At 50.3% G+C, this 55,807-nt stretch overlaps 4 protein-coding genes across 19 annotated transcripts; 1 reads left to right on the forward strand and 3 right to left on the reverse strand.

Annotated features, from left to right (window-relative positions):
* Positions 1–751: 751 nt before the first annotated feature.
* TFE3 (transcription factor binding to IGHM enhancer 3) lies at positions 752–12,233 on the reverse strand. 2 transcript variants are annotated; one of them, XM_045470873.1, is made up of 10 exons: positions 11,860–12,233; positions 9,451–9,564; positions 8,074–8,368; positions 7,186–7,431; positions 6,999–7,103; positions 5,409–5,526; positions 4,992–5,048; positions 4,743–4,818; positions 3,078–3,225; positions 752–2,594 (listed from the first exon to the last, which is right to left on the reverse strand). In XM_045470873.1, exons 1-10 carry the CDS (start codon positions 11,973–11,975, stop codon positions 2,154–2,156), a joined length of 1,716 nt encoding a protein of 571 aa, XP_045326829.1. In that variant the 5' UTR covers positions 11,976–12,233; the 3' UTR covers positions 752–2,153. The 2 variants fall into 2 exon arrangements, with proteins under 2 accessions (XP_045326829.1, XP_045326830.1); XM_045470874.1 differs by lacking the exon at positions 11,860–12,233 and having other exon boundaries at positions 8,074–8,312; positions 9,451–9,563.
* An 8,623-nt stretch (positions 12,234–20,856) lies between these two features.
* Positions 20,857–35,477, forward strand: CCDC120 (coiled-coil domain containing 120). Of its 9 annotated transcripts, XM_045470501.1 has the most exons (13): positions 20,859–21,250; positions 25,109–25,191; positions 25,326–25,466; positions 28,727–28,826; positions 29,003–29,093; positions 29,239–29,372; positions 30,042–30,182; positions 30,567–30,861; positions 31,219–31,281; positions 31,562–31,736; positions 31,867–31,965; positions 32,922–33,836; positions 34,335–35,477. In XM_045470501.1, exons 5-13 carry the CDS (start codon positions 29,045–29,047, stop codon positions 34,447–34,449), a joined length of 1,986 nt encoding a protein of 661 aa, XP_045326457.1. In that variant the 5' UTR covers positions 20,859–21,250; positions 25,109–25,191; positions 25,326–25,466; positions 28,727–28,826; positions 29,003–29,044; the 3' UTR covers positions 34,450–35,477. The 9 variants fall into 9 exon arrangements, with proteins under 9 accessions (XP_045326461.1, XP_045326460.1, XP_045326457.1 ...); XM_045470505.1 differs by lacking the exon at positions 25,109–25,191 and having other exon boundaries at positions 20,857–21,250; positions 25,326–25,489; positions 28,727–28,769; XM_045470504.1 differs by lacking the exon at positions 25,109–25,191 and having other exon boundaries at positions 20,857–21,250; positions 28,727–28,769.
* Positions 35,478–35,904: 427 nt separating this feature from the next.
* Positions 35,905–38,821, reverse strand: PRAF2 (PRA1 domain family member 2). Its single transcript, XM_045470516.1, has 3 exons — positions 38,496–38,821; positions 37,131–37,348; positions 35,905–36,705 (listed from the first exon to the last, which is right to left on the reverse strand). Exons 1-3 carry the CDS (start codon positions 38,672–38,674, stop codon positions 36,566–36,568), a joined length of 537 nt encoding a protein of 178 aa, XP_045326472.1. The 5' UTR covers positions 38,675–38,821; the 3' UTR covers positions 35,905–36,565.
* A 341-nt stretch (positions 38,822–39,162) lies between these two features.
* WDR45 (WD repeat domain 45) lies at positions 39,163–44,644 on the reverse strand. 7 transcript variants are annotated; one of them, XM_045470510.1, is made up of 11 exons: positions 44,308–44,644; positions 42,787–42,982; positions 42,589–42,663; positions 42,395–42,499; positions 41,393–41,498; positions 41,176–41,270; positions 40,589–40,668; positions 40,266–40,474; positions 40,085–40,186; positions 39,855–40,000; positions 39,163–39,620 (listed from the first exon to the last, which is right to left on the reverse strand). In XM_045470510.1, the coding sequence occupies exons 2-11, from the start codon at positions 42,839–42,841 to the stop codon at positions 39,511–39,513; spliced, it is 1,083 nt and encodes a 360-aa protein (XP_045326466.1). In that variant the 5' UTR covers positions 42,842–42,982; positions 44,308–44,644; the 3' UTR covers positions 39,163–39,510. The 7 variants fall into 7 exon arrangements, with proteins under 7 accessions (XP_045326466.1, XP_045326465.1, XP_045326471.1 ...); XM_045470509.1 differs by having other exon boundaries at positions 41,393–41,501; positions 44,308–44,439; XM_045470515.1 differs by lacking the exon at positions 39,855–40,000 and having other exon boundaries at positions 44,308–44,616.
* Positions 44,645–55,807: the final 11,163 nt, after the last annotated feature.

Genomic DNA, 55,807 nt, shown 5'->3' on the forward strand with positions numbered 1-55,807 from the left:
CATTTAAATCCCCCCCCCTACAAATGTCAACATTTGTTCCAAAATTGAATTGCTTGCCTGTTCCCCTACCTTCATGGTTTTTGTTTTTTGCCCTTTCAACCATCTGGCATACCTCTACTGTCTGCCAGGAGATAGCCTCCTACACTTCCTTGTTGGTTTCAAAAGTGAACGTGCAAGAAAATCTTTGCCTCCTCGGCCCTCAGCGAAATTCTTCAAGCCGGATCTAACCTAACCATTTAGCTCTTAATCCATTTACAGGTATATCTTCAGATAGTTAAATTCTGGCCCTCAGTTTCTTCGAACGTGAAATGGGAATAAGAATCAGCACTATCTTGATAAATATTCCTCAGATTAAAAAATTAGGCGGGGGCACCTGGGTGGCTCAGTCGGTTAAGCCTCTGACTTTGGCTCAGGTCATGATCTTACAGCTCATGATTTCAAGCCATGCATCGGGCTCTGTCAGCACAGAGCCCACTTCAGTTCTTCTCTCTCTGCCCCTCCTCCAATCGCGTTCTGTCTCTGTCTCTCAAATATAAACATTTATAAAAAAAATTAGGTGTAACACTTGTAATAGGAGTGTACCTGGCAGATAGTTAAGGACTGACTGCTTTTTCTTACAGGGTTTTCCTCAAGCCCCTCTATCTAAATTCTTGTGCCCATCTCACTTAAATTGTTTTTTTTCAAAGAACCCTTCTTCCTGGCCAACATGGACCATGCTCACTGTATAGTCAAAAGCAAGGACAGGAGACACTTTGCCAAAGTTAAAAGCGCATCAAACACGCCTAGCATTTATTATTTTAATCACAAACCTACAGACCCCTTAGCACACCCTCCTTGGGGCTCGACCCCAAGGACCCAAAGCTGACAACCTTGGGTGTATGTGGTAGGAAGGATGGGGATGGGCAGGGAGTGTCTCTTAATAACTCTGAAATGGGGAGGACTCCTCCAAATGGAGAACTGAGTGGAGGCTGGAGGTTGGAGGTGGCCTAGCTTCTGAGTGGAGGGTCAATAAAAAAATCAGATAAACAAAAGAGGGGTACGTATGCTTTTGCAATCCTCCCTCCAAGCCTCTGCTTTGTTAGGGCAGGCTTCCACTTTTTCCTGGACTCAAGAACTCCCCACAAAGGCCCCTTCCTTCCTCCTGTTCCTATACAAAATGTCAGAATGCTGGGGTGCTGGTTCTGGGAACCTGTACTTGGTACCCCCTAATCCCTATCACTTCCCCAAACTGCCCTTCAAGGAAGGAGGCAGGACTCTGCCCAAAGTTGAGGGTCTAATTCTCACTCCTGACCTAGGTCTGGAATGTTGGCCCACAAGATTTGAAGATTTGCCCTCTTCTCCAAGGGCAAGGTCGGCTCAGAGCCCTCCTAGGTTAGGTCCCCTTGGTCCCAGGTTAAGGCTGGGGAGCTTAAGTGCCACTCCCCCCTGCAGCGTGGAATGCTTGGATGGGATGTTGCTAAGGGACAAGGTCTGTGATTTCCACATGGTGGCCTGATCTTATGGCCTCCTCCATGCCTGAAATACCTGCGCTGGGCTGATCCTATAGGGAAGGGAAGGGGCCTGGCTCCTACATTGCTAGAAGGCCAGGACTGAGCTCCCAGGTGAAGGGGCTCTCATTCTCACTTCCGTTCCTTGGCTGGACAGGGTAGGGAGAATGGGAAAGAGGCAGGGCTTAAACCCCCTGGGTGGGACCTCTATTATTTTAACCCCTCTTCCTTGCCATGGTGGACTAGACTAGTGGTTCCAAGAGAGGGGATAGACCAGTATATTGATACCTCCTTATCCCTGGAGACCTGGCTAGGAAAGTCCCCAAGTCTCAGGGGCCCAGCTCATCCTGTCTCCTTTTCTCACCTGGGCAAGGGTGGGTCCCATGGGGTGCAGGTGAGGCTGTGACCTCCAGGTGACAGGCCCTGATGTTACCACCTTCTCCATGGCTTAAATACCTTACCAGCTGGTATTGTGGGGAGGGGGCGGGGCCTCATCTGACTCCTCCTCCTTGCCTGGTTACAGGGGTGGGGCCTCATCTCTTCTCTTCCCCCAGAACACCTGGGCAGGGCAGTCTCTTGGGAGGGTGGGGGAAAAGGTGGGGCCTCATCCTGAGGCTTGTCCTCCTTTCCTGGGTGGGGAAGTCCCAGGGGAGGGGTGAGGCCTGATCAGGACTCCTCCTCCATGCTGAAGCTGCTGCGGCGACTGCTGGCCTTGGAGACAGCGGGGGATACCGATGAGAGCAGGGGGTCGGAGGCCGCCCGCAGAGGGGACAGGGCACCAGACAGTCCTCCCACCACCCCCTCCTCCTCCTCCATCAGAATGTCCTCCAGCCCTAGATGGAAGGGGTCCCCCAGATCCCCCAGGTGGTCACTGGGAAAATGCAGGTCCAGAAGGGCATCCGAGGGTGGCGCTGGGGGCTGCTGATGGGGAGCACTCTGGGCAGAGCCCCCAGCTGCATGAAATGTTGCTGTGCCTGGCCTGCCCTCCTCCTCAACGTCCAGCTGCTCTGGTTTGAGGCTGTCAGAGGCAGAAGTTGTGGCCAGGGAGAGCAGCCCTGGGGTGGGAGGTACTGGCAGACCATGGATCTGTGCCTGCAATTCTAGCTCCTGCAAAAAGTAGGGGGTGGGGGTGGGGTAAGATGGGGTTCACAGTTCCTCAGAGGCAGAGGAGTTTAATGGTGAAAAGGGCAGGCTGCCTGGGTTCGAAATCAGCCTCTGCCACTCACTAGCTGTGTAACTTTAGGCATGTTGCTTAACCTCTCTGAGCCTCAGAGTCCCAATCTGTAAAATGAGTACAACAATGGTCCCTGCTTCATGTCGGGACTGTCGGGAGGACCAACTTAGTAAGTGGAGATAAGGCTCTCCTCACAGTGCATGGCTGAAGATAAACACTATAGACGTTAGCCAATCCCCATCATTGTTCTTGTTAATGTTATGATTCCTATTTATCATCACCATCATGTGAATCGGGAAGCCCGGGGATCCCCCAAACATGCCAGGAAAATCCTGGCCGGTTCTTCCTCTGCCTCTGCCGGCAGGAAGCACCCCCCCCCCCGCCCCAATCTCTGCCACTGCCTTGTCCTCCCAAACCTGAATTCGGAGCTGCAGGCTGCGGTTGGTTTGCTCCAGGGATCGCTGCCGGCTCTCCAGGTCTTTAGAGCGTTGCTGTTCCTTCTGCAACTTGCGGATATAATCCACAGAGGCTTTCAGGATGGTGCCCTTGTTCCAGCGCATCTCCCTGTAGGGCCCAAGGGGGAAGAAAGAAGGGAGGGGTTGCATATGGGGTCTCAGGAGCCGAGGGGGAATTGCACTAGGCAGAGCACCCCACTGTAGGCCTAGATCTGAAAGGGAGGGTATACATCAAGGGTATACAATGCTCAGATGGAAACTCCCTGCCTGGAACATTCCAATGGTGCCCCATCACACCATGAACCCAGGAGGCCCTCTCTGACCTGATCCCTCACTGCTTCTTGCCTACATCCCTTGGATTCCTGTCACTACAGCTACACAGGCTTCTTAATGCTCCTAGAACTCAGAAAACCACTCCCACCTCAGGGGCTCCAGCCCAGCTCTGCCCTCTGCCTCAAACACTCTTTCCAAGACACTCAGATGGCTCCTACTTTACCTCCTTAGGATCTTTAGTCAAATGTTTCCTTGTCAGTCAAGGCCTGCCCTATGCCCAACCTCCTCACCCCAAGTTGTAACCCTTGCCAACATCCCCCCATGTTCTTTTTTTTTAGTTTATTTATTTTGAGAGAGAGAGAAAAACCATGAGTTGGGGAGGGTCAGAGAGATAAAGCAAGAATCCCAAGCAGGCTCCGAACTGTCAGCATGGAGTCCAATGTGGGGCTCGAACCCACAAATGGTGAGATCATGACCTGAGCCAAAGTCAGACGCTTAAGCAACTGAGCCACTGAGGTGCCCCTATTCTTTTTTTTTTTTTAAAGTAAGGTCTGTGCCCAATGTAGGGCTTGAACTCATGACCCTGAGATCAAGAGTTGCATGCTCTACTGACTGAGCCAGCCAGGTGCCCTCCCTCCATCTTCTATTCTTTAATTTTCTCCACAACACTCATAATAATCACTCAGACTTTAGTTATTTATCTTGTTTGTGGTCTGTCTGCCTCCACTAAAATATCAGTTCCATATCAGGGATTTTTGTCTGTTTTGTGCCTCTGGTACCCTCACGGCCTAGCATGGTCTCTGATACAAAGAAGCTCAATACATTTCTTGAATGAATATAGGAAGCACTAAGTGAACAAGAAACTAAGTGCCTAGGGGTACCTGGGTGGCTCAGTCGGTTAAGCACTAGACTTTGGCTCAGGTCATGATCTCACCGGTTTGTGAATTTGGGCCCTGCATGGGGTGAGTTCGAGCCCTGCTTTGGGTGAGCTCCACTTCTCTCTCTGCCCTTCGTGGGATTCTCTCTCTCCCACTCTCTCTGCCACTTGCTCACTTGTGCCCTCTCTCTCTCAAAAAATAATAATAATAAAATTAAAAATTAAAAAAAAAAAAGGAACTAAGTGCCTATGTCCTACGGGGACCAGAGGAGGCACACAGACTACAATGTCATGCATCTAAAATTTTAGGTTGATGACAATGAGGAGTATCAATCCTGTTCAGGGTGATGAAGGCTAGGTGGGAGACAGCCAGGAGCAGAAATGCTGGAAGGTTACTCCCCAGGAAGAACTTTAGGGGAATGGGGCCCTTGTCCCACTTCCCTCCAGCCTCCAGCTCCCCTAAGGCCCAGACTCACGGGTCACTGGACTTGGGGATAAGGGTGCCCAGCTCCTTGATCCTGTCGTTAATGTTGAATCGCCGGCGACGCTCAACTTTGGGGGTGGGGGGAGAAGAGTAGGAAAGTTGTCAATGGGCTGAAGAGGGAAGAGGAGGATTTGGGGGGTTGGGAGAGGCTGTTGCAGGGAGAGGTCCCCCAAGGAAGGCCAGGGTGTGGATTAAGGCAGGGCGGCACAGCACGCTGGCAGGGGCATATACATGCACTCACTTAGGTTGTGATTGTCTTTTTTCTGTCGTTCCTTCAAAAGGGCCTTGGCCTCTGTCTCTGGAAGAGAGTGGGAGTAGTCAGGGCCTCTGCACACAGGAGAGAAAGAGGGCAGCAAGAGCAGCTGCCGGGGTGGGGGCGGGTAAGATTTGGTGGGCGCAGGCAGGGAAATGACTTTTTTAAAAAGTGCCACTTTAATGATTTTTTTTTTTAAGAAGCCCGGGTGATAGGTCATTTATTAAAACCCAAGACAAGAGGAAATGGGGTAAAAGCAAGTCCAGGGTCCACGTGGAAAAAGAGGGCAAATAGCCCGTTTCTGTCTGCTTAGAGCCCTTCCCCCAGCATCAGGCCCACCTGGTTGATATGGGGCTCACCCCAGGGTATGGCATGGGCGCGAAGGGCCAAGACCCTGGCCCTTACCAGAGATCTCCCGTTTGATGTTGGGCAGCTCAGCAGGGCAGGAGTTGCTGACAGTGATGGCAGGCGTGGCCACGCCCTGACTGCTGTACACATCAAGCAGATTCCCTGACACAGGCAGCTGGGGGCAGGGAGAGCAGAGAAATGACGGTTGGGACCAGCCCCCAGGCTTGGCCCCTTCTCAGAACCAGGCTCCCAACCCTCCGCATACTCCAGAGACAATCTAATGCAAGGGCTGGCTGACTCAGCATGGGGAACCTTTCCTTCTCCTTCAAGGGAATTTCACAGAGCAACTCATAGGAAAGACAGAATCTAGGGTACCTACCCTGCTTTGCCAGGGGACCTGAGCCTGCTGGGCCTGTTCATCATGCCCCTGCAGGCCCTCAAATACCTCAGATCATCCTCTGAAGCCCCTCTCCCAAACTCTGGGATTGGCTCTGAGAAGAAATGCTGGAAAGCCACCCTTCTCAGGTCTTTGATGGCTCCAAGGCAACATTCCAATCCGCTAGCCCCTCCTAGCAGAACATTCCAACTCAGCATTCTTGGAACACTCCAACCCAATCTCCTCAGACCTTGGGAAATTGTCATGGTAATGTTCCATCCAAAATCCAGCCTTCTGGAGAGTTCTAGCCCTATCTCTAGTCTTTTGCCATGATTACGTCGCACCACCTTATGTACATCGTCAAGCACCAAGCTCCTGACTCTAGTATCTTCCTACATGTTCTGATCTCTCAGGAGTTCTCATCCAACTACTCCACGAGCACTCACTGCTTTTATCCCAGCCTCAGTGTTTTCTCTCTCCTTTGCACTCTCCTGGATATACTCTAGGGCAACACACTAATCCTTAAGTAATTAGTCCACCTCTTGATGAATTAGTCCCATCTCTTGAAACCCCTGCTGGTCTGCTGGATCCATGTAATATAAGGTCCCATTCTTTAGCTGTTCCAAATCAATAAAAAATTCTGAGAAGCTGATGCCATTTTTATACATGCTTCTGTCCTTCAAGTAAGTTAGAACAAAGTTACAGCCACTTGGTACGTCCCAAAGCAAGTTATGGGACTTCTGGAATGTTCCAGAACCAGAATGTTACAATTTATTGGTACATCCTTTGCTCTAGAGAGTTTTATCCCCTCTCTAAAAATGACCCAGCCTCTTGGCATGGTTCACTGAAAGAGATGTTGTACATTCCAATCACAAGGTTCAGCCACCCTATGTTTTATGACTTTTGATATGTTCCAATCACTACATGGTCTGGGTATGTCCCAATGACCTGAATCTTTTGGTACATTCAAATTGCTGCAAGAGTTCCATTTCTTGGTCCCTCCCACACTGAAGCTTGAGTGCTTGGATATGCACTGATATTTACATGAAGTCTCCACCCTGCATATATCAAAATCTACAAGGTCTACCTCTCCATGCAGTCCAACACAAGGTACCAGGGCATTGGTATGCTCTATCTTCATCATACGGCCTCCTTCTCGATCTTAGTACAATCCAAAGCGAGGGTCTTATGTACACAGCCAGCATGGGTGTAGTCTCAGTGATAGAGGGATGCACTGATGTTCAGACCAGCCTCCCATCCCTGGGCCTCACCGTGCTGGGGAGCTGCAGCCCTGCAGTGCCTCCAGGCAGATAGCTGAGCATCTCATCGTTGTAACTGGATTCCAGGCTGATGATCTCATCAATGACATCATCAATCTAGGGGAATAAGTAAATATGGAAGAGTGTTAGAAGAAGCTGGAGGAAGGAGAGCATAGGAAGGTCGTCTACAGCCACTTACCTCCTTCTCTGAGCTGGACCCGATGGTGAGTAGAGCCATGGGGCTGTTGGGAGCACTGCCGGTGGGGCCAGTAGCATGGGCAGCCTCAGGGGCAGGGAGGGGCTGGGCACTAGCAGCCCCCGGTGGTGGGGTGAGGGCCTGGGAAGCCAGCTTGGGGCCAAGTGTGGTGGACAGGTACTGTTTCACCTGCTGCCGGCGTGCCTGCTGCAGGTGGTAACGCGTCGGGTTCTCTAGATGGGTCTGCACCTGTGGGATAAGGGTGAGGAGGGATGGGGGGAGGCAAGGTAGGGCAGGGGTGACCCTCAGCCCCAGCCTGACCCTCAGAGGTCATCTGTTTCTAGGCTCAGACCAGCAAACCAGGCCCAGAATCTGAGACCCCCTCCCCAAATACTGGTTAAGCCTCCTCCAGGACCCAAACTCTTTTTCTTAGAAATCCCTCTGAGCCCCCAAGATCCACCCATGGTGGACAGAATCCCTCAGTTTCTGGAGCACCGTGTCACAGTCCCCAAGACCATCCCCCCTAGTCTCTAATACCACCTAAGACACCTGAGAACCATACATGGCTTCTCAAGACACCCCAATGGCAAAACTTCTAATGCATCACACATACATGAAGCCCTTCCTACAAAGTTCTTCTTGGGGTTACTTCATAGTCCCCAGGGCCCACTCGAGGCACTCACGACCTTCCGTGGTCCCCAAGACATCCTGTGGCTCCCAAGGACCCCTCACAACTCCACAACACATCCCTAAACACAATGGGATGCTAACAGCCTATTTTAACAGTAACTGGGACCTTCCTTAGAGCACCTAGGACTTTGCTCAAGAGCTACTAGGACCATTCCTCAGTCACTAAGAGACCCCTCCCAGGCCCTCTGTATGTCACCTTACCTTGAGCACCTCCCTGGGCACCTGAGCAGGGGGAGGACGGCCCAATGTGTGGCCCCCAGTGGAGACGCCGACCACAGAGATGGCAGGAGAGGCAGGTGCAGGACTGGGGAAGGAAGAGGCTGCAGCCTGTTCCCGACGCTCACGCCTCTCCTGCTCCTGGGCCTGGGCCCGCATTAGCTGCTGCCGCAGCAAGACCCGCGATGAAGAAGATGACGACATGGCAGGGGTCCTGGAGCCCCCTGCAGAAGATGATGCAGAGAGTGTAGCTGGGGTGGCTTGCAGTGATATTGGGAGGCTGTGGAATGGGAAATATGGGGCCACAGGTAAGCTAAAAGTCTCGTCCCAAGTCTAAGGAATCATAATGGGATGGAGTAGACACTGGAATTAGGCCCGTTTTCTGCCTTCGGAGGCCAAGGTGTGGAGGGGGAGACATAGGAACCAAGCCTGGTCACAGCTTTCAGGGATCACAGTCTGATAGGGCAAGAGATAGGAGAACTCAGCCCAGTCCCAGCCCTCAGGGGTCACTGTCTGATGGGGGAGACACTGTAACTAAGCCCAGATCCAGCCTTCAGGGATTACAGTCTGGTGGGGGAATTTTAGCCCTCAGTCCTTATAGTGAAGGCTGGATTTGGGCCTTTTCAAACACTGAGCAAAGATGCCATTGCTAGGCTCCAGGAGCAGGGTTCAATCTATTTAAAGGACAGCAGGATGCCAAATTGAGGCTGTGGCAGTACATTTGGATACAGAAAGCTCTTAAGCTCAACTTGGGGCTAAGATGCTCCTTGAGCTCCTGGTGATGGGCATCTGGCTACAAGGGCAACTGCAGGCCTGTTGTCCTCCCCTGCCTAGGCCTCTAGTCTCAGGAGCTAGTCGGTCTTGAAAATCTCGAAGATTTCACAATCCTCTCTTCCTGCCCCTCTTCCAGGTCCCCTCCCCTCTCTTAGAGCCCAGGCCGATGACTCAGCACATTTAGACGTCCAAGCTTGGAGAAAGAAGAGACCAGCAGGGGTTCCTCAAGGGCTGGGGTGGGTGCGTTTGTCGAAAGGAGGAAGGGGTGAGCAGGGGTTGTGGGTCTGGCTCCGCCCACCTGGGGGCTGCTGGAATGCTGGCCAGCCCAGGACTCTGGGCCTCTTAGGTTGGCTGCAATATTTGTGTATCAATGGGTATGCAAGTGGGGTGGAGGGGAGGCAGGCGAGGTCTTGCTGGAATCCTAGCTTGGCCACCTGCTTTCCTGTGTGACACACTGTTTCTTGCTCCCAATTTTACTGTCTGGAAAATACAGGCTGGTGAAAGGCTTGGGCTGGCACTGAGGGCCTCTGCATATCAAGAGGGGATGGTGGGGCAGAGGAATTGGGAGGGGAGTCAACGGAGACATACCTTGAGCGTGGTGGTAGGGGTTGACTTTTGAGCTCGTAGAAGCTGTCAGGATCGAGGACGCTTTCTAACTCGATGTCAGCAACAATCCCAGATTCCGGAAGCAAAGAGTTGAGGCTGAGGGTGGAAAGGAAGTAAGGGTGATGGTCAGTGGTTGTATAGAGACCTCACTCCCCTCTGAGAGAGAAAGAGTGGGGAGTGGGAGGAGAGTGTCACATGCCAGGGAGAGGGGAACAGAGTGTCCCTTTCACAGGAGGCCACTCTGCTGGGTACCACCACCAGGAACTCTGAGGTCTTCCTCCCTCTCCACTCCCCACTCTCTTTTGCTCTGTTACCCACAGTCCCTTAGGATTCAAAATAGTAAGAGTGCCAGGATCCCAACTCCTCACTCTAACACAATCATGTGTAACAACCTGGGTTTGAGGAAAATAGAAATGGAGAATTTAGGAATGACAATTCACTTTGCAGGAGTCCTGACTTTGCATTCACAGCTCTTCCAGCCCCCACACCCCCTACTGTTGTCCTGACAGCTGAATGTGAGCCCACGTTTGTCTACACGCTTACAGCACGGTAGGGGCATCCTTCGGCATAACAGTCCATTGTAACACAAACTGAATGCATCACAAAGAACTGGGGTCGATGATTCACTTGACGGAAGGATCTGAGACTTTGCAAATGAGTGCCCCCCCTCCTCAGCCAGAGTTCAGGGGATGCCAATGCACACCCAAATACAAAATGAAAATATCAAAGGCTCCCCTCATACCAGCAATTTGGATTTAAAAGAGGAGGAATTTGGGTGGATGATCCGCTTATACAAGCATTCTTTTCTTGGCTTGTCCAGCGCTCTCCTGTTTTTTTGGATAGAACAAAACACACACACACCTCTAATACCAACACCCACTTGACACAAAATAAGAAGCCACGTACACCCCTATTTTTCAACTATTTCCACTAATGTGAAGATCCAGATTGTTATGAAGGCATCAGAAGACAGGGAAGCCTATCAGATGCAAAGGCTCCTGCTCAGCCCTGCATGCTGGGTGCAAGACCCTAGTGTGTAGGGGGCATTGACATGCACGTGGATGGATATGCATCCTGAATTGAGTCAAAGATTTAAAATTCTGAGATTGTGGGTGACTTCACTTGACAAGAATTCTCTCCCCTCCCCAAGGATCTGTCTTCCTTCCTTTCCTCACCCTCAGATGGGGACCTAAAACCACCCAGGAAGTCGGGAAGAGGAAGCTCGGGGAGCCGCTGAGCTCAGCACAATCCTAGGAAGAAAGCAGGCAAAGCCCTATCTCATGCTCACACACCCATTGCACAGAAGTTGGAAGAGATGGGACACTGGGGTGGGCAGGGTGTGGACAGAGAGGGCTGGGGCTTACAAGCCTGCTGATGGAGGTGAGGATGGGAAGAGGCCACAGAGGACCCACCCAGGCAGGGATGGTGCAATTGGTGCTCATTCCAGCTCTAGGGACAGATTCGAGATTGTTTCCAGGGTCTGAGAGACAGACTGGGAGAGGAAGAGAAAAAGAATGTACGTGTGAGCACAGAAGCCCGGGCGCGCACACACACGTGCGCACGCAGGGGGAGATCAAGGCTGGCTGAGAGGCTAGGGTGGGTGGCAGCAGGAACGAGACCCTCTTCTGGGTTCCCAAATAAGGTCTGAGGCCTTCTTCTCTGAGCTAAGAGGTAGCACCATCTCTGTTGCCTCTGTAAGCCTCACTATCCCCCGTTCAAGCCCTTATGGGGGTGTGGGAAGAGGACTTTTCCACTATCCCTGGGATCTGACCCAGCTGGGTGGGTGGGCAGGGGTGAAGTGATTATTCTGGTCAAGTCTTGATGAATGTTCCTTCTCTTGCTCACTCACATACACTCACGAAGCCGGTCCCATGTAGCATATCTGAGATACCCCTAAATCCCTCCAGATTCATGTTACCCCTAAACATAGCTTCCAGCAACCAGCCACTGGGAATCATCCAGCAACCAGTGACCAAGAAAGCACATCTGTCTCCCAGGACCCCTTCTCTGCCACTGAGGGGAAAAGTCCCTTAAAATCAGTGCCTCACCTAGAGTACCCCCTTAAATCCATGCCTGACTGAAGGACCCCAAATTCAGCCTCAGTCCCCCAAGTTCGGTTACCCTAGACCAGGCTGTGGACACAACACAACCTTCCTCTCTAAACCCCCAAATCGGAAACAGGCCTCCCTTCATGCACTTCCATGACTTCTTTAAGCCTCAGTCCAAGCAGGCCACCGACGGATTCCTTAGGTGCCCCCCCAAGACCGGCTCCCCGACGTCCTCCAAACCCAGGCCGAGGGCCTCCAATCCCAGTCTTGGGCTCCCGCTGTCCCCCCAGATAAGGCCCCCAGGAATCCCAGTAGGCACTACCGGCCCCAGGCGGCCCCGCACCTGAGCAGCTGGGCCGAGTCGGCTGGCCTGCGCTCCTCCAACAGCACGAACACGGCTCGAGGGCCTTCCGCGCTGGCCTCTACGCCGTCCCGAGCTGGCTCGGCCGCATGAGACATGACGCCCGGCCCCGGGCGAGCCCTGCCAGGCCGGTCGGGCCTCGGCCCGGTCCCCCTAACAAAATAAGAGTCCCCCTCCCCCCGCTCGCCACCGCCTCCTCCGCTAAGCCATGGAGCCAGCTCTGCGCGGGCGGGCGGCGTCGGGGCGATGGGATGGGCAGTGAGTCATCCCCCGCCCTGAACGGACCAACACCCCCCCCCCCAACCTAACCCCGGACGACCGCCCTCCTCCCCCTCGTCCTCTTCCCCCTCCTCTTAGGGCTGGGGAAACTCCACAGGAAGTGACCACACGGAGGATGGACAGCTCACCGGGCCACCCCCTCTGAGCAAGGCGGCCAATCATAGAGGGGTGGCTCTAGGGCCCGCCCTAAGCTACGCCTCCGACGCCGAGGGAAAACTAGATTCGGCCAGCCCTCATTCGGAGAAGGACGCATTTAGGCCACGCCCTCAGAGACAGAGGCAAATCAGCAAGAGGGAATTTTATTAAGCCACGCCCCTCCTCCCAAAAGATCCCCCCCCCGCAAGTTTTTTTTTTTTTAAAACCGCTCTTTGAGTCCTCTGCGCCTGCGCATCGATGGCCTGTAGGCGTGCAGAGGGTCTCCAGGCCACGCTTCTAGCGGCAGAACTGCGCCCCCTCTTGGTCAATATTCGTAATACCTGCTCCCTAGACCGCGCTGCAACCTCCATCTGGCCGTGGCCTCCTCAGCCAAACCCAAAACTATGAGGCCTTGGCAGCTACATTCCCTGGACCAGAACCCCCCGCCTTTTCAGTACCCACTAACTAGCCGCCCAGCTGGTCCTCCCGGGAGCGCTGCGCCTGCTCTGTCACCTAGAGCGGTTGTTGTACTAGGACGTTATGCTACACAGTAAGTCTTTAATAAATCTTTGACAGGTAGATGGATGAGTAGAAAGATGGAAATTAGACCTGGTACCTTCGGTGAATGACTTCTAGAATCATAAAGACCCGGGTTTGGATTTGGGCAAGGGATTGCCCCTCGCCAAGCCTCAGCTTTCCTGGCCTGTCAATTGGGGTTCATAATACCTCTATGGCAGGGTTGTTATGAGGTTTAGAGATAATTTATGAAAAGTGCTAGCAGTTGTTTGGCAGACAATAAGCTCTCCAAAACTTAATTGATTCACTCATTTGTGCACTAATTCACCAAATCTTGATTGTGCTCTTCTGTGTTCCAGATACATGCAAATTGGTATGCACACAGCGGAGGGTCCCCTGCCCACACCTTTAGGTGCACAGTCAGCTCACAAAACACCTGGACCTACAACCTTCCCTTCCTCCTTCCCAACGTCCCAAGACCTTACACAACCTTTGTACCTCAGAGAACTTCACTGAGCTTTGTGCATTCCTGTGTTTGGCACCCTTATTTCCACACAACCCCATTATCCACATAATAAAGATGACACTTCTTCCCCAAATGAATCTTTTTAAAAATATTTTATTTTTAGGGGCACCTGAGTGGCTGAGTTGGTTAAGCGTCCGACTTCAGCTTGGATCATGATATCGTAGTTCGTGAGTTTGAGCACCGCTTCAGGCTCTGTGCTGACAGCTCAGAGCCTGGAGCCTGCTTCAGCTTCTGTGTCTCCCTCGCTCTCTGCCCCTCCCCCACTCACGCTCTGTCTCTCTCTCTCTCAAAAATAAACATTAAAGAAATTTACAAAAAAGACATTTTATTTTTAAGTAATCTCTACACACAACCTGGGTCTGGAACTTAAAACTCTGCAACTCTTAAAACTTGCAACAAACAAATTAAAACTCTTAAAACATGCAAATCAAGAGTTGCATGCTCTACCGACTGAGCCAGCCAAGTAACCCCCGAATAACTTTTTTTTTAAATCAACACATTACCAATAACATTTCCAAAATGGAATTTGTAAACCTGATGTTAAAACTCCTGTAGTACCTTGAATATGTAAGAATATGTAATCTTACAAAAGAGGAAGAAAGGATGGAGCATTGTCTTACCAGAATCAAAATATACCATAAATCATTAGTAAGTAAAACATTGTGATATGGGAATAGGAATAGCAAATGAGATCTATGGTACAGGAGAAGTCCAAAAATCGACCTAGATACTTGTGAGAATTAGTAAATGATGTTTCAAAAATGATATTTCAAGTAACTGGGAGGGAGATGGACGAATTTACTAAAATGGTTTGAGGAGAAATGACTGTCTTTTGGGGGGAGGGATTAGACTCCTAATTTACACAATTCAGAAAAAATAATTCCATGGAGCGCCAGGCTGGCTCAGTCCATGGAGCGTGTCCATGAGGCGAACTCTTGATCTCAGGGTCATGAGTTCGAGTCCCACATTGGGTGTAGAGATTACTTAAAACTAAAATATTTTTTAAAAATTCCAGATTAAAGACCTAAACATCAAAAAAGAAACTTTAAAAACATCAGAACAAAATACTTTTGGAGAATACGTTTAAAAATTTGACGAAAGGAGCCCGCTTTGTATCCTCCCTGCTGCTCTCTCTCTGCCCCTCCACCACTGACATTCACACACTCTCTCTCTCTTTCTCTCTCAAAAATAAATAAACATTCAGAAAAATATTAAAAACTTGGCTTGTGAGTTTGGGCCCCATATCAGGCTCACTGCTGTCAGCACAGAGCCCACTTTGTATCCTCTTGTTTCCCTTTCTCTCTGCTCCTCCCCTACTAGTTCTCTCTCTCTTTCTCTCTCTCTCTCCCTCCAAAATAAATAAACATTAAAAAAAATGTTAAAGGGGCACCTGGGTGGCTCAGTCAGTTAAGCATCTGACTCTTGATTTCAGCTCAGGTCATGATCTCATAGTTTGTGGGATTGAGCCCCACGTCAGGCTCTGCACTGACAGCCTGGAGCCTGCTTGGGATTCTCTCTCTCCCTCTCTCTCTGCCCCTCCCCCACTCTCAAAATCAGTAAATAAACTTTTAAAAAGTAACAATAAACAACACTAATTGGTCATTCTTGGTACTTTATCTGCATTAATTCATTTTAATTCTCACAACAGACCTCTGAGTAGGGTTCCATTTATTATCCCAAATTCTAGATCAGGAAACCAGGGTACAGCTAGGTTAAGTCACTTGCTCTAGGTAATCCCAGTTTATAAAACCTGGAATTGGAACCCAAGCATTCCTTACCACCCTGCTGCACTATGTCTCCGGTTTGATGACATCAAAATATAGAACTCTAGGGGGGCCTGGGTGGCTCAATCGGTTAAGCATTTGACTCTTGATTTTGGCTCAGGTCATGGTCCCTTGAGCCCCAAGTAGGGTGCTGCACTGACAACATGGAGCCTGCTTGGGATTCACTCTCTCCCCCCCTCTCTCTGCCCCTCCCCTGATGGCACTCTCTCTCCCTCTTGAAATAAATAAACATTTAAAAAAATATATAAAACTGTAATCTGTTGCAAGATGCTACAAATTTAAAAGACTTGCAGCAGATTGGGAGAAAAAATTCTGCAGCGTTAGACTCACAGGCTAATCATCCTGTCACACATCCCAGTTCTACAAACACAAGCTTCATACACACATCTCAAATATCTCCATGACAAGTGCTGCCCATCACATACTCTCCACAATAAGCTCGTCCTCCCTCTCAGTCTCTCTCTTAATCTCTTGCTCACAACTTCACAATTTTTCAACCCTGCTCCCTATCATTCTCTCTCTCTCTCTCTCTTGCATGTGGGGTCTCATTATAAGGCAACTGTGGGGTGGGAAAAAAACAGGAGATATGGAAGAGGGCGCCTGGGTGGCTCAGTCAGTTAAGTGTCTGACTTCTGCTCAGTTCATGATCATATGGTTCATGAGTTCCAGCCCCACATTGGGCTCACTGCTGTCAGCGCAGATCCCGCTTCAGAACCTGTTACCCCCACCTCTCTCTGCCCCTCCCCTGCTCACGCATGTGCCTGAGCACTCTCCCTCTCTCTCAAAAATAAATTAACATTTAAGTTTTTTTTTTTTTTTTGATTAAAAAAACCCAGGAGATATGGAGGGAGAAGAGAGGGCACTCGGATGGTGAAGTTGGGCATGTTTAGGGCTAGATGTGAGTGGTGATCAAGGGTGGCTTGGGGCAAGGTTAGGATCTATTACACAACAGTTTGCATGCAACTCAAGGATCATGTGAAGGTCTTCAGGAGGAATGGGGCTGCCAGAAACAGTTTAAGAGTGCAGGTGAGAGCTATTGGAGGGTAAATTGGGAATACCATTAGGGGGTTGGAAGATGGTTTGGGGTGCAGTTGGAGAGACTATGGGAAGATAGTGAGTGATTAGAGAGAGAGTTTGGTCTTCTGTAAGGTTGTAAAGTAGTAGAGCTGTTAACTGTCATAGGATGGTGTGGTCAGCTGACTAATGATCCCCCCCCCCCAAAAAAAATGTCCGTGTCCTAATCCCCGGAACCTGTGAGTGTTACCTTTTATGGCAAAATATGGTTTGCATATGTGGTTTAATTAATGATTTCGAGACAGGGAGGGGTGCCTGGGTGGCTCAGTCGGTTGAGTGGCTGAGTGTTAGACTTCGGTTTGGGTCATGATCTTGCGGTTCACGAGTTTGGGCCCCACATGGGGCTCTGTGCTGACAGCTCAGAGTCTGAAGCCTGCTTCGGATTCTGTGTGTCTCTCTCTCTGGAACCACCCTCCACCCTGCTTGGACTCTGTCTCTCTCTCTCTCTCTCTCTCTGTCAAAAAGAAATAAACATTTTTAAAAAAAAGGATTTTGAGATGGGGAGATTATCCTGGATTATCTGAATGGAACCTGATTGTAATCACAAGTGTCCTTATAAGAGGAAGGCAGAGGCAGATTTGACAGAAAAAGAGAAGGCGATGCGACGTGATGTAGCCACAAGCAAAGGAATGCAAGAAACCACCAGAAGCTGGAAGAGGTAACAAAAAGATTCTCCTCTAGAGTCTGCAGAGAGAGTCCAGCTCTTCAGACACTTTGATTTTGGCTTTGTGAAATTTATTTTCTGTGTGAAATTTTGGCCCCCAGAACTGTGAAATAATAGATTTCTTATATATTTTTTAAATTTTTTTTAATATTTATTTTTGAGAGAGGGACAAACAGACAAAGTGTGAGCAGGGGGGGAACAATGAGAGAGGGAGGCACAGAATCCAAAGCAGGCTCCAGGCTCCGAGCTGTCAGCACAGAGCCTGACGCAGGGCTTGAACCCACGAACCATGAGATCATGACCTGAGCCAAAGTCGGATGCTTAACCAACTGAGCCACCCAGGTGCCCCTAGATCTCTTATATTTTAAGCCATGGGATTTGTTGTAATTAGTTAAAGCGGCCACAGGAAACTAACACAGATTTTTGGTACTTGGATGTAGAATGCTGCTTTGTCTTAGTCTCCTTGAGCCACCATAACAGAATACCACAGACTGGTTGCATTAAACAACAGAAATTTATTTTCCTGAAGATCAGGAGGCTAGAAGTCCAAGAGCAAGATGCTGTATGGATTGGTGTCCGATGAGGACTGTCTGCCTCACTTGCAGATAGGTGCCTCTTGTGTCCTCACATGACCTCTCCTTTATGCATGTGCTCCTGATGTCTCTTCCTCTTCTTATAAGGACACCAACCCTATTGGATCAGGGCCCCCTTTATGACCTCATTTAACTTTACCTCTGTAAAGGCCCTATTTCCAAATATAGTCATGTTAGGGGTTATGGCTTCAACATATGAATGGGGGACCAATTCAGTCCATAACATATTGTAACAAATACCTAAAAATATTGAAGTGGCTTTGGAATTGGATCATGTGTAGAGGCTGGAATTGGATCAAGTTTGAGGTACATGATAGAAAAATCCTGGATTGCCTTGAAGAAATTGTTGGTAGAAACACGAACATGGAAAGCACTGCTGGTGAAGGTTCAGAAGGAAGTGAGGAGAATAGTTGAGAAAGCTTATATTGTCTTTTTTTAAAGTTTATTTATTTATTTTGAGAGAGAGATAGAGAGAAAACAAGCAGGGGAGGGGCAGAAAGAGAAGGGAGAGAGAGAGAATGCCAAGCAGGCTCCGGACTGTCAGCGTGGAGACTGACACAGGTCTTGAACCCATGAACCATGAGATCATGACCTGAGCTGAAACCAAGAGTCAGACGCTTTACCAACTGAGATACCCAGATGCCCCGAAGCTTACATTGTCTTAAGAATACATATATATTGGGGCACCTGGGTGGATCAGTCGGTTAAGCGTCTGACTCTTGATCTCAGTTCAGGTCTTGATATCAGGGTCGTGAGTTCAAGCCCTATGTTGGGCTCCATGCTGGGAATGAAGCCTACTTAAAATTATGTATGTATATATATATATATATATATATATATATATATATATATATAATCATAAACAGAATATTGGTAGAAATATGAATGTTAAAGATGCTGTTGGTGAGGGCTCAGAGGGAAATCAACATGTTATCGGAAATTGGGGAAAAGGAGATCCTTATTATATAGAAACAGAAAGTGGAGTTGAATTGTGTCCTACTGTTGTGTGAAAACCAGAGCTTGTAAGTGATGGACTTGGATATTTAGCTGAGGAGATTTCCAAGGGAAGTGTTGGAGGTACTGCCTGGATTCTTCTTGCTGATTTTAGTAACATGTGAAAGGAAAGAGATAAATTGAGAGAAGAACTGCTAAGCAAAATGGATCCAGGTTTTGATGATTTAGAAAATTCTCAGGCTGTCCAGATTGCAGAAGACACAAAATTTAGGAGATTTGCTGTCAGGAAAGTATGCTCTGGAGAGAACCAAAGGTGTGGCTGGACAACCTTTTGCTAGTACTAAAGAGATAAGGTGTGTGCCTCATGGATCCTGCCAACCATTTCAGCAGAAGTCAGGAATAGAGATGGGATTTTCCATGGAAGATCTTTTGAGGACCCTCTTGTCTAATTGTGTGAATTCCTGTGACTTCCATGGAAGACCCACAAAATTTTTGAGAATGAAGGTTATATTGCCAGAAACACTGCCTGGTCGGCTTGAAAGAAACAGAAATACGTGAAATGAAGGAAGGATGTTGGGCTCCCAAAATTCTACCAGAAAGCTACAGGGTAAAACTACTCAGCAGCAAACATGTGCTACTCTTCAAAAGAAGGGAAGAATGACTTTGAGGGCAGAGCTGTGGGCCCAGAGGTGGAACTTCAAGCCATAGCAGATTATTCCCAGGCCTTGAAACCTAATGGAACTTGCCCTGCTGCATTTCAAAATTACTCAGGACCAGTAACACCTTTTTTTCCTTCCATTTCCCCCCTTTTGGAATAGGAATGGCTTTAACTCTTATTTCATGTCTGTCCCACCATTGTGTTTTGGGAATAGATAACTTGTTTTCTAGTTTCACAGGCCCAGAGATGGAGAGGAATGTTGCCTTACGTTGGATTGTACCCAGAGTCTCACTTATACCTGATTTAGATGATGAGGTTTGGAACCTTTGAGCTGATAAAATTAAAGTGAGATTTTGAAGTTGAGTTGATGCTGTAATGGTTCAAACCTTTGGGGGTATTGGGATGAGGTACATGTGTTTTGCATGTGGGGTAGATGTATAACTTTGGGAATCAAAGGGTGAATGATGCCGCCCAAAAGATATGCAAATCCTAATTCCTGGAACATGTGAGTATACCTTAGATGGCAAAAAAGAAAAAGAAAAAGGACTTTGCGGTTTTCAGATATGATTAAGGTAAGGATTTTGAGATGGGGAAATTATCCTGCATTATTAAGGGGACCTAACTGTAATAACAAGTGTCCTTACCTAAATTTTTCTTAAAGTTTATTTATTTATTTTGAGAGAGAAAGTGAGAGAGCAAGCAGGGGAGGGGCAGAGAAAGAGGGAGAGAGAGAATCCCAAGCAGGCTCCACGCTGTCAGCACAGAGCCCGATGCGGGGCTTGAACCCATGAACCATGAGATCATGACCTGAGCTGAAGCCAAGAGTTGGACGCTTAACCGACTGAGCCACCCAGGCGCCCAATAAATGTCCTTAGAAGAGGGAACAGAAGCAGATTTCATAGACAGAATGGAAAGCAATGCGACCAAGGAAGCAAAGATTCAAGTGATGTGGTTATAGGCCAAGGAATGCTGACAGCTGCTAATGTAGGAAGGTGACAGATTCTCCCCTAGAAAGAGGAGCATAGCCCTACTGGCACCTTGATTTTGGTCTTCTGGCCCCCAGAACTGTGAGAGGATAAATTTCTTAGGTTTTAAGTCACCAGGTTTGTGGAAATTTATCACAGCAGCCACAGGAAGCTAATGCAGAGGACTTGGAGTATATTTGGTGGTTCTTGGAGAGATTATGCTTGGTGGCTTTCAAAGACATTTTGAGGGTATAATTAGGATCCATTGGAAAGACAAGGCTGGGTATAGTGGTAATTCAAGAGTGAGTGGTTTGGAGGTATAGTTTTGGGCTGCAGAGTATGCTTCAAGGGGTACATGGAGAGTGCTTTGGAGTCAATATGGGGTGTTTGGGGTGCATATTGGGGGTAGATGGGAGGGTGATTTGGAAGTGCTCTTTGGAGGTTAATGGTTTTAGGGCTGATTGCAGATGGTTTAGGGGAACAAGTTGGGGGTAGTGAATGGCAGTTTATTCATAAAGTTTGGGAGTCCATGGAGGGTGGATTGGGGGTACTGCTTGGGATCAATGAGCAATAGTTTGGGGATACATTTTGAGGGATGATGGAGGGTGGTTTGGGGACACAGAAGTTTAGAAGAGTTTAGAAGTGTGTGGTGGCTGATAGAAGGCAATTTGGGGTCCTGCTTGGGGGTCCGTTCGGGGGTGACTTGGGGTGAGGGGTTCCAGTCTGATCACCGAGGGGGCGTGGCCTCAGTACAGGAGCGCTTCACCGCCCTCGAGAAAGCGTGTGCGCACGCGCTCCCAGCTGGTTCACTCCTGGCGCTCCCAGGGCAGGAAAATCGAAGACCCAAACTGGCGCCTGCGCACTTGGTCTCCGCCGCTGCTGTGGTCTTGCGCCCCGCCCCCGTCCCCCCACCTCCCCCCAGGCTCGCGCTCAGCGGCGGCGGTGTTGGTGCCGCCGGGAGCGGACGGACCCGAGGTGAAGGTGGGGGGCTGGGGTCCACCGCCCGCGGCCGAGTCCGCGCGCCTCTCCTACCCTCCCCGCGCCCCCCGTGTGGCCCCCACTGCTAACAGCCGCGCGGCCAAACGCGGCCCACGGGCAGGGCGCGGAAGGGGAGTAGACGCGAGGCCGGGGACGAGCGGGGGGGGGGGGCGGCGAGGGAGGGGCGCACCCACCACCCCTCCTGGCCTACAGCGACCCCGCCTACATCGCGGGACGGGGACCCTCGGTGAGTAACGCCCGCTTGGAGAGGAAGGGAGGAGACAGGGCGGGGTGAGGGCCCGGAAACGCCGGCAGGGGCTGTACCTGCGTGCGCACCCGCGATCTCTGACCCTGTGGTCTCACTCCCGACCCCTACCTGACCTGACTACATCTTTTCTTAACCTCAAGCTCTGGCCAGTCTTGGCCCCAGTACCTCCGCTCTGACCCCTGACCTAACCATGTTTAGGCCTGGCGTGATCCTCAATCCCTATTTTGTTCCCCTAAACCCAGTCCTGACCCCAAACCCCACCCAGTTCTTTTCTCAGGATCCTTGGCTTGACCCTGTTCCATCCCTGAAGCTCATCTTGCCTTGTCCTGATCATCCTGATTTCTGTCCTGATGCTTGACACGTCAGTTCCCTAAACTCTTGTCCCTGAACCCCTTCCATTCATGTCCTGCCCCCCTCACCGCAGTCTAATTCAGGTCTGTCCAGATTCCTGACCTCTGATTTCTAAACTTTCTCCCCATCTGTACTATCCTGGTCCCCTCCTGACTCCCCGTCTCCATCCTGGCCCACCCCCTTTAGACCATACCCCTGTTAACTGCCCTGTCCCTGCCCCCAGCCCTATGCTGTTGTCTCCTGTTTTCTCTTGTCCCATCACTGTCCTCATGCCTATACTTCTTCTGTTCCAGTCTTTTCCTGCTCCTTACCTCCATCCTGAACCTGCCCTTTTTCCCTCTCCCCTACCTTGACTGGTGTCTTGGCCTGTCCTTCATCATGTCTTCCGATTATTCTATACTGACCCTGCCTTGCTCTTCTCTTTTGTTCCTTGCTGCCCCCTACTTTTTCTCTTACCCTTCTCCTGAACCTCACTCCATCCCATCCCCTGGCCAGTGTCTTGGCTCTTTCTCTGTCCTGCCTCCCAACCTCCATCCTCCAATGACTCTGATTCTGTCTTGTCTCCTACACCCCTTCCTGCCCTCTCCCTTTCTGTCCCAACCCCAGACCCCTGTTCTACCCTTTACCTTGCCCCTCCACCCTGTTCAGAGCTCTCTTTTCCTAACACCCACTTTCCATCTCCTCTGAGCCTAAAAGAACTGGGGTCCCATTATACCCTGCCCCTGAACTTGGAGATTCTGCTGTTCCCATGATCTCAAGTTCATCCCAAATGCTTCTCTCAGCATGAGCAAGAGCAAGCAGCCTTGTGGGCCCTGTGTGGCTAAGAGGGTTTTCATATGTGATGTCCCTCACCCCCACCCAGTGATCTCACACAGAGCTTGCATTTGTCTCCCTGCCCCGGGAGAGCATGGAACTGTTCCTATGCCCCCCACCCTCCCTGAGTGTGAAAGAACGCCCTAAATTATTCAGTGACTCTGGGAGTCTGTGTGGTCTGGATCATGTTTCCAGCCTTGCTAGGTTGGGGGCTGTCCCATGTCCAGGTGGGGCGGGTGGCGAGCAAACATAGACGGGTGGGGGACTCAGGAGTGTGTGTGAATCTTCTGTGTCATGTTACCCCATCTCCTAGTCTCAATCCTGGGTATGCATGATCTGGAAAAAGTCCATTCCAGGCCAGAGGCTTCAGGGCTTCGTGGGGAGGGTGTTGGGAGTGGGGGTGGGGGGTTTATCCCCCTTCTCTTGGCTGTACGCAATACAAATTTTGGTGCTAAATCCATCCCACCTCTGTGGGGCGTGTGTGTGTAGGGGGTGGTCACTGGGTGTTAGAATCAGGCCTATCCAATAGTGACAATAACAACCACAAGAACAATACGAGGTTCTCTCTCTGAATCTCCTTGATTCTGAGGACAGGCAGGGAGAATGTGGAGAGTGAGAAGATAACGTGTTAATTCAGTTATGTTTTGTTTCCTCCATTTGTCATAGAGTAGTGAGATTTTGAATAATGAGTTACTAGACCCATCTCATTCATCTAAAACACTTATCCAAACCTATTAATAACAACACAAGCATCCTTCATTGTCCCAGTGTCTGTTTGGCACCTGACTTCTGAGAGGGAGAGCTTGGGTAGTTCAGACAGTAAAAGATACCAGGTTATCTGGAGGTTTTTTGGTTTTGCACTTTACACAGTGAGCGGGGAGGTGAGGGACAATGGCCCCAACTAAAAAATAGATTCAAATAGATTCATTTCCCTGAGCTCCAGTGGCAAGAGTTGGGATAGTAAGAATACCGTGTTGTGTGAATATATTTGGTTCCTGCATCTTGCCTCGTAAGGAAAGCTCAGAGAGTAGTGGGTGCCAGCTCTATCTCAAAAATGCATCCAGATCCATTCAGCTCCTATATATGGATAGTGAGTGTTCAGAGAATTGATCTGAAGATGTTTGGTTCCTGCATTTTTGATGTTGAGTAGGGAGAATTCAGATAATGAGGGAAAACAACTCTGTTTCAAATATGCCTGGATTGATAGAGAGGGTTCCATGTCTGGGTAGCAGGTAGGGAGGGTTTGGAGGCTGAGGGATACAAGCTCTGTCTCACCAGTGCATCTGAATACATTTAGTTCTTGATTTTGGATAGTGAGAATTTGGACACATTTATTTGACGAACAACAGCTCTGCTTCAAATTTATCAGGTACAGCACAGGGATACCAGCTTGGTCTCAAAAAAATATGCACAGACACACAGACACACACACACATTTGATTGCTGAGTTTGGATTGAGAGGAATAGTTGTAATTATGACAGTTAGGGCACCTGAGTGACTTAGTCGATTAGGCATCAGACGTTGGCTCAGGTCATGATCTCATGGTTCGTGGGTTCGAGTCCCGTGTTGGGCTCTGTGCTGATAGCTCTGAGCCTGGAGCCTGCTTCAGATTCTGTGTCTCTCTCTGCCCCTTGCCTGCGCGCGCTCTCTCTCTCTCTCTCTCTCTCTCTCAAGAATAAATAAACATTGAAAAAAATTTAATTGTGGCAGCCAACACACATCAAACACTTACCAAGGGCCAGTTACTGTCCTAAGCACGTTTTAAGTGTATTAATTCAAGTCATGCTCACAACAATCCTGTGAAGTCCATACTGTTGTTATGATCCCCATTTTACACATGAGGACATTGAGGCACAGAGAGGACAAGTGACTTGTCCAAGCAGTCACACAGACATAAGTGGCAGAGCAGGGTTGAATCCCAGAGTTACCACTTGCTACCCCTACATGAGGCCACATGAGGTTCAGGTCCTGGCTGGGGTAGGGCCTAGAGGTTGGCCATCTTCCAGGCTGTTAGAAGTCGCGGACCAGGGCAACGATGTGTGTGGGTGATTCTGCCCCGCCTGTCTGCCTGGCCCAAGAGGCCCAGTTACCTGCTTTCCCCTCCTTACTCCTGCACCAGGCCACCTCTGCATGAGTTTATTCTTGTTGTTATCAACTGTCATTAATGACGTGATGTGAGTTTCCTTGTACTTTGAAATGCCTTCCAAAGTGACTCTGGCTTTGTTGGCTATGTAACCATTGTTTACCCATTTTACAGATGAGGAAACCTAAGCCTTGCTATTCATTCTACATTGCCAGTTAGATACCCTTGTCCCTCTCAGCTCTGGTTTTAGAACTGTCCTTCTTCCCAACATTCTTGGTGTCCGCCAAGAGGCAGGAGAGGCCACAGCTGAGGGGACACTCCCCATCAACACCCAGCCACCTACCTTATGGCTGCTGCCTCCACCAGCCCTAAACAGTGAAGCAGGGAGAAAGGGGGGTGGATGAAAGGGGCCTTTGTGTCCCTTGCCGGAAATCTCACCCCCAGGAAGAAAGGTGGGCAGGGTGACGGGAGGCCTCAATAGCATGTGTGTGGGGCAGGGCGTTGTTGCTGATACAGAGCTCCCCTCCAGGCTTGGCCCACCTGCCAAGTGGGGAGGGAGGTTTCCTCACTCTGCTCTTTCACATCACAGCATGGGCTGCTGCAGGGGCCCGGGTTGGGCTTGGGCCCTGAGGTCACAGAGCAGATGGTCCCAAATGGAGCACAGGATGTGTGGTATGTGCCGGGGCAGGCCAGAGCCCTCAATTTCCTTGACTCCTGGCCAGAAATGCCCACGGGGGAGGAGTGGGGGAGAGCCAGCCTGGATGTGAAGAAGCATGAGCCCCCTCCCCACTCCTCCTCCCTTGCAGGAGTAGCCTCTGTCTGCCTCCAACCCAGGACCCGGCCCCCTGAGTTCTGAGTCCACCCGCTCTTACGCCTCTGTGATCAGAATCAGACCTCTTCACCTGTCCAAGCCCCAGCTTCCTCATCGGCAAGCTGGCTATGAAGAGGTGGGTCTGCGTCATTCTCCCAGGTTCGTAGCGACCAGGATGGGTGAAAACATGTGTTTTGTCAGTTTGCTGGGATGATTTCTTCCGGAGGTGCAGAAGGTGGTCGGGTCTTGAGACCCGGTTTTTCCTGGGAAAAGTTGACCTCCTCTGTCCCCAGCTTGGGAAACTGTTACCCCAGTGAGGGTGGCGGTTGTCCCAGGACCTTATCCCACCCCAGCTTTGCCCTGGGAGGAAAGGGTAGGGGCCTCAGGAATGTGGTGCTCGCTGCCAAGAGACACACACCAGATTTACATACACCTGAGGCCTCCTGTGTGCTTAACAATGCCCCAGAACTCCGTCCCCCAGCTCCAAGGTCATAAATACCCTTGGGTGGGCAGGGTCTGACATGGGAACCTGGGTAGCACCAGGGGCAGCCCCACTCCCACTACCCTTAGCCCTTCTTTCTTGGTTCTCTGCTAGGTGACTGGGGAGAGCAGGGCTGTCTGGGCTCTCTTCTTGGCCACGCTGAACGCCTTGAAGGGCCCTAGCCCTGACACTGCCCCTAAGGGTGTCCTGAGCCCTGGTGACAGGCAGGCAAGGGTTAAGAGGTATGGGCTGGCCCAGTCCCTGGCCAGGTAGGCTGGGCTATTGCCTAGTGGGAGGCGGCCTAGGCATCTGCCACTGGCTCACTGCTCACTGCCACTACCAGCTGGAACAGGGCCTGGTTGAGACAACTATTTTGTCGAGGTACTTGAGGCCACCCCACAGCACCTCTCTGGCGTTGGTGAGCACCTGGGAACAGGGGGCCCAGGGGCAGGATAGGGGAAGAAGGGTCTAGGGTGTACTGAGGCCCCCTGCGGGAGAAAGCCAAGTCTGTGCAAGAGGTACAGCGAAGAAGGAGGGCCCGAGTGGAAGAGCAAAGCCCAAAATGCCCAATTTCCTTTGCTGGCACGAAGCCGATTCCTTGCCGGAAATGAACAAGGGGAAGGGTTGGGGGAGAAGAGAAGCCAGAGTCCCCCCTTCTCCACTGTCCTCTCTACTTCCTCTCCCCCTTTCCCCTGCCCTGGGAAGGAGCATCTGCCCTCCTGCAACCTGGGGCCTGGCCCCCCCCAGCAAAGCCCAGACTGGGCTGTTGAGAAACTACTTCCTGGCACCTGCCTGCCCCCAGCCTGTTCACCCAGAGTGGGGGCAGGGGGGCCTCCAGGGCAGTGTGGGGAACAGTTCCAGACACTGGGAGTTTGTGCTCTGATTGGGACAAGATACGGAAATGGGGGTCCCACTGAGGGTGTTGGGGTGCCACCCAGGTGAGGTGTCTTGGTTGTAAACAGTCATTAAGGCCAGGAATTTCTTTCTCGGCTGTGGTGTCAGAAGGGCAGACCTGAAAAACCTGCTGGGCCCGCCTCTGGGTGTGTATGGGGGGGTACCTTCTGCAGCTCTCCTGCTGTAGCCCTTCCTGGGACGGGACTTAGGAGCTGGTGTGGGGGGTGGTGTGGGGGATGTTAGGGAAGGGGACTGCTGGAATCCCCCTTTTCACCATCTCCAGGTGGGGCTAGGGGAGTTCCGGACCCCTAGGCAAATGTGCAGAGGGGAGGCAAGTGGAGGCAGAGGTTTGGGAGCCGGGTGTGGGGGTGTGGGGCGTTGACCCTGTGTCTCCCTACCCAGTGACCCCGTGACTCAGGCCTGAGCTATGTCCCCAAAGTCAGGCTTACAGGGTGGAGTCGGGGTTCCTGTCTGGACCCCGTTGATCTAGGATGCAGTGAGCTCTCAGGGAAAGTAGGCTTAAGGAAGCCCAGTGTGGGATGTGGGGGAAGGATTAGGGGAGCCCTGGGAGAGTTTCTCAAACCCAAATGGGGGTTGGGGAAGAAGGAGCCCCAGGAGCTTAGGGACAGAGGAAGCTGAGCTGGGACCTCAAGGAAACCACACTGTGCTGGGCAGTGTCGGACCTTGGAGGCCGGGCATTTGAGTACCTCTCTGCAAAGTACGCGTTGCTGCCTGGGTGTGCAAAAAGCTTGAGAGACTGATCCCTGTCCCTGAGGCTGAGGACAGAGGACTACTGTTTTGTGGAGGGCATACAGACTCTATGGGGCCGGTAGGAGGACTGCCAAGAAACTAGTGGCACCATATTAGCCAGTCGACCACATCCCCCAGCGTACAGATGGGGAAGGAGCTTGAACCCACACCTCCTTGGTTGCCTGGGAGAAGTCTACAGCTGGCCACCATGTCATGAAAAGCTGGGGATTAGGTGGGTATGGGGTGTCCGTGGCCTCATGAGGCCCTCCCAGTTGCCTGCCGCTGAGGTCAGGCCAGGTGGTGGGAGGTGATGTCACCTGGCTACCCAGCTGGGGACCAAGCAGGATGTGGGAGGGAAGGAGCAAACTCCAGAGGAGGGGATGAGGGCAGGGCTGGCAGCCAGCCAAGGCAGGTTCTGTGGTCAGCCAAAGTGTCTGGGAGCAGAGAAGGAAGCAGGAGGCAGGAGGCTTGTTATCTGCAGCTATGGACTCTTCTGATCACAGTTCCTGCAGGGCATCTTCTCTGTGCTGGGTACAGGACAGGTTGGGGTGGGGAGAGGGACTGGAGGGGTCCTGGGGCTAAGGAAACACTCCCCCGCTGCATCAAGGCCACAAGATGGAGTTGTGACAAATAGAGACCCACAGATCTGGGCTAGATCCCTAGCTTGGCTACTTTGGCATTCTTTAATTTATGCAACAGACATTCATTGAGTACTTGCTACATGCTCAGAAGTGTTCTGAGTTCCAGAGATACAAAAAAAAAAAAAAAACAGGACAGATATGTTTCTTGTCTTCGCAGATATGTAAAGGAGGCTCAGTCTCTTGCTGGACAGCAGTTATGAGGGGACATAATGTAGGGATCCACCTCTGGAAGTGACATTTAAGCCCTAGAATGTGAGAGCCAGGGGCCAGAGAGGCAAGACATGGAAAGAGCACTCCAGACAGCCACAGCCTGAGCAAAGGCCCTGAGGCTCACTGGACTGGGAGCTTATGACGAATTAGTGGAGTTAGAACAGCTCCAGTGAGGGAGAGTCGGGCCAGAGGGGTGGGCCTAGGCTGCTACACCCTTAACCATGGATGTTATTTCACCCCTCTGTGACTTACTGTCTTCATCTCTAAGATGGGAGCAATAATCACAGAACTGCCATCATAGGGTGGTTGTAAAGATTAAATGTGGCATGGAAGGTAACTGTTCCAGGCACCCAGGTGCTCAATAAATGCCCACTGTTGTTATAACTGGCTGAATCTGTACCCTTAACTCTCCCTTCCCAGGCAAGACTCCTGACTGTGGCCCATGGACCTCTGAGGAGGCGTCGTAAGTCCGCCCAGCTCCCCGCTTGCTGTGCTCCCACTCAATGGGAAGGGAACCAAGGTACCAGGGCCAAGTGGGTCCGGACACTGACACAGATTTCTGAGAGGGCAGGTCAATCAGGCGGGTGGTGTCAGGGTCCCCCTTCTTCCCAGCTGGGGTGTGGGAAGTTGGGTAGGGGCAGGGGCTGGGGGAACACAGAATACGCTTCCTTAATGGCCCCTGTGCGTTACTGCCAGGCCTTGTCCAGCCATCAGCCACGGCCTCTCGACAGCACCAGGATGGAAGTCAAAGGTCAGCTGATCAGCTCTCCCACCTTCAATGCCTCAGGTAGCTGGCTGGTTCCCCTTTTCTGCCTCTTCCCCTGCTCTGAGTCACCACCTGCCTACTTGGAAAGGGTTGGTCCCTGGCCCCACAGCTGTGCCAGGGTGCCCTGGCTGATCTTTGCTCTGAACTTTGCTCCTTCTGTGTCCAGCTGCCCTGTTTGGAGAGGCTGTCCCCCAGATGAAGTCAGAGCGTCTGCGGGGGCTGCTCGACCGGCAGCGGGCCCTACAGGAGGCCCTGAGCCTGAAACTTCAGGAGCTCCGCAAAGTGTGTCTCCAGGAGGCGGTGAGAGCCTGGCCCTAAGAGTGCCTGGTGGGTGGGGCGGCGGTGAGGAGACGGGGCCACTAGGTAGGTGCTGAGCCACCTGTCTGAGCTGTAGATTCCCTGTCACCTTGTAGCTTCTCAAAGCTCAACTTAGACATCTTCAAATCGGTAAAATATGGCAGTGCAGGCCTGCAGTTCCCTATCAGCAATTTGAAATCCAAAATGCCTCAAAAATAATGGCTATTTCCAAAATCTGGCAGTAAAACCTGACCTGAACTGACAAGGGGTGAGTTTTAGTTTTGATTTATTCCTCTTGGTGTGAACGTCTACACGATTTGCCAGAAATGATCGTGTGGTTCAGAGCATGCAGCCCCAGGCCCTGAGGGGGGTGTTACGTATCATGCAGTATGTAGACTGTGTCACGTTTACAAAAAATAAGAAATTCTGGATTCCAAAGCAGGTCCCCCTACCTCCCATGCCCACTGCCCCAGGGATTTGGGCCACCAAGGGGCTGAGAGCACACAGCACACCTGTCTGGTGGAGAATTGGGAAGGGGGAGAGAAGTAATAGGCATGGTGTGCTCAGCATCACTGCGCTCTTAGTAGGACACCTGTAGCTTCAGGAGTCGTTATTGCTTTGCCCCATTCCCCCAGCTAACCCTTGGTAGTCTCTGACCCCTGCCCCCACCAGGAGCTGACTGGCCAGCTACCCCCCGAGTGCCCGCTGGAGCCTGGTGAACGGCCCCAGTTGGTCCGCCGGCGGCCCCCTGTGGCCCGAGCCTACCCTCCGCCGCACCCCAACCCAGCACACCACTCCTTGTGCCCTGCTGAGGTGAACAGATGGGCTTGGAGAGCAAGATGGGGGTGGGACGGGTGTAGAGGAAGAGGAGCCTAGAGGAAGCCAGGCAGGGCTGGGGTTGCATCCAGGGGAGGGAGAGGCTGAGGTGAGGAGGGAATGACTTGAGGGAGGTGGGTTCTGGCTCTGAGGGAGGATGCTGGTCCTCGTCCGTGATAAGCCTCTCACCCTCAGGAAAATGAATATGTCTAGTCTCTTAATCGAGACAGGCCCTGCCTGCAGAAGAAATGAGCTCCACCCTAGAATAGCACCGCCCCCCTCCCCCACCTCAAGTGGAGACAGGCTGTGCCCGCAGTGGTCCCTGTGCTCGGCCATTTCCAACATTTGGTCCTGTCCCACCCTCTTGGGTGGGTCCCACAGGAGCTGGCTCTTGAGGCGCTGGAGCGTGAGGTGTCTGTGCAGCAGCAGATTGCGGCCGCCGCCCGCCGCCTGGCCTTGGCCCCTGAGCTGAGCATCGAGCAGCGCCGGCGCCGGCGCCAGGTCCAGGCAGACGCGCTGCGGAGGCTGCATGAGCTGGAGGAACAGCTTGGGGACCTCCGGGCCCGCCTTGGCCTCCCGGTGCTCCCACCGCCACAGCCCCTACCCCTGTCCACAGGGGCAGTTATCACGGCCCAAGGAGTCTGCTTGGGCACGCGCCTCGCTCAGCTCAGCCAAGGTGAGCCAGGCCCCATTGTCCCCGGCCCCCATGGTGAAAGCAGAGCGTGGCATCGGCTGAGGGATATGGTAGGGGTGGGGTGGGTAAATAGTGAAAAGTGGGAGCAAGGTGGATCTTAAGGGACCTGACTTGTAAGAGGAGTTGTGATGAACTGGCTCCACAGTATGGGTGGGGCCGCTGGGAACTAGACCACATGGCACCAGGAGAATGAGGAGCCGAGCCTCGGGCGGTCTTGGACTCAGGTGAAGGTGGGTTATTGGGAAGGAACAGGGCAGGGAGGAGACCATCCAGTGGTGTAAGGGGATGGCACCCAGGCCTTGTATTGATAGGCCTGGGTCTCCCCCTTCTCACCTATAGAGGACGTAGTTCTGCACTCCGAGAGCAGCTCCCTGTCAGAGTCTGGAGCCAGCCATGATAATGGTGAGGACCTCTGTCCCCCCACAGACCCATCCATCCTTTGATGCTCAGCCCCTCCCCTCCCTCTTCAACCCCATCTCAGCCATGCCCCATCCTCGCATGGGGCCCCTGTCTTTCTTGCGTCACCTTGCCCAGCTCATCAGCCCCAGTTCCAGCCCCATGTATTAGCCCCTGCCCAGCCCGCTGCCACTGCCTGTCTCCCTGGCTTCTGCCCTTTGCTTTGCCTGCAACCCATCTGGCCCCCTCTCATTGACTTCTCCCCCACTTTCTGCCTTCCTCTCAGAGGAGCCCCGCAGCTGCTTCCCTCTGGCCGAGCGCCCTTCGCCGCCCAAAGCCTGGGACCAACTGCGGACAGTGTCGGGGGGAAGCCCTGAGCGGCGAACCCCATGGAAACCACCGCCGTCAGATCTTTATGGGGATTTGAAGAGCCGGCGGAACTCTGTGGCCAGCCCCACCAGGTGAGGGTGAGCCCCATCCTTCCCCCAGGAACCAGGAGCAGGATCCTGAGCCTGGGGCTGGCAGGAGGGCCTGCTGGTGGGTATGGTCTCTAACCTGGCCCCTGACCTGTGCCTGCCCATCTCTGTCTAGCCCCACACGCTCGCTGCCCAGGAGTGCCTCCAGTTTTGAGGGGCGAAGTGTGCCTGCCACCCCTGTCCTCACCCGGGGCGCTGGCCCCCAGCTCTGCAAGTAAGGGGACTGTGAGGGTGGGTTCGAGGACTAGAGGAAGGAACTGTTAGTTCTAACTATGAGAGCATTATCAAAGGGCATGGGATGTGAGAGGCTGGGCTTCGAAAGGTGTATTTTGGTTAAGTCATTTCTCTTTGAATCTTTGCTCCTCATCTGCGAAGTGGGCATAATACCTGCCTCTGAAAGACACTGTAGGCACAGTAAGTTCTGGTTAACATGTACTGAGCATCTACCATCTGCTGGGAATCCATGCTTTCCAATAGGTGCTATTGCTGATCCCATTTTACAGATGAGGAAACTGAGGCACAGAGAGGTTAAGTGACTTGTTAGTAAACTGAAGACCTGGTGTTTGAACCCAGGCAAGTCTGACTCTAGAGTCTGTGCTTTTAAACACTGTACCCTTGTGCTTCTTAAATACTTGCCAAGTGCCTGCTTCTCCAAGGCTGTGAACAAAACAAAGTCCGGGTCCTTATGGCACTTGCATCCTGTGACCGGTGGCTGTTGGGATGATAGTTTCGGGTGGTTCATACACATGGCGGGGACAGAGTTCAGGAAGTTGAATTCCGGACCCAAGGATCAGCACCCCATCGTGGAGGCGGTGGGGGGCTATGAGACACATGGTAGTAGGGCTGAGGGTCGCGTGTGTTGGGAAGAGCCCTCTGCTGGCCTTCCTCTGCTAGTACTTCCTCTCCAGCACTCCCCTGCCCCTGCCACAGGCATCTCCCTTGGCGTTGGCGCTGATATCCCCCCATATGTCTTCAGTCCCTCCACCCCCCAGCGTCAGACAGAACCTCTGCTGTCTTTTACACGTCACTACCTAACACCTTTATACTCACGGTTCCTAATCCTGGGTCCCTTTGGTGCAAGTTGAAGGCTCAGGAAGGGTTGAAGTATGGTGGGCACTTGGCCTGATATTTCTGACCCTGCTCTTGTCACCCCCACCTCTGCGTTCCCAGACCCGAAGGCCTCCATTCTCGCCAGTGGTCCGGCAGCCAGGACTCCCAGATGGGCTTCCCCCGGGCGGACCCGGCCTCCGACCGTGCCTCCCTCTTTGCAGCCCGCACCCGCCGCAGCAACAGCTCTGAAGCCCTGCTTGTGGACCGGGCGGCTGGCGGGGGAGCTGGCTCCCCGCCGGCGCCTCTGGCTCCCCCTGCCGCTGGCCCCCCGGTCTGCAAGAGCAGTGAGGTGCTGTATGAGCGCCCCCAACCAACCCCTGCCTTCTCCTCCCGCACATCTGGCCCCCCAGACCCTCCCCGGGCTGCCCGGCCTAGCTCAGCTGCCCCTGCCTCCCGAGGGGCCCCTCGGCTCCCACCTGTGTGTGGGGACTTCCTCTTGGACTATTCCCTGGACCGGGGCCTGCCCCGCAGTGGTGGTGGGGCAGGCTGGGGGGAGCTGCTGCCTGCGGCTGAGGTCCCGGGACCCCTCTCCCGCCGGGATGGGCTCCTCACCATGCTTCCAGGTCCACCACCTGTATATGCAGCTGACGGCAGCAGCCCCCTCCTCCGCAGCAAGGATCCCCACACCCGTGCTACCCGCACCAAGCCCTGTGGCCTGCCCCTGGAGGCCACCGAGGGTCCAGAGGTGCATCCCAACCCTCTGCTGTGGATGCCCCCACCCACCCGTATCCCCCCGGCTGGTGAGCGCAGTGGTCATAAGAACCTTGCCCTGGAGGGGCTGCGGGACTGGTACATCCGCAACTCGGGACTGGCCGCCGGGCCCCAGCGCCGGCCTGTTCCCCCCCACATGGGCCCGCAACACCCACCCTTCCTCCATGCCCGCTGCTATGAGGTGGGCCAGGCGCTGTATGGGGCCCCCAGCCAGGCGCCGCTCCCGCACTCGAGGAGTTTCACGGCACCCCCTGTCTCCGGCAGGTATGGGGGGTGCTTTTACTGATGGGTAGGGGTCTCTGGAGGCAGATGGCAAAGGTGTCCAGGCTGGGGAGCAGCCAGTCATGGTAGCTAATGACTCAGACCACGAGAGAACTAGCTGCGGCCTCAGCACAGGGTCATCAGGCCCTGTCTAACCTGCATGAGTCCGCGGGGGCTTGGTGGAGTGGGGTGTCTTGGGCCCTGGCAGCAGCAATTTTCCACCAAGCCATAGAAGAATTGTAATATTGGAACAAAACAGTGCATGTCAGCTGAAAATGAGCCTTGAAAGCAGGGTGCTGGGAGGAAGGGCCTCCCGGGCCCCTCGTTTTTCTCTTCTTCCTTTTTGCTGTGCTCCCCACGCTTGCAAGCCCAGACGTGCTCTCCTGTGTCTGCCTCCGCCTCTTTAACGAGCTTCTTTTCCTCTCTTTCTGTGTCTTGTTTGTCTTTTCCTCTCTCCTCTATCTTGCCACCCTGTCTGGATTCCTGCTACCCCTTCTAAAGATACTACGCGGACTTCCTGTACGCTCCGGAGCTGAGCGCTCGTTTAAGTGACCTGACGCTAGAGGGGGAGCAGTCCTCCAGTTCTGACCCCCAGACCCCGGGGACACTGGTCTGACCCCTTCTGATACGCTCCTTGTTGGCCTGGGCACGGCTTTAGTCTGGGGAGCACACAGCTGACCTCGCTGAACCCTGGGGTGTGGTTGCTCTCAGTCCTGGGGGGTGCCGAACCTGATCTTCCAAGGCCCCTGGCACCTTGTGGACCCACGAAGGTGTCTGACACCCTGTTTCCCCTCTCACACTGTGCTGGGAACTGGGGCCCTCAGCCAGCATAAAAGAGGGAGGATGGTGTAATGGGGACTCCGAGCCCCTTCTTCCATTTCTGTTTACAGTTGTGATTTAGATATTCGCTGTCTTCCCCCAACGCTAGACGTTTTATAAAAGGGAAACTGTGATCTTGTCCTGGTTGGGCTCATTCCTGTCCCCATGCCCAGCCTGTTCCATTCAGGAACCCCCTCCACAAAATGGATCATATAGGGTCTCAGGGCCCTGTTTGGGGCAGCCAGGAGACTCTGGTGTGAACAGAACCCCCTGCCACCCCCCACCAGGGCAGTTATTGGGGAGGTGGGCTCTCTGCCTGCAATTGGAAAGACTGAAGTCTGGGTAGGGGGCTTGGGTTCATTTTCCTACCCCCAGGGGTGCCGGAAGCCCCAGTTCCTGTCTGCCTGTCTGTGCCCGCTGCCTCTGCCCACAGGACTAGATGGCCCAGTGTTTGGTGGCAGCCTCTGCCCTATCTATCCCCAGTCAGGAAGCCCTGCAGGAGGGGCCAGAGGGCAGAGCCATCGGGTGTGTTGTGTCCTGGGATGCTGCGGTGGTGGAATCTGGCATCTGGTGGATGCCAGTAAAATCCTCAGGTGACGTCTGGCCACAGGCTACGTCACGTCTTCCTTGGCTTTCGTTCCATCCACCACTTTTTAAATCTATACAAGCTGTGTTTTCTATGATACCTATCTGTGACTTTCTGGAGCTGGGGGTCCCCCTACCTCCTTTACCTGGTGTTAAACTTTTCTTTTTCTACCAATGGACCTGGGCCCAAGACACTACCCACACTGGAAGGGGATTTCTATAATAAATGTGTAAACTGAACCCATGTGTTACTCCTCTGTCTGACTTGCCTTGGGGGCCCACACCTGTAGTTAAGACCAGATAATATATTTTTATGACTCCATGTGATAAGAAATAGAACACTGGAAATAGCCCGTGATAATACCATCTACTTTGGCTTTTCTTGCTGTGATGTGGGGTCACATGTCTTCCTGTCTGCACTCAGATTGCTGGCCTGCCCTGAACAAGAGTCCTCAGTAATACAAATGATAGGAAACACCCTGCCCTTAACTACCTTGTGTGTTAATGCCACGCCAGAGATAACAGGTTCGAGGGAGGAACTGAGAGCTCACCCCTTCAGTCCATGTATTTGACACAAAAAGACCTAGTCAGAAAGAGTCTAGCAGGATCAAAAAGCAGAAGACCACTTCTGGCCATTGAAATGCAGACTTTACCCAGGAGGCCCAAATCGGCTTGAGAGATGCAACAGTCTTTATTGTTGCCGTAACACTGATACAGATGCCCCATTCCAGGTCAGGGCTACCCCCACCCCACCCCTTGGTCCTCATCACTGTGGGATGTTGGAGAGAGGAGCAGAATCACTAAGCAGAGCTGGAGAGAGGCAAGTGGGACTGGAGAGGGTTCGGGTCACCTGGAACCAAGGGTTCAACAGGGTCAGGATGCCTGAATCCTCTGTCCTGATGGGGGCTGGGAACACTTGGGTCCTGGGTTCAAGATTTGGAAATGCCCTGATCTGGGTTCAAAGCTGGGGTGGGGGTCTAGAAAAGCCTTAGTCCAGGGTTCAAGAGAATGTCTTGGGCCCAGATCCCACCTTTGGCGCTGAGGGTGGGAGATGGGTGGGTCCAAGATTGGAGGTGGGGGAGTATCACTGGGTCCAGGGTTTGAGGATGGCCATGGATGCTCAGGTATCCAAGCCCTCAAGTTCAGGGCTGAAGAAGAGTCTGGTCCCCTAGGTAATGGGAGCTGATCAGGGGGAGGGTCACAGATGTCCTGCTTTCTGAACTGGACGGGGCCCTCTATTTCAAGGGCTTGGAAAGGGCTCTGGGTCCCAGTACAGGGCCAGGGTGGGGGGTGGCATTCTCCAGGTCTTGGGTACAAATCCTAGACCCCTACGATCCAGCCTCCTGCTCTTGTCCCAGCGCCTCCAGTAGCAGCCCCATTGGCGTCCGCTTGAGACCAATACTCTCAATCTTGTTCTCAATCTTGTTCTTGAGGTTCCGCAGGCGCAGTGAGGCGTGCACCAGAATCACTGTGGGCAGTGCCGAGAGGAGTGGGGTCAGTGGGGTGAGACATCAGCTTTAGCCAGTAGGGGGACCACGGAGGGGAATTGGAGCACAGGCAGGCCAACAGAGTCTTAAGTGGCCAGGATGCCTCTGATCTTAAAGTGTGGCTAAGTACAGAGTTTTGCAGCTGGGGCGTGGCCAGGGAGGGCGCACAGCAACTGGGACGTGGCTGGTGGAAGACACTTAATACCAACAGGGAAGCCAGAAAAGGCGGTAGTTAAAGAGGGGCGTTCCCAGAAGAAGGAAGGCAAAGCCAGGGAAGGCGCTTTGTGAAGGGGGTGTGGCCAAGTGCCCGCCGGGTTTCTCGGCCTCTTCTCAGGGCAGGGCAGGGCTGCCACTGTGCGCAAGCGCTGGCCGTTTTCTCGGCGGTCTCAGGGTAGTGAATACTCACGAAGCACAGGTCCGGCGACGCCTAGCAGGAAGGTGCAAGCGCTGCCCGCGGCCCAGAGAACAAGGAGGCCGAAGGCAAGCACTGCGGCCAGGCAGGCGGCCGGGTGGCTACGGCGGCAGCGGCGCACGGCTGCTTGAGTCTCTGCCGCCCACACCAGCACGCCAAGGGCCACCGTCACTACCAGCGCGCTTAGGAGGGTATGCAGCGGGCGCACGTACCTGTGAGGACAATGGAACTAAGCTAGTCCAGCAGACGGGGAGAGAGCTGCCCAGCCTCCAAGCCTCCTGGACCACCGTCCATTCAATCCCGGACCCCAGGAGCTTTGGTTCTCCTCTCTCCGGATCCTCCAGCCCAACAAATAACTTCCCCCAGCCCTGTCTCCCAATAGGTCCACCCTCCAGGATTTCTGACTCCCAGGAGCCCTGTGGACCCTCGTTTCTTTGGTGTCGATCCTACAGTCCCATCTTCCTTAGCTCTTCCGCTTCAGGCCTTCCCATCCCGCTAGGCCTCCAGGCTCCCAGCTCTTTCGTTCCAACCCTACCCCCGCAGGGCCCGTCTCCAACCCCTCAGGCCCCACCCCAACCCGCCCCTAAATCCACCCTTGGAGCTAGGCCTGTAGATTCCTTTCCAGGCCTTATGTCTCTATACATTTCCCTCTCCCCGGGCCCAGAGTCCTTACAAGAAAGACACCCTTCCAGACTTCCTCCCCTTCAAATTCCCCATCCACTCCCCACTTCTTACAGATCCCTCTCTCCATCATTGCAAGAACCCCTTCAGGCTTTCAGTACCACTCTTAACTTCCAACCCTGCCCAAGTTCCCAGGGGTTCTCCATCCTTCTCTGCTCTCAAACCTTCCACCCCTGGGTCTTCCCTCTTGGTTCAAGTTCCCCAAGAGGTACCTGCTCCTGGAGCGTTCCAATCATAGCCAGGATCTCCTCCAAACTAGAGCCCCCACAAGCCCACCCTCCCAACCCTTCAACTTGACCACGTCCCTGTCCCTGTATCTGCCCAAAGTCCTCCAGGGCTGCCTTAATCTGGGGGCATCACTCACATCCGTCTCCCCTACCCCTACTTTCAGACCCTTTTTATCTTTAGGTCCACCTCGATACCCAGTTTCCCTCCAGTCCCACATTTCTCCATCCTCTCAACCCTCTATCCCCCTCAGGCCCTATCTCACCCAAGGCACTCCTTTTAACCATGTTGACTTCCTTCAAGTCCCCCCTCACCTGTCCCGTAGGCTTTCCGTTTCTAATGAACTCCCCCTTCCAGCCTTGCATCCCCCTCCCGTTCCTCAAAACACCGCGGGTCCACCCTTCTTGCCCTGCAGGCGTCCCTAGCCAACCGGCATCTCCCTCCCTCCCTCACCCGGCCAGAGCGAGTGCGAAGCCGAAGCACAGAAGGTAGTTGGTTTGGTAGTAGAGGAGGTTGTTGATGACGCGGTGGCACCATCGCTGCCGGTCGTAAGGATCCGGAGCCGCCAGACGCGCCGACCCCAGAACGAAGTCGTCCAGGGCGCGTAGCGGTGGCAGCCGCACCTCCGACATCCTGCCGGTCGAAGTAGCTGGACCAGCCCTAAGAGCGGCCAGACTACAACTCCCGTAACACCCCGCTGCACCGCGAGGGACACCGGGAAATGGAGTCTGGACCGAGCCGCTGCTACGCTCACCCCCTAAGTAGATTGGGCAGCGGCAGCAATGCATGTGACCGGAAATGCCAACAACACGTCGGGGCTGTGAGGCAGCAAAGGCTGCCGGGAAATTAAGTCTCCGCCGCCCGCAAGGCGTTCCCACTCACCCCCGGGTGGGGGCGCCCAAGCGGGTAGTTCTGGACCGTGCTGATGGCTCAAGTCCACGGTAATCAGACATTCGAGGACACGCAAAGAAAAACAGGGACTGTCAGAAGGACTTGGGTAGGATGCCACTTCTTTCAGGTCAGGGTCCAAGAAGGTCACACCTACTTGGAAACCCCTGCAGGGCCTTTTCCGCTACATCTCCTCCAGGCCCCACCCATGCCCCCCAGGTCCAGCCATAAATACTATTAAGGGCCTTTTATTCATATTCACCACATCAGAGATATCTCTTTCTGGGAAGGTTTTTTAATCCCCACAGGTTGAATTAGGGCACTCCCTCTGGGTCCCTAGCAGTCGTCTCCAGGCTGGGAGCCCCAGGGGGTCTGCTCCCTCCCTGCTTCCCTAGCCTGGCCCTGCTGGCACACAGTCACTAAGAAGTGCTTGGGCGAAGTGAGTTGTCTTGCACTGCCGAGTGGAAGGTGGGCACCTGCCCCACTAATGCTCGCTGGCTGGTAGCTTTCACAGTACTCCTGACCCCCTGAGGGCTTTGCAATCTGCCACTGCAGGTCCCTCGCACAACCCGCAGGGTCCTTAAAAGTCATCGTCGTCACAGATGTCAAGGTACACATCGAAAGCCTCTCTGTTGCAGTTTCCATCAGGAGTGAAGACATATTTGTGGAAGGTCCCATCTACGCAGATAGCTAGAAGAAGGGGGAGGATGGGCAAAAGGTTAGAAGCTGTGGAAGCCACACACTCCAATCCTTTCAGGTGTCCTATGGCCTAGGGTCTACCTCCAGACCTTTGTCCACATGCCATCCCTCTGATGATGGAGTCGAGCCACCCACTCTAGCTTCCCATGCCTTAAAATTCCTTCAGGTCCAAATTGCAGGACTTCGCCCATGCAGTGCCCCCAGTCAAGGGCTATTCCCACTCACCAATGACAGAGTTGACGTTCTTGGAAGTATTGCGACCGAAGGCGCAGATGCAGGCTGACTCGGCAGGCACGGTGAAGCTCGCCAGGCTCCACTGAGAGTCCACGTACTGCCCAATCATAGGCCCCACCTTGCCCACACGAGCCAGCCTGCAGGCAGCACTGGCTAAGCCCAGGTGTGGTACATGGGCAGGGGGACTGGGGACATGGCAGGGCAGGGCAGGGAGTACTCACGCGGAGCGACGGTTGAGGCGGGTATCTTTGAGAGCAAAGATATGGACCGTGCCCTTATCACTGGAAGCGCAGAGGAAGGAGGAGTCATGGCTGAAGTTGATGCTGGAAGACAGACCAGCAGTGACGCCCATGTGTCATGTGACATGGGATCACCAGCCCGCCACACATATCCTGTGCTCACCAGTAGAGAGTGGCAGGGTCAGTGCCTCGGCGCAATTCCACCAGTTTCTCCTTGGATTGCGTGTCAAAGAGGCGAATAAGGGTGCCTTTCTGAGAGGCCGAGGCCACTACAGTGCCTGGCTGGTTCAGAGACACGCAGGCCACGTCACTCTGATGTGCATTGATCGTAAATGGAGCAGATGAAGTACCAGGCTTTGTGCTTGCCAGGTCCTGTGGTGGAAGGAGCAGTTTGGGCTTGGGGGTATGGGAAGCAGGGGCCAAGCATCCACAGGGGGAGCCAGCCCACCCACCTACCCACCTACCCTTGCCCACTGGATGGCTCACCACAAGTTGCAGACTCCCACACTTGTGTCCTGGGAACACCAGCAGTTGCTTCTCCAGGCTGGGGCAGAGGTCACAGAGCCCTAGGGTATGAGGATGAAGTGTCGGGGTTGGGGGGATGCAGGGGCCAGGCAGGGTCTCAGAATGGACAGAAGCAGGATAAGGGCCAAGACTTTGACCTTCCATGATATATGTTACCCACAGAACCCTCGGGGAGCTTGCCCTCCGCAGTGCTCCCCAGCAGTGAGGCAGATTCTCCACCTCCTGATGCAGCTGCGGCAGCCCCAGGAGGCCCAAGGATCCCTGGCACAGCCAGCCATGTCCTTACTGGGTGTTTCTGCTCTGCTATCTGGGGCACCTGGGTGTGGGACAGGGCTTCGGGTGGGGACAGAGAACTGGCTAAGGGTTGGAAAGATGGACTGACTGGGAATATGAACATCTGTCAACCCATCTGAGCATCTCTGCACAAAGACTCTCTCTCTGCCCCTCTTTCCCCATTTTCCGGTGTGCCCCTTCCAACCTCTCATTTCTGCCCCTCTGCCCCATCCACTGCCTCCTGACCTCACACCTGCACATCTGGGTCCTCTCACCCTTGGGGTTGTCCCGGGTGTCAAACTCGAACAGCTTTCGGGGGTTGTCGGGAAAGGAATACACGTAGATGCGGTTCCTCAGCACGATCACAATTCTGTGGGCAACACACAACACAGGATGGCCATGAGGGGATGGCGGGATGCCCATGCAGGACTAACCCTCTCGCCTGCTGTGGGGACCTCCTACCTCCCCCACCCCAGTCCTCCTCAGGCTCACTTGTCATGGCGCATGCGCACAGCCAGCACTGGCTTGGTGAAGGTGAACTCCAGCACCAGCTTGTCCTTGGAGTCCTTGCCCTCCCGGGCATCGTCCCAGATCAGCACTGCTGGGCAGGTGGGTGCGTTGTCGGGGCCAAGGTTTAGGGTGAGGGGCAGCCCTGGTGACACAAGACCCACCCCTACTCCCCATGGGACCTCAACCCACTTGCTTAACCTTTTGTTAACACCCAGCATGGGCTTCATATGGCATGAGCACTTGTGGATGTGATTTCTGAGAATAGGTTTCTAAAACTGTTACATACTCATTTACAGATGAAGAAACTGAGGCTTGAAGAGGTTGAGTATCTTGGCCAAGAACCTCACTGCCCATGAGCAACCCAAGCAGGGACTCACATTCAGGACTGTAACTCCCATTAGTAACTATTTCTGCCTCCAGGGTCCCAGTCCGTACCCCTAGAAGATTTCTGCGATGAATCCTCGGGCTCTGTGACTTGCCTAGGGCATCTCTTGCCATGTCCCAGTGGGATGAACAAAACCCTTAGAACAAGATGTCTCCTGAGGCTCAAAGCAAGAGGATACTGGGGAGACAGCACCAAGATTTTAAGACCTGTTGGTTGTGTGACCTTGGAAAAGCCACTTAACCTCCCTAAGCCTCAGTTTCTTCATCTGTAAAATTGGGGATAACAATACTTCCTACCACATGGAGTTACTGTGAGGATTAAATAAGTTAATATATATAAAGTGCGTAGAACAGTACCAGGCTTATAGCAAGCGCTCCATAGGTAAGGACATGGCATACAGGAGGCATTCAATAAGTGTTAAGCGAAGGCAAAACACCAAGCTTCTCAAGCGATAAGATCCATGACTTCCAAGCTGTAGGCCTCACTGTGGGACTCTGAGGTGCTCTGACATCTTCATCTGCCAGTGCCTCGGGGTGCCTGAAGGAGGCCAGGATTCCGGGGAATCTGGGCCAAGGGCGGGATGGGATGAGGGCACTTACCTGAGATCTCTGAGAACTTGGGGCTGCTACCACCACCCACCAGGGCCAGCAGGTTGGAGCGGTGCAGCATTTCCACCAGGCCCATGCTGCCCACCTGCTCATGGTCTGGACAAGGACCAGGATGTCAGTAGGGGTGGGAGCCAATGCCCAGCCCGTCCCTTCTGCCCATTGCCCCTCCTCCACCAATGGCTCACCCAGATGCCCCTTCTCCATCAATGGCTCCACATTGTAGATGCGCACACCTGTCTCCATGGCGCAGCAAAAGCAGCCTGGGGAGGGGGGGATTTGGGGCTGCTTCAAAGGATGCCCAGGTGGAAGCCATGGCCCACCTCTGGCCATTCTTTCTGTCCCTCCCTCCAATCCACAAGGGTGCAGGCACAAGCCTCTCTCACTTTGGTCTTGGTTGAAACGCAGACTGGTCACTCCTCGAAGTGGCTGCTGAGTCATGGTCCAGGACTGCTTCCCTGGACACAGATGGGGGTAGGGTTGGGAAGAATCCTGGGGTTTGCCCTTCTCCTAGAACTCCTGTCCCCAGTGGATTTCTTCTTCCTCCTCCTCCTCCTCTGCCACTTTCTGCCGCCAGCAGGACTGAAGAAAACAAAAAAGAAAAAAGAGGGATAGTTCTGGGGTCTCCACACTAATCTCCTAAGATCCCAAAAAGCATGGCCAGGAACTTCCCCATCTTCTCACACTTGGATGAGCCCAGCTCCAGCCCTACCCTGACCTGTATTCCCCATTTCTTTCTTACTCCGTAGCCATCAATGCATGTCAGGAAGTAATGGGGGTAGAGGATTAGTGATATCTCTTCCTCACCCCCAGCCAATCCTGGCTCTAATGCCCCACATGGCCTAGAACCACTTCTCATCTTCACACCTGGACCTAGCATCCAACTCCACCTGTCAATAAGCAGGGAAATGGAGCTAGGTCATCCACTTCTTCCCATACCTCCCTGCCCTGGCCCCGAGACCTGCTATGGTTGGTCCATCACCCACAGGACCACCTCTCCTCATGCCTTCTGAGGCTCCCAGCCAATTCCACCATCTCAGAGCCCTCTCACACCTCCCCTCCTCACAGGCTTCTCCAAACCCCTTCAGGATCCCACGCCTAGCCCCAGATGACCTCTTCTCATGCCATGCTAACTTCTGCCCAACCCGGGTCAGCCTGGATGTTCCCCAAGACCTCCTTATGCCCTAAAGACTCTACATCAGATTCCCCTATCACTCCAAATCGCCCACCCCTGGAACATTCCCTTCCATGTGCTTTGCTGTCATTTCCTCCAACATAGACTGACTAGAACCTACCCCCAGGAATCTCATCCCCCTTACATTCTTCCTCCAGATTCTCTATCCTCTCCCCAAACACCCTGCCCCAGGGCACCCCTCCTCCATCAAGACTCTTGCCCAGGACATACCTCCCAAAACCCCTACCTGGAACAACTTAACCCAACAAGACGCCTGCCCCGGACCCCTCTAAGATTCCTGTCCTAAAGCCCCCACGCTCCCTTCAAATCCCCATCTCCCCAAGACCTTTGCCCAAGCACACCCGTTCCCCATCCTCCAGGAGCTCAAACCTACTTTCCGCCCTTGTACCACCTCCACCAGACCACCTCACTCTCCAAAGACTCATTCTTTGGACAGCGCCACCTTTCAAGGTCCCTTTTTCGGACCACCATTGCGAAGACCCGTGCCACCCAAGAACTTTGCTTCGGGATGCCTTACCTGCCTCCACTTCTTCATGTCCAAGACCGCCCTCATACTCCTTCCAACACCAGCACTCACTTAAACTCCTTGTCCTAGACACCCCCCTCCCACCATCCACCAAAACCTCTGCTCATGGAACCCTCCCGCTGGACCCTCCTCCAGGTTCGGACCAACTCTGGAATCTTGCCCCAGTTTCCCGCTGCCTGCACTGACCTGATCTCCGCGCGTTCCCGATTCCAACCCCAGCCGTCGGTGCCGCCCGCGGCCCGGTTTTCTGACCTCCCGGGCCCTGACGCCCGGCTCTGGTGTTTACATCAGGTCTCACTTCCGGGGGAGGGAGTCTGTGACCGGAAATGACTCATTTGCGACCGCAACCCTCCTCCCCTGGGTTCCAGGTCTTTGGAGCAACGCAAGCGATAGTGGCGTCCTCCGGGGAGGATGCTCAAGGGCCTGTCTGAGGGAGCAGAGGAGGGTGGGCGAGAGGGAGCCCTTCCTTCGCGGAGAGGGAGAGGGCCGAGCATTCCCCCGCTCTGTCCTGCTCTGAGGGCGAAAGGCGTCAACTTTCTGGGCTAGCAAGATTTGGACCTCCAAGGTGGGCTAGAGGGGCCTTCCTTGTTGGAAATACTAGTCCTCCCAGATTTCTAGAGAGGCGGGGGGGGGGGGGGGCGGGAGGCCGGAGGCGGGGGCGGACCTGGAGACCCGGTAAAGCTGCAACGCCTTGCCCCCGGGAAGTCAGGGATGAGATTCCATACCCTTGCTTGCTTTTGTTTACAAAATGAAAAGGGGGTTTTTAATGGTAAGAGGTATAATGCTTCCTGTGGAAAAAGAAACCAAATACGTACATGCTGGAAATACATTTTAATCAACTTTTAACGTTTGAGGTAGTTGTGGATTCACGTGTGGTTTGGGGAAATAATACAGAGAAACGAGATGTACTTGTAACAGTTTCCTCCAAAGGTAACATGTAACATTATAGTAAAATATTACAATCAGGTTATTGATATTGATACAATGTACCCATCCTTTACTTTTTCCTAAGTATTGTTTTTTTAAAAAAAAATTTTTAACATTTATTTATTTTTGAGACAGAGAGAGGGAGACACAGAATCTGAAACAGGCTCCAGGCTCCGAACTGTCAGCACAGAGCCTGACGCGGGGCTCGAACCCATAGACCGCGAGGTCATGACTTGAGGTGAAGTTGGACGCTTAACTGACTGAGCCACCCAGGCGCTCCACTTAAGTGTTGTTTTGACGCTTCTTAAATTTTTGACTAATATATAATGGGTATGTTTAATTCCAACGTTAAAATTTATTTATTTTAATTTTTAAAAAATGTTTATTTTTGAGATACAGAGCGCGAGTGGGGCGGGGCAGAGAGAGAGAGAGAGAGAGGGAGACAGAGACTCTGAAGCAGGTCTGGGCTCTCAGCATAGAGGCCAATGCAGGGCTCGAACCCACAAATCTCGAGATCATGACCTGAGCTGAGGTCAGAGGCTTAACTGACTGAGCCACCCAGCCCCCCCCCCCCCAATTTTTAAAAATTGCACCTTTTTAACTGATTCATGGAATTCTGTGGAATAAATGTAGCATTGTTCAACTGTTCTCTTACTGATGGCCATCTAGGTTGTTTCATGTATGGTGTTCTCAACATACTGTGAATTTGGCCTCCATATACTAGGTGTGACTCCATTGCTGTGATCCTCAACAAAGCTAATCTTCTGGCTTTCTTTGGTCTCTACTTTCTCATGTCCCAGACCATATTTAACTTAATTTAGTTTGGGTTCTGCCACTCCTATGTCTCAGACACTGCTCTTAACCAGATCACCCATGAATAATCATCTTGACTAACCAGCAGTCACTTCCCTACCCTCTCCTGTGACTGCCCAATGCATTCCACAGTTTCTTTCTCTCATTCTCTTGGTTTTCTCTTACATTTCTGGCTACTCTTCCGCCTTTATCCAATTTCCAAATATTAGAGTATCCTGGCCCCCTTACTTTTGTAGCCAATATACTCTCCCTAGATGACTTCATCTTGTTTCATAGCTTTAATTATTGCAAGTGTTTTGGAGATCCACTAATTTAGGCCTATAGCCTAGGCATCTTTCCTGAACACCAGACTCATATATGCTATGGCCTGTTTGACGTCTTCCTGTGGATATCTCATAAAGTATCTCAGATTTAACCCACCCAAACAGATCTCTCACATTTTCTTGGTTCAAACACCCTCTTGTCTCCCTCATCTCAACCAATGGGACCACAACACCCAGTTTGTCACTCAAGTCAAATAGCAGACATATCATGCTCAATTGATTATTCTCCATTGTCATTGGCAAATTCTGTTGGTCTCCCTATCAAAAGGTGTCAGAAATAAACCCCTCAGTCATTTACTTACAGTCAAGATAGAGTAACAAGGACTAAATTTTCCCTCTCACATGAAACACCCCCCCAAAAAAGACCCAGACACAATACATCAAACAGTGGTTTCCAAGACACAGACATCAGGCCTCCCTAAGTTAAGATAGTCCAGAGGGACAAGGGCACTTAGAGTTCAAAGACAGAGTATCAGGAGAGAGCTGCAAAGAGAGAGAAGCACAGAAATCTGCAGAGGGTCCCTGTGAGCAGAGCAGTGATCAGTGCATGCATTTGAGAAAACTACCTAAGGCTAGGGAAAGGCCCATCCAAATGAATTAGAGTGAACAGGGCCTGGTACATAGGCAGAGAATAGTTCTTGCTTCTACAAGCTAGACTGGGAAAACTCCTAATTTGTAGGGCATAGAACACACAGGAAGGTCTTGCCTCAATGGTGGTAAATAATTAGCTGTAGACTTAGTACTGCTTGAGACCCACTTAACAAATCATAAGAGGTAGACTCTGAAAGAGGAAACTGTTTGCAAGTAACTATATCAGTACAAAGGTCAGGAAAATTTATAGGAATAATATAATAATAATAGCCCAGCACCTAAAAAAGTAAAATTTACAATTTCTGTTATCCAAACAAGCATGACCAGGCATAAAAGAAGCAGGAGGTACATACTGCAACATGGAAGAACCTTGAAACTAGTATACTAAGTGGCAGAAGCCAGTCACAAAGGACTACATGTTTTTTTAGAAGTGTTTTTATTTATTTATTTTGAGAGAGACAGAGACAGCGCAAGTGGGGGAGGAGCAGAGAGGGAGAGAGGGAGAATCCCAAGCAGGCTCCATGTTGCCAGTGCAGAGCCTGATGCAGGGCTCAAACCCATGAAACTGTGAGATCATGACCTGAGCTGAAACCAGGAGTCCAATGCTTAGCTGACTGAGCCACCCAGACACCCTGAGGACCACATATTATATGATTCCATTTATGAGATGTCCAGAATAGGCAAGTCCTTACAGACAGAAAGTGGATTAGTAGTTGCCTAGGGCTGATGGCAGTAGTGATGGCATGGGGGTGGGGGGACTTTGATTAGGAAGGAAAGGGAAATGACTGCTAAGGGGTATGGTGTTTCTTTTGGGGGAGATGAAAATGTTCTAAAACTGATTGTGGTGATGGTTGAACAACAGTATACTAAACGAATTGTACACTTTAAATGATGAATTATGTGGTATGTGAATTATAGAAAAATACACCAAATGGGATTAATGACATCACAAAAGAAAAACATTAGTGACTTGAAGTCATAGCAATAGAAACTAACAAACAAAACAGAGAAATAAATAAATAAATAAGGCATAAATGAGCTATGGAACAATTTCAAATGGCCTAATATGCCATTTGAAATAAAATCCCCAAAGGAGAGGAAGGGGGACGGAAAAAGTACGTGAAGAAATAATGTCCTAAAACTTTCCAAAATTAATAAAAAATATAAACGGACAGATCCAAGAAGTTCAATGATCTCCAGTACAAGAAAGTTGGAAAATACTACACAAAGGCACATTGTAATCAAATTACTCCAAACCAATGATAATAGATGAAATCCCACCAGCAGCCAGGGAAAAAAGATGTGTTACCTAAAGGAGAAAAAGAGAAGAATGACAGCTTTCTTGTCAGCAAACAAGAAGACAGTAGGGCAACATCTTTAAAAGAGGATAGTACGTTCTGAATGACAGAGTAAGGAACCCCCAAATCGATTCCTCCATAAAGGTAATGAAAACACTGGCCAACAACAATAGCCAAAAAAAAGTCCAAGTTAACTTTCTGAGAATTTTCTACATTAGCCAAATACTTGAAACAATCTGAGGAGCATCCATTCAAGAAAAATGCCTGCATCTTGGTAGGAATGAGCTTTGTGTCATTTTAATTTGCCTTATTCCTGCCCCTCTCTACCCAGCTCCATCATACCAATAAAAGCCAGCAGCCTATCAGGATGGAGGGAGGAAAATGTTCTTGGAGCTCCCCTAAAAGCTATATTCCTGGGGCGCCTGGGTGGCTCAGTCGGTTAAGCGTCCGGCTTCGGCTCAGGTCATGATCTTGCGGTCCGTGAGTTCGAGCCCCATGTCGGGCCCTGTGCTGACACAGCTCAGAGTCTGGAGCCTGTTTCAGATTCTGTGTCTCCCTCTCTCTGACCCTCCCCCGTTCATGCTTTGTCTCTGTCTCAAAAAAATCAATAAACGTTAAAAAAAAATTTAAAAAAATGCTATATGCCTAAAGAATTGTCATCCTTTAAAAAAAAAATCACATGTTAACATAGATAGAATTTTTCCAAAACAACAACAAAAACTATTTAGTGAGAAGAGGGGCATTTTACATTTCTGCAAGTCTCTTTAATGTTTGGTTTAATAGAAAACAGCTAGATTCTCATATCTGCTCCTGAGTTCAATCTCTTGTGATATCACATATTTGGTGTCCTGAGAAAAATTCTACTATGCACTTGTGAGAGAATGAGTATGAAAAAGGCAAATAATGTCTTGGTGTCATGAACATACTTCTGACCTCCAGACACCTTAAAAGAGTCTCAAGGACCCCCCACGGATCCCAGACCACACTTAGAACTATTAATCAGTGCTGTTAAAACTTCTGGTTATAAAGGTACCAACCTATCCTCACTTTCACAATGAATGTTTTACCTCATCTTTATACTTGAGTAAATAGGGCTTGACATTGTATTTGAATAAAGATGGGTTCCTAGGTGTTTAAGTTCTCATAGTTTGCTTTTCAAACAAGTGGTCTGTTTATTAATGTTATATGTTAATAGGACACTCACCAGAAAATGAAGAATGATGCACATTCCTGTTATACAAAGTTGTTATGAGGAAAGGTTTCAGGATTGAAAGGACCAAGTTTCAATGACAGAGTAACCTGTTGAAGAAATCCAAACTTGGATGAACATTTAGGTATTCCAGATTCATGGGAATGAGTTATAAGTATTTACATCTCAGTCAAAAATTTTCTCGATGCATGAATCTTGAAGCTAAACATCACTCTGCTCAGACCCAGTTGGGCCAACTAAAGTTAGAGCCCCTCCTTGGAATGTTTTACCTTCTTTTGTGGGTGTGACACACTGAATTAAACTTCCTCTTCAATGCATCCTGGAAAATGGATTGTTTGTGGCTGGAAGAATCATTTAAGTTTTACTCTGATGTTTTGAAAAGTAGCATCTTGATTTCCACAGGTCTTCATTTATCATTGAACATTCATTCATTCATTCATTTATTAAATCCCTAAAACAGGCACACTGTGTGAAATGTTGGGAATAGAAAAGTAAGCAGATCAATATCCTTGTCCTCTAAAGAGAAAGGTGATGGACATATACATAAATGCTATGAAGGGAAAAAGGATTAGAATATAGGAAGAACTGGAGTAGAGGTAGGGGTTGCTATTTTATTTGGGGTGCTCAGAGAAGCTTTTGTGCTAAGGTGACATTTGAGCAGAGACCTGAAGGAAGAGAGGGAATGAGTCTTATGGAAATTTTGGGGAAGAGCATGGTAGGCAAAAAGAACAGGAAGGAGGGGCGCCTGGGTGGCGCAGTCGGTTAAGCGTCCGACTTCAGCCAGGTCACGATCTCGCGGACCGTGAGTTCGAGCCCCGCGTCAGGCTCTGGGCTGATGGCTCAGAGCCTGGAGCCTGTTTCTGGTTCTGTGTCTCCCTCTCTCTCTCTGCCCCTCCCCCGTTCATGCTCTGTCTCTCTCTGTCCCAAAAATAAATAAAATGTCGAAAAATAAAAAAAAAAATAAAAAGAACAGGAAGGATATCAATACAGCTTGAGAGGTGAGGTCACAGAGGTATGGGGTTGGGAAAAGATCATACAGGGCCTTGTAGGCCATTTTAAAGGTTTGGTTAAAAAAATTTTTTTTTTAAAGGCTTTGGCTCTGTTCTGAGTGAGATAGGGAACCACTGGAGAGTTTGAAGGAGAGGACAGAGATGTGACCAGACTTGCCTTTCCAAAAGAGTACTTCCTGGCTGCTATGTGAAGACCAAGGTGGGGGCAGGGAAAGGGGGAGCAAGGAGGGCAGTTAGGAGGTTATTGCAATAAATCAGACAATGGTTTTGGTGGCTTGGACACTGGGTAGTGGAAGAGATAAGATGCATTCTGGAATTATTTTGAAGGTGGAGCTGAAGGGATATGTTGATGGATTGGATATAGGGTGTGAGAAAGATAAGAGTCAAGAATGAGTCAAAAGGTTTTGATTCACCTGGGAGTCAGCTGGAGGAGCAGATCTGAGATGGGAAATTGGGAGTTTGGTTTTGTTTTTCTGGAGTCTAAAATGCTTATGGGATATCATGTAGAGATGTTGAATAGGTGGTTGGAGATGACTGAAGATCAGTCAAAATCTTTCCAAATTGATGAAAAACAATCTGTACATCCAAGAAACTAAAGAACTCCAAGTAGGATACATTTAAACAGATACATACCCAGACATATCATAATCAAACTTTCAAAACATAAAGAAAAAGGATCTTAAAGGCACCAAGGGAGAGAATCATAAAAGCAGGACATACAAGTGATCTTCAATAAGATTTACTATTAGTTTCTCACCAGAAACCGGGGAGGCCATTAGACCATGGGATGACATATTAAAGTACTGAAAAAGAAATTGTTAACCTAGAATTCCATACCTAGTAAGAATGTCCTGTAAAAACATGGGAAAAAATAAAGATATTTTTTAGCCATGAAACAGCTAAAAGAATTCAACACCATTAGAACGGCAAAACAAGAAATGTAAAAGAACACCCTTCAGGCAGAAGGAAAATGCTATCTGGTTGAAATCTGGATCTACACAGTGAAATGAAGAGCACTGGACATGGTAACTACATACATAAATATAGAATATATTTTTCTTATTATTTATATCTCTTTAAAAGATAATTGATAAGGGTGCCTGTGTGGCTCGGTTGAGTGACCAACTCTTGGTTTCAGTTCAGGTCATGATCTTACAGTTTGTGGGTTCGAGCCCTGCATTGGGCTATGCACTGATGTGTGGAGCCTGATTGGGATTCTCTCTCTCTCTCTGCCTCTCCCCTGCTCATTCTCTCTCTCTCTCTCTCTCTCCCTCCCTCCCTCCCTCTCTCTCTCTCTCAAAACAAATACATTTTAAAAATTTCAAAATAAAAGATAATTGACTATTTAATCAAAAACAACAACAATGTTTTGTGGTGTTTATAACATATGTAAAAGTAAGATGCATGAAAGCAATAGCATAAAGGTCGGGAAGGAATAAACGGAAACTTATTACTATAAGGTCCTTATATGATCCATGAAGTAGTATATCAGTTAAAGAGGCATACTATAAGTTAAAAATGTATACTACAAATGCTAAACCAACCAATAAAATAACAAATCCAAAAGTTACAGATAACAAACATAGGAGATAAGAAGAAATAGTTAAAATTTTCTGATTAATCCAAAAGAAGATGGAAGAAGTGAGAAAAGGGAACAAAGACAGAACAAATAGAAAACAAACAGTAAGATGATGATATACTCAAACTTTATCATATCACATTATCGCACTAATCACATTAAGATAAATGACCTAAATATCCATTTAAAAGACAAAGATGGCCACTTTGGATAAAAAGCAAGAACTAATTAAATGCTGCCTGTAAGAAACACACTTTAAATACAAAGGCACAAATAGGTTAAAAATAAAAGGATGGAAAAAGATATACCTAGTTGTTAAAAAAAGATGGAATTGCTATACTGATATCAAAGTAGATTTCAGAGTAAAGGTTATTACAAAGGATAAACATTTATCTTAAACATTTATGCACATAGTAACAGAGCTTCAAAACACATGAAGCAATCATTGATAGAACTTCAAAGAGAAATGGATGAATTCACAATTACAGTTGCAAATTTCCTTATTCCTATTTACATTATTCGTAGAAAAAGTAGGCAGGAAATCAGCAGGAATATGGTAGACTTAAAACAACAGTAGCAACCAACTTGATCTGACTGATATTTATAAAACATTCCATCCAGCAACAGAATAACACTCATCTCAAATGCACACAAAAAATTTACCTGTTAAGCAAGGCTGAAATATTTGGCCAAGAAATAACAAACCTTTGCTAGATTCAGTTTGTTACATAGCAAAAACAAGAGTAGCAAAGGTGTCAGCTACCCATATCTTTTGCCCCATAGGATAACACCAAAACAAAAGGGCCAGATGAGTGCAACACCAGTATCAGAACACCCTGTCCCTAAGCACTTTTATAGCGTGCAGCTATACACTGAGGGGTCAGGATGAGACAGAAAACCTTATACCTCATCAGAACTTGTAAGACAATGAAAAACTCTCCCTCAAAGATAGGAAAGTGAGAGATGGTACTACAAAAACATTACTAAATTGGTTAGTTCTTCTGTCTACAACTGATGTTTTAAAGGAATCCCTTTAAGCTTTAATGGTTGACATTGATGTGGTCACTGATGTGATGGGATGGATGTATGTTATTGAGAAGGAATATTAACTTGCAACAATCACTTTACAACAATACAATCACGGAGAAACCTGTGTGCCTATAATTGGTGTTTGTTGCATTTCTGAGCCCACTTTGTATTCGTGAGAAACAAAAATATCATGGGAGAAATATTTTAAATTACCAGTATTTTAACTTTAACTTTTTATAAAGTTTGGGACTTTATCAAAAAAGGATGTTGAAAACATATGTACTTTTACTTCAGTCAAATTACTTTTCATTATCTAATTTCTTAATTTTATGTATTTGAAATCTTGTGAATTAGGGATATCTATATAAATATATAGATATTTAAAACTTAATGATAACAATAAATGTAATTCAGTAACATGATTCAACAATTAAATTTTCTTTTCAGAACAAGATATAGTTAACTGCATCAAATTTATATATTACTTTGTAATGGTAAATGCTCTAAAAAATATTTAAGCTACTTCAATTCTATACCTCCTTTTTTCCCATAGGACACACAAGAGAATGTGATGCTATTTTAACCCTCTGTGTGAATTTTGCCTTATCAAACATTGTGCCTCATTTTATTAAAAGCCTTTCTTGGAAAACAAATACTTTCTTGTAGTTTGGGGGGACAAAAAGGAAAGTGAGCAGTACCCGGCTGGCTCAGTCGGTGGAACGTGGCAACTCTTGATCTTGAGGTTGTAGGTTTCAGCGCCACAATGGGTGTAGAGATTACTTTTAAAACATCTTTAAAAAAGATAGGAAAGTGAGTGGGAAATTACCTTGTAGCAGCTTCTCACAAGCTTCCCATGTTCTAATGTTCTGGGAAATCATATCTTCTGCCAAGACTTAGATCAGCTGTGGTTAAATTTGCTTACATGAAGTATGCAGATATATGCAAAGTTGTCAGGGCACCAGCATGTAGCAGCTCCCCTCTATTACCAAGAGAGACTTTATGCTGGGTCATGAAATTGGTCTCAAGATGCAAAAGGATTCACGTTATACAAAGTATTTTATCTGACCACAATAGAACTGAATTGGAAGTTGATAACAGAAAGATGTCTGGAAAATCACTAAATATTTGGAAATTAAATAATACACTTTAAAATAACTCATGGATCAAAGAAGAAAGAAACATTGGTATCAGAAAACATTTTGAACTGAATGAAACTAAAAATTCAACATATTAGTATTTCTGGGATGCCACTAAAGCAGTACTTGTGGATGAATTTATAACACTGAATGCCAATATTAGAAAAGAAGAAAGGACTAAGAAAGGTCTAAAATCAATTACCTTGGCTTCCACCATAAGAAACTAGAAAAAGAAGGGGCGCCTGGGTGGCTCAGTTGGTTAAGCGTCCGACTTCAGCTTAGGTCATGATCTCATGGCTCATGAGTTTGGCCCTATGTTGGGCTCTGTGCTGACAGCTTAGAGCCTGGAGCCTGCTTCAGATTCTGTGTCTCCCTGTCCCTCTCTCTCTCTCTCTCTGCCCCTCCCTCACTAGCGTTCTGTCTCTCTCTCTCTCTCTCCTTCAAAAATTAATGAACTTTAAAAAATTAAAAAATAAAGAAACTAGAAAAAGAAAAGTAAATGTAAGGTATGGAGTGCCTGGGTGGCTCAGTCGGTTGAGTGTCCAACTCTGATTTCAGCTCAGGTCATGATCCCAGCATCATGGGATCCAGCCCTGTGTTGGGTTCCACACTGAGCATGGAGCCTGCTTAAGATTCTCTCTATCTCTCTGCCCCATCCCCCCACCCCTTGCACTTTCCTCTCTCTCTTTCTAAAATAAAAAAAAATTTTTAAATTTAAAGGTGAGGTAAGCAGAAAAAAGGAAATAATAAAGATCAAAGTGAAAATCAATGGAAATAGAAAACAGGAAAACCATGGAAAAAATTAATGAAACTAAAAGCTGGTCATTGAGATCAATAAAATTGATAAACATGAAGACTTCTAAAAACAAAAAGAGAGAAGGCACAGCTTACCAATATCAGGAATGAAAGGTGACATCACTATAGATTCTACAAAAACCGAGAAGGATAAAAGAATATTTAAAAAACTTATGCCAATAAATTCCACAACTTAATAAAAATGTACAAATTCCTTGAAAGATACAAATTACCAAAGCTCACTCAAGAAGAATTAGATAGTTGCCAGGGTAGAGGAGCAATTGTTTACTGGACACAGAATTTCAGATTTGTGAGATAAAAAGAGCTCTTGAGATGGATGGTGGTGATGGTTGCAGAACAATGTAAATGTACTTAATACCACTAAACTTTAGGGGCGCCTGGGTGGCTCAGTCGGTTAAGCGTCCGACTTCAGCTCAGGTCACAATCTTGCGGTCTGTGAGTTCGAGCCCCGCGTCAGGCTCTGGGCTGATGGCTCAGAGCCTGGAGCCTGCTTCGATTCTGTGTCTCCCTCTCTCTCTGCCCCTCCCTCGTTCATGCTCTGTCTCTCTCTGTCTCAAAAATAAATAAAACGTTAAAAGAAAATTAAAAAAAAATACCACTGAACTTTACACTTAAAAATGGTCAAGATGGTAAACTTTATGCTATGTGTATTTGATTACAATTAAACCAAAGAAATAGATAACCTGAGTAACTATATATCTATTAAAGAAATGGACTTTCCAGTTAAAATTCTTCCTACAAAGAAAATTCCAGGCCGAGACGGTGTCACTGGTGAATTATGCCAAGCATTTTAAGGAAGAAATAATATCAACTCTATACAAACTCTTACAAAAATTTGAATACTTCCCAGCCATTCGATGGAACCAGCATTACTCTGATACCAAAACCAGATAAAGACATTACAGAAAAAGAAATCTAAAGACCAATATCCCTTATGACACAGAGGCAAAAATT

The sequence above is a fragment of the Leopardus geoffroyi genome, chromosome X (genome assembly GCF_018350155.1).
Source record: "Leopardus geoffroyi isolate Oge1 chromosome X, O.geoffroyi_Oge1_pat1.0, whole genome shotgun sequence".
Taxonomy (NCBI): domain Eukaryota; kingdom Metazoa; phylum Chordata; class Mammalia; order Carnivora; family Felidae; genus Leopardus; species Leopardus geoffroyi.

Excerpts from the sequence above, each read along its gene's own strand:
- TFE3 (XM_045470873.1), bottom strand. The coding sequence starts at position 11,975 with ATGTCTCATGCGGCCGAGCCAGCTCGGGACGGCGTAGAGGCCAGCGCG. Across the intron at positions 8,369-9,450 it reads CCCCTACCACCACGCTCAAG|CCTCCCAATATCACTGCAAG; the intron begins GTATGTCTCCGT and ends CCCATTCCACAG. Across the intron at positions 7,104-7,185 it reads GGTCCAGCTCAGAGAAGGAG|ATTGATGATGTCATTGATGA; the intron begins GTAAGTGGCTGT and ends TTATTCCCCTAG.
- CCDC120 (XM_045470505.1), top strand. The coding sequence starts at position 29,045 with ATGGAAGTCAAAGGTCAGCTGATCAGCTCTCCCACCTTCAATGCCTCA. Across the intron at positions 30,183-30,566 it reads ACTCCTTGTGCCCTGCTGAG|GAGCTGGCTCTTGAGGCGCT; the intron begins GTGAACAGATGG and ends TGGGTCCCACAG. Across the intron at positions 30,862-31,218 it reads CCTCGCTCAGCTCAGCCAAG|AGGACGTAGTTCTGCACTCC; the intron begins GTGAGCCAGGCC and ends TCTCACCTATAG.
- PRAF2 (XM_045470516.1), bottom strand. The coding sequence starts at position 38,674 with ATGTCGGAGGTGCGGCTGCCACCGCTACGCGCCCTGGACGACTTCGTT. Across the intron at positions 37,349-38,495 it reads TTCGCACTCGCTCTGGCCGG|GTACGTGCGCCCGCTGCATA; the intron begins GTGAGGGAGGGA and ends TTGTCCTCACAG. Across the intron at positions 36,706-37,130 it reads CGTCGCCGGACCTGTGCTTC|TGATTCTGGTGCACGCCTCA; the intron begins GTGAGTATTCAC and ends CACTGCCCACAG.
- WDR45 (XM_045470509.1), bottom strand. The coding sequence starts at position 42,841 with ATGACTCAGCAGCCACTTCGAGGAGTGACCAGTCTGCGTTTCAACCAA. Across the intron at positions 42,500-42,588 it reads GATGGAGAAGGGGCATCTGG|ACCATGAGCAGGTGGGCAGC; the intron begins GTGAGCCATTGG and ends GTCCTTGTCCAG. Across the intron at positions 41,502-42,394 it reads CAAGTTCTCAGAGATCTCAG|CAGTGCTGATCTGGGACGAT; the intron begins GTAAGTGCCCTC and ends CCACCTGCCCAG.